The sequence below is a fragment of the Oncorhynchus mykiss genome, chromosome 20 (assembly GCF_057628025.1).
Source record: "Oncorhynchus mykiss isolate SJ-2025 chromosome 20, ASM5762802v1, whole genome shotgun sequence".
Lineage (NCBI taxonomy): Eukaryota > Metazoa > Chordata > Actinopteri > Salmoniformes > Salmonidae > Oncorhynchus > Oncorhynchus mykiss.
The window spans coordinates 51,165,025-51,235,896 of NC_143041.1; positions in this window are offsets into that span (position 1 = coordinate 51,165,025).

Below are 70,872 nucleotides of genomic sequence, written 5' to 3' on the forward strand. Positions count from 1 at the left end.
CTGCTGGTGGTTATGGAGACCAGACTACAGAGGTAAAGAGGGAGTTTACCTGCTGGTGGTGAAGGAGATCATACTACTGAGGTAAAGAGGGAGTTTACCTGCTGGTGGTGAAGGAGACCAGAATACAGAGGTAAAGAGGGAGTTTACCTACTGGTGGTGAAGGAGACCAGACTACAGAGGTAAAGAGGGAGTTTACCTGCTGGTGGTGAAGGAGACCAGACTACAGAGGTAAAGAGGGAGTTTACCTGCTGGTGGTTATGGAGACCAGACTACAGAGGTAAAGAGGGAGTTTACCTGCTGGTGGTGAAGGAGGCCAGACTACAGAGGCAGTTTACCTGCTGGTGGTGAAGGAGACCAGACTACAGAGGTAAAGAGGGAGTTTACCTGCTGGTGGTGAAGGAGACCAGACTACAGAGGTAAAGAGGGAGTTTACCTGCTGGTGTTGAAGGGGACCAGACTACAGAGGTAAAGAGGGAGTTTACCTGCTGGTGGTGAAGGAGACCAGACTACAGAGGGAGTTTACCTGCTGGTGGTGAAGGAGACCAGACTACAGAGGTAAAGAGGGAGTTTACCTGCTGGTGGTGAAGGAGACCAGACTACAGAGGTAAAGAGGGAGTTTACCTGCTGGTGGTGAAGGAGACCAGACTACAGAGGTAAAGAGTGAGTTTACCTGCTGGTGGTGAAGGAGACCAGACTACAGAGGTAAAGATGGAGTTTACCTGCTGGTGGTGAAGGAGACCAGACTACAGAGGTAAAGAGGGAGTTTACCTGCTGGTGGTGAAGGGGACCAGACTACAGAGGTAAAGAGGGAGTTTACCTGCTGGGGGTGAAGGAGACCAGACTACAGAGGGAGTTTACCTGCTGGTGGTGAAGGAGACCAGACTACAGAGGTAAAGAGGGAGTTTACCTGCTGGTGGTGAAGGGGAACAGACTACAGAGGTAAAAAGGGAGTTTACCTGCTGGTGGTGAAGGAGACCAGACTACAGAGGTAAAGAGGGAGTTTACCTGCTGGTGGTGAAGGAGACCAGACTACAGAGGTAAAGATGGAGTTTACCTGCTGGTGGTGAAGGAGACCAGACTACAGAGGTAAAGAGGGAGTTTACCTGCTGGTGGTGAAGGGGACCAGACTACAGAGGTAAAGAGGGAGTTTACCTGCTGGTGGTGAAGGAGACCAGACTACAGAGGGAGTTTACCTGCTGGTGGTGAAGGAGACCAGACTACAGAGGTAAAGAGGGAGTTTACCTGCTGATGGTGAAGGAGACCAGACTACAGAGGTAAAGAGGGAGTTTACCTGCTGGTGGTGAAGGAGACCAGAATACAGAGGTAAAGAGGGAGTTTACCTACTGGTGGTGAAGGAGACCAGACTACAGAGGTAAAGAGGGAGTTTACCTGCTGGTGGTGAAGGAGACCAGACTACAGAGGTAAAGAGGGAGTTTACCTGCTGGTGGTTATGGAGACCAGACTACAGAGGTAAAGAGGGAGTTTACCTGTTGGTGGTGAAGGAGACCAGACTACAGAGGGAGTTTACCTGCTGGTGGTGAAGGAGACCAGACTACAGAGGTAAAGAGGGAGTTTACCTGCTGGTGGTGAAGGGGAACAGACTACAGAGGTAAAAAGGGAGTTTACCTGCTGGTGGTGAAGGAGACCAGACTACAGAGGTAAAGAGGGAGTTTACCTGCTGGTGGTGAAGGAGACCAGACTACAGAGGTAAAGATGGAGTTTACCTGCTGGTGGTGAAGGAGACCAGACTACAGAGGTAAAGAGGGAGTTTACCTGCTGGTGGTGAAGGGGACCAGACTACAGAGGTAAAGAGGGAGTTTACCTGCTGGTGGTGAAGGAGACCAGACTACAGAGGGAGTTTACCTGCTGGTGGTGAAGGAGACCAGACTACAGAGGTAAAGAGGGAGTTTACCTGCTGATGGTGAAGGAGACCAGACTACAGAGGTAAAGAGGGAGTTTACCTGCTGGTGGTGAAGGAGACCAGAATACAGAGGTAAAGAGGGAGTTTACCTACTGGTGGTGAAGGAGACCAGACTACAGAGGTAAAGAGGGAGTTTACCTGCTGGTGGTGAAGGAGACCAGACTACAGAGGTAAAGAGGGAGTTTACCTGCTGGTGGTTATGGAGACCAGACTACAGAGGTAAAGAGGGAGTTTACCTGTTGGTGGTGAAGGAGACCAGACTACAGAGGGAGTTTACCTGCTGGTGGTGAAGGAGACCAGACTACAGACGGAGTTTACCTGCTGGTGGTGAAGGAGACCAGACTACAGAGGGAGTTTACCTGCTGGTGGTGAAGGAGACCAGACTACAGAGGTAAAGAGGGAGTTTACCTGCTGGTGGTGAAGGAGACCAGACTACAGAGGTAAAGAGGGAGTTTACCTGTTGGTGGTGAAGGAGACCAGACTACAGAGGGAGTTTACCTGCTGGTGGTGAAGGAGACCAGACTACAGAGGTAAAGAGGGAGTTTACCTGCTGGTGGTGAAGGTGAACAGACTACAGAGGTAAAAAGGGAGTTTACCTGCTGGTGGTGAAGGAGACCAGACTACAGAGGTAAAGAGGGAGTTTACCTGCTGGTGGTGAAGGAGACCAGACTACAGAGGTAAAGATGGAGTTTACCTGCTGGTGGTGAAGGAGACCAGACTACAGAGGTAAAGAGGGAGTTTACCTGCTGGTGGTGAAGGGGACCAGACTACAGAGGTAAAGAGGGAGTTTACCTGCTGGTGGTGAAGGAGACCAGACTACAGAGGGAGTTTACCTGCTGGTGGTGAAGGAGACCAGACTACAGAGGTAAAGAGGGAGTTTACCTGCTGATGGTGAAGGAGACCAGACTACAGAGGTAAAGAGGGAGTTTACCTGCTGGTGGTGAAGGAGACCAGAATACAGAGGTAAAGAGGGAGTTTACCTACTGGTGGTGAAGGAGACCAGACTACAGAGGTAAAGAGGGAGTTTACCTGCTGGTGGTGAAGGAGACCAGACTACAGAGGTAAAGAGGGAGTTTACCTGCTGGTGGTTATGGAGACCAGACTACAGAGGTAAAGAGGGAGTTTACCTGTTGGTGGTGAAGGAGACCAGACTACAGAGGGAGTTTACCTGCTGGTGGTGAAGGAGACCAGACTACAGACGGAGTTTACCTGCTGGTGATGAAGGAGACCAGACTACAGAGGGAGTTTACCTGCTGGTGGTGAAGGAGACCAGACTACAGAGGTAAAGAGGGAGTTTACCTGTTGGTGGTGAAGGAGACCAGACTACAGAGGTAAATAGGGAGTTTACCTGCTGGTGGTGAAGGAGACCAGACTACAGAGGTAAAGAGGGAGATTACCTGCTGGTGGTGAAGGGGAACAGACTACAGAGGTAAAGAGGGAGTTTACCTGCTGGTGGTGAAGGGGAACAGACTACAGAGGTAAAGAGAGAGTTTACCTGCAGGTGGTGAAGGAGACCAGACTACAGAGGTACAGAGGGAGTTTACCTGCTGGTGGTGAAGGAGACCAGAATACAGAGGCAAAGAGGGAGTTTACCTGCTGGTGGTGAAGGAGACCAGACTACAGAGGTAAAGAGGGAGTGTACCTGTTGGTGGTGAAGGAGACCAGACTACAGAGGGAGTTTACCTGCTGGTGGTGAAGGAGACCAGACTACAGAGGTAAAGAGGGAGTTTACCTGCTGGTGGTGAAGGAGGTCATACTACTGAGGTAAAGAGGGAGTTTACCTGCTGGTGGTGAAGGAGACCAGACTACAGAGGTAAAGAGTGAGTTTACCTGCTGGTGGTGAAGGAGACCAGACTACAGAGGTAAAGATGGAGTTTACCTGCTGGTGGTGAAGGAGACCAGACTACAGAGGTAAAGAGGGAGTTTACCTGCTGGTGGTGAAGGGGACCAGACTACAGAGGTAAAGAGGGAGTTTACCTGCTGGGGGTGAAGGAGACCAGACTACAGAGGGAGTTTACCTGCTGGTGGTGAAGGAGACCAGACTACAGAGGTAAAGAGGGAGTTTACCTGCTGGTGGTGAAGGGGAACAGACTACAGAGGTAAAAAGGGAGTTTACCTGCTGGTGGTGAAGGAGACCAGACTACAGAGGTAAAGAGGGAGTTTACCTGCTGGTGGTGAAGGGGAACAGACTACAGAGGTAAAGAGGGAGTTTACCTGCTGGTGGTGAAGGAGACCAGACTACAGAGGTAAAGAGGGAGTTTACTTGCTGGTGGTGAAGGGGACCAGACTACAGAGGTAAAGAGGGAGTTTACCTGCTGGTGGTGAAGGAGACCAGACTACAGAGGTAAAGAGGGAGTTTACCTGCTGGTGGTGAAGGAGACCAGACTACAGAGGTAAAGATGGAGTTTACCTGCTGGTGGTGAAGGAGACCAGACTACAGAGGTAAAGAGGGAGTTTACCTGCTGGTGGTGAAGGGGACCAGACTACAGAGGTAAAGAGGGAGTTTACCTGCTGGTGGTGAAGGAGACCAGACTACAGAGGTAAAGAGGGAGTTTACCTGCTGATGGTGAAGGAGACCAGACTACAGAGGTAAAGAGGGAGTTTACCTGCTGGTGGTGAAGGAGACCAGAATACAGAGGTAAAGAGGGAGTTTACCTACTGGTGGTGAAGGAGACCAGACTACAGAGGTAAAGAGGGAGTTTACCTGCTGGTGGTGAAGGAGACCAGACTACAGAGGTAAAGAGGGAGTTTACCTGCTGGTGGTTATGGAGACCAGACTACAGAGGTAAAGAGGGAGTTTACCTGTTGGTGGTGAAGGAGACCAGACTACAGAGGGAGTTTACCTGCTGGTGGTGAAGGAGACCAGACTACAGACGGAGTTTACCTGCTGGTGGTGAAGGAGACCAGACTACAGAGGGAGTTTACCTGCTGGTGGTGAAGGAGACCAGACTACAGAGGTAAAGAGGGAGTTTACCTGTTGGTGGTGAAGGAGACCAGACTACAGAGGTAAATAGGGAGTTTACCTGCTGGTGGTGAAGGAGACCAGACTACAGAGGTAAAGAGGGAGATTACCTGCTGGTGGTGAAGGGGAACAGACTACAGAGGTAAAGAGGGAGTTTACCTGCTGGTGGTGAAGGGGAACAGACTACAGAGGTAAAGAGAGAGTTTACCTGCAGGTGGTGAAGGAGACCAGACTACAGAGGTACAGAGAGAGTTTACCTGCTGGTGGTGAAGGAGACCAGAATACAGAGGCAAAGAGGGAGTTTACCTGCTGGTGGTGAAGGACACCAGACTACAGAGGTAAAGAGGGAGTTTACCTGTTGGTGGTGAAGGAGACCAGACTACAGAGGGAGTTTACCTGCTGGTGGTGAAGGAGACCAGACTACAGACGGAGTTTACCTGCTGGTGGTGAAGGAGACCAGACTACAGAGGGAGTTTACCTGCTGGTGGTGAAGGAGACCAGACTACAGAGGTAAAGAGGGAGTTTACCTGCTGGTGGTGAAGGGGAACAGACTACAGAGGTAAAGAGAGAGTTTACCTGCAGGTGGTGAAGGAGACCAGACTACAGAGGTACAGAGGGAGTTTACCTGCTGGTGGTGAAGGAGACCAGAATACAGAGGCAAAGAGGGAGTTTACCTGCTGGTGGTGAAGGAGACCAGACTACAGAAGTAAAGAGGGAGTTTACCTGTTGGTGGTGAAGGAGACCAGACTACAGAGGGAGTTTACCTGCTGGTGGTGAAGGAGACCAGACTACAGAGGTAAAGAGGGAGTTTACCTGCTGGTGGTGAAGGAGATCATACTACTGAGGTAAAGAGGGAGTTTACCTGCTGGTGGTGAAGGAGACCAGACTACAGAGGGAGTTTACCTGCTGGTGTTGAAGGAGACCAGACTACAGAGGTAAAGAGGGAGTTTACCTGCTGGTGGTGAAGGAGACCAGACTACAGAGGTAAAGAGGGAGTTTACCTGCTGGTGGTGAAGGAGACCAGAATACAGAGGTAAAGAGGGAGTTTACCTACTGGTGGTGAAGGAGACCAGACTACAGAGGTAAAGAGGGAGTTTACCTGCTGGTGGTGAAGGAGACCAGACTACAGAGGTAAAGAGGGAGTTTACCTGCTGGTGGTTATGGAGACCAGACTACAGAGGTAAAGAGGGAGTTTACCTGCTGGTGGTGAAGGAGGCCAGACTACAGAGGCAGTTTACCTGCTGGTGGTGAAGGAGACCAGACTACAGAGGTAAAGAGGGAGTGTACCTGCTGACGTGGAAGGAGACCAGACTACAGAGGTAAAGAGGGAGTTTACCTGCTGGTGGTGAAGGAGACCAGACTACAGAGGGAGTTTACCTGCTGGTGGTGAAGGAGACCAGACTACAGAGGTAAAGAGGGAGTTTACCTGCTGGTGGTGAAGGAGACCAGACTACAGAGGTAAAGAGGGAGTTTACCTGCTGGTGGTGAAGGAGACCAGACTACAGAGGTAAAGAGTGAGTTTACCTGCTGGTGGTGAAGGAGACCAGACTACAGAGGTAAAGATGGAGTTTACCTGCTGGTGGTGAAGGAGACCAGACTACAGAGGTAAAGAGGGAGTTTACCTGCTGGTGGTGAAGGGGACCAGACTACAGAGGTAAAGAGGGAGTTTACCTGCTGGGGGTGAAGGAGACCAGACTACAGAGGGAGTTTACCTGCTGGTGGTGAAGGAGACCAGACTACAGAGGTAAAGAGGGAGTTTACCTGCTGGTGGTGAAGGGGAACAGACTACAGAGGTAAAAAGGGAGTTTACCTGCTGGTGGTGAAGGAGACCAGACTACAGAGGTAAAGAGAGAGTTTACCTGCTGGTGGTGAAGGGGAACAGACTACAGAGGTAAAGAGGGAGTTTACCTGCTGGTGGTGAAGGAGACCAGACTACAGAGGTAAAGAGGGAGTTTACTTGCTGGTGGTGAAGGGGACCAGACTACAGAGGTAAAGAGGGAGTTTACCTGCTGGTGGTGAAGGAGACCAGACTACAGAGGTAAAGAGGGAGTTTACCTGCTGGTGGTGAAGGAGACCAGACTACAGAGGTAAAGATGGAGTTTACCTGCTGGTGGTGAAGGAGACCAGACTACAGAGGTAAAGAGGGAGTTTACCTGCTGGTGGTTATGGAGACCAGACTACAGAGGTAAAGAGGGAGTTTACCTGCTGGTGGTGAAGGAGACCAGACTACAGAGGCAGTTTACCTGCTGGTGGTGAAGGAGACCAGACTACAGAGGTAAAGAGGGAGTTTACCTGCTGACGTGGAAGGAGACCAGACTACAGAGGTAAAGAGGGAGTTTACCTGCTGGTGGTGAAGGAGACCAGACTACAGAGGGAGTTTACCTGCTGGTGGGGAGGGAGACCAGACTACAGAGGTAAAGAGGGAGTTTACCTGCTGACGTGGAATGAGACCAGACTACAGAGGTAAAGAGGGAGTTTACCTGCTGGTGGTGAAGGAGACCAGACTACAGAGGGAGTTTACCTGCTGGTGGTGAAGGAGACCAGACTACAGAGGTAAAGAGGGAGTTTACCTGCTAGTGGTGAAGGAGACCAGACTACAGAGGTTAAGAGGGAGTTTACCTGCTGGTGGTGAAGGAGACCAGACTACAGAGGTAAAGCGGGAGTTTACCTGCTGATGGTGAAGGAGACCAGACAACAAAGGTAAATAGGGTGTTTACCTGCTGTTTTTGAAGGAGACCAGACTACAGAGGTAAAGAGGGAGTTTACCTGCTGGTGGTGAAGGAGACCAGACTACAGAGGTAAAGAGTGAGTTTACCTGCTGGTGGGAAAGGAGACCAGACTACAGAGGTAAAGAGGGAGTTTACCTGCTGGTGGTGAAGGAGACCAGACTACAGAGGTAAAGAGGGAGTTTACCTGCTGGTGGTGAAGGAGACCAGACTACAGAGGTAAAGATGGAGTTTACCTGCTGGTGTTGAAGGGGACCAGACTACAGAGGTAAAGAGGGAGTTTACCTGCTGGTGGTGAAGGAGACCAGACTAAAGAGGGAGTTTACCTGCTGGTGGTGAAGGAGACCAGACTACAGAGGTAAAGAGGGAGTTTACCTGCTGGTGGTGAAGGAGACCAGACTACAGAGGTAAAGAGGGAGTTTACCTGCTGGTGGTGAAGGAGACCAGACTACAGAGGTAAAGAGGGAGTTTACCTGCTGGTGGTGAAGGAGACCAGACTACAGAGGTAAAGAGGGAGTTTACCTGCTGGTGGTGAAGGAGACCAGACAACAGAGGTAAAGAGGGAGTTTACCTGCTGGTGGTGAAGGGGAACAGACTACAGAGGTAAAAAGGGAGTTTACCTGCTGGTGGTGAAGGAGACCAGACTACAGAGGTAAAGAGGGAGTTTACCTGCTGGTGGTGAAGGAGACCAGACTACAGAGGTAAAGAGGGAGTTTACCTGCTGGTGGTGAAGGAGACCAGACTACAGAGGTAAAGAGGGAGTTTACCTGCTGGTGGTGAAGTAGACCAGACTACAGAGGGAGTTTACCTGCTGGTGGTGAAGGAGACCAGACTACAGAGGTAAAGAGGGAGTTTACCTGCTGGTGGTGAAGGAGACCAGACTACAGAGGGAGTTTACCTGCTAGTGGTGAAGGAGACCAGACTACAGAGGTAAAGAGGGAGTTTACCTGCTGGTGGTGAAGGAGACCAGACTACAGAGGTAAAGAGGGAGTTTACCTGCTGATGGTGAAGGAGACCAGACTACAGAGGTAAAGAGGGAGTTTACCTGCTGGTGGTGAAGGAGACCAGACAACAGAGGTAAAGAGGGAGTTTACCTGCTGGTGGTGAAGGGGAACAGACTACAGAGGTAAAGAGGGAGTTTACCTGCTGGTGGTGAAGGAGACCAGACTACAGAGGTAAAGAGGGAGTTTACCTGCTGGTGGTGAAGGAGACCAGACTACAGAGGTAAAGATGGAGTTTACCTGCTGGTGGTGAAGGAGACCAGACTAAAGAAGTAAAGAGGGAGTTTACCTGCTGGTGGTGAAGGGGACCACACTACAGAGGTAAAGAGGGAGTTTACCTGCTGGGGGTGAAGGAGACCAGACTACAGAGGGAGTTTACCTACTGGTGGTGAAGGAGACCAGACTACAGAGGTAAAGAGGGAGTTTACCTGCTGGTGGTGAAGGGGAACAGACTACAGAGGTAAAAAGGGAGTTTACCTGCTGGTGGTGAAGGAGACCAGACTACAGAGGTAAAGAGGGAGTTTACCTGCTGGTGGTGAAGGAGACCAGACTACAGAGGTAAAGAGGGAGTTTACCTGCTGGTGGTGAAGGAGACCAGACTACAGAGGTAAAGAGGGAGTTTACCTGCTGGTGGTGAAGGAGATCATACTACTGAGGTAAAGAGGGAGTTTACCTGCTGGTGGTGAAGGAGACCAGACTACAGAGGGAGTTTACCTGCTGGTGTTGAAGGAGACCAGACTACAGAGGTAAAGAGGGAGTTTACCTGCTGGTGGTGAAGGAGACCAGACTACAGAGGTAAAGAGGGAGTTTACCTGCTGGTGGTGAAGGAGACCAGAATACAGAGGTAAAGAGGGAGTTTACCTACTGGTGGTGAAGGAGACCAGACTACAGAGGTAAAGAGGGAGTTTACCTGCTGGTGGTGAAGGAGACCAGACTACAGAGGTAAAGAGGGAGTTTACCTGCTGGTGGTTATGGAGACCAGACTACAGAGGTAAAGAGGGAGTTTACCTGCTGGTGGTGAAGGAGGCCAGACTACAGAGGCAGTTTACCTGCTGGTGGTGAAGGAGACCAGACTACAGAGGTAAAGAGGGAGTGTACCTGCTGACGTGGAAGGAGACCAGACTACAGAGGTAAAGAGGGAGTTTACCTGCTGGTGGTGAAGGAGACCAGACTACAGAGGGAGTTTACCTGCTGGTGGTGAAGGAGACCAGACTACAGAGGTAAAGAGGGAGTTTACCTGCTGGTGGTGAAGGAGACCAGACTACAGAGGTAAAGAGGGAGTTTACCTGCTGGTGGTGAAGGAGACCAGACTACAGAGGTAAAGAGTGAGTTTACCTGCTGGTGGTGAAGGAGACCAGACTACAGAGGTAAAGATGGAGTTTACCTGCTGGTGGTGAAGGAGACCAGACTACAGAGGTAAAGAGGGAGTTTACCTGCTGGTGGTGAAGGGGACCAGACTACAGAGGTAAAGAGGGAGTTTACCTGCTGGGGGTGAAGGAGACCAGACTACAGAGGGAGTTTACCTGCTGGTGGTGAAGGAGACCAGACTACAGAGGTAAAGAGGGAGTTTACCTGCTGGTGGTGAAGGGGAACAGACTACAGAGGTAAAAAGGGAGTTTACCTGCTGGTGGTGAAGGAGACCAGACTACAGAGGTAAAGAGAGAGTTTACCTGCTGGTGGTGAAGGGGAACAGACTACAGAGGTAAAGAGGGAGTTTACCTGCTGGTGGTGAAGGAGACCAGACTACAGAGGTAAAGAGGGAGTTTACTTGCTGGTGGTGAAGGGGACCAGACTACAGAGGTAAAGAGGGAGTTTACCTGCTGGTGGTGAAGGAGACCAGACTACAGAGGTAAAGAGGGAGTTTACCTGCTGGTGGTGAAGGAGACCAGACTACAGAGGTAAAGATGGAGTTTACCTGCTGGTGGTGAAGGAGACCAGACTACAGAGGTAAAGAGGGAGTTTACCTGCTGGTGGTGAAGGGGACCAGACTACAGAGGTAAAGAGGGAGTTTACCTGCTGGTGGTGAAGGAGACCAGACTACAGAGGGAGTTTACCTGCTGGTGGTGAAGGAGACCAGACTACAGAGGTAAAGAGGGAGTTTACCTGCTGATGGTGAAGGAGACCAGACTACAGAGGTAAAGAGGGAGTTTACCTGCTGGTGGTGAAGGAGACCAGAATACAGAGGTAAAGAGGGAGTTTACCTACTGGTGGTGAAGGAGACCAGACTACAGAGGTAAAGAGGGAGTTTACCTGCTGGTGGTGAAGGAGACCAGACTACAGAGGTAAAGAGGGAGTTTACCTGCTGGTGGTTATGGAGACCAGACTACAGAGGTAAAGAGGGAGTTTACCTGCTGGTGGTGAAGGAGACCAGACTACAGAGGCAGTTTACCTGCTGGTGGTGAAGGAGACCAGACTACAGAGGTAAAGAGGGAGTTTACCTGCTGACGTGGAAGGAGACCAGACTACAGAGGTAAAGAGGGAGTTTACCTGCTGGTGGTGAAGGAGACCAGACTACAGAGGGAGTTTACCTGCTGGTGGGGAGGGAGACCAGACTACAGAGGTAAAGAGGGAGTTTACCTGCTGACGTGGAATGAGACCAGACTACAGAGGTAAAGAGGGAGTTTACCTGCTGGTGGTGAAGGAGACCAGACTACAGAGGGAGTTTACCTGCTGGTGGTGAAGGAGACCAGACTACAGAGGTAAAGAGGGAGTTTACCTGCTAGTGGTGAAGGAGACCAGACTACAGAGGTTAAGAGGGAGTTTACCTGCTGGTGGTGAAGGAGACCAGACTACAGAGGTAAAGCGGGAGTTTACCTGCTGATGGTGAAGGAGACCAGACAACAAAGGTAAATAGGGTGTTTACCTGCTGTTTTTGAAGGAGACCAGACTACAGAGGTAAAGAGGGAGTTTACCTGCTGGTGGTGAAGGAGACCAGACTACAGAGGTAAAGAGTGAGTTTACCTGCTGGTGGGAAAGGAGACCAGACTACAGAGGTAAAGAGGGAGTTTACCTGCTGGTGGTGAAGGAGACCAGACTACAGAGGTAAAGAGGGAGTTTACCTGCTGGTGGTGAAGGAGACCAGACTACAGAGGTAAAGATGGAGTTTACCTGCTGGTGTTGAAGGGGACCAGACTACAGAGGTAAAGAGGGAGTTTACCTGCTGGTGGTGAAGGAGACCAGACTACAGAGGGAGTTTACCTGCTGGTGGTGAAGGAGACCAGACTACAGAGGTAAAGAGGGAGTTTACCTGCTGGTGGTGAAGGAGACCAGACTACAGAGGTAAAGAGGGAGTTTACCTGCTGGTGGTGAAGGAGACCAGACTACAGAGGTAAAGAGGGAGTTTACCTGCTGGTGGTGAAGGAGACCAGACTACAGAGGTAAAGAGGGAGTTTACCTGCTGGTGGTGAAGGAGACCAGACAACAGAGGTAAAGAGGGAGTTTACCTGCTGGTGGTGAAGGGGAACAGACTACAGAGGTAAAAAGGGAGTTTACCTGCTGGTGGTGAAGGAGACCAGACTACAGAGGTAAAGAGGGAGTTTACCTGCTGGTGGTGAAGGAGACCAGACTACAGAGGTAAAGAGGGAGTTTACCTGCTGGTGGTGAAGGAGACCAGACTACAGAGGTAAAGAGGGAGTTTACCTGCTGGTGGTGAAGTAGACCAGACTACAGAGGGAGTTTACCTGCTGGTGGTGAAGGAGACCAGACTACAGAGGTAAAGAGGGAGTTTACCTGCTGGTGGTGAAGGAGACCAGACTACAGAGGGAGTTTACCTGCTAGTGGTGAAGGAGACCAGACTACAGAGGTAAAGAGGGAGTTTACCTGCTGGTGGTGAAGGAGACCAGACTACAGAGGTAAAGAGGGAGTTTACCTGCTGATGGTGAAGGAGACCAGACTACAGAGGTAAAGAGGGAGTTTACCTGCTGGTGGTGAAGGAGACCAGACAACAGAGGTAAAGAGGGAGTTTACCTGCTGGTGGTGAAGGGGAACAGACTACAGAGGTAAAGAGGGAGTTTACCTGCTGGTGGTGAAGGAGACCAGACTACAGAGGTAAAGAGGGAGTTTACCTGCTGGTGGTGAAGGAGACCAGACTACAGAGGTAAAGATGGAGTTTACCTGCTGGTGGTGAAGGAGACCAGACTAAAGAAGTAAAGAGGGAGTTTACCTGCTGGTGGTGAAGGGGACCACACTACAGAGGTAAAGAGGGAGTTTACCTGCTGGGGGTGAAGGAGACCAGACTACAGAGGGAGTTTACCTACTGGTGGTGAAGGAGACCAGACTACAGAGGTAAAGAGGGAGTTTACCTGCTGGTGGTGAAGGGGAACAGACTACAGAGGTAAAAAGGGAGTTTACCTGCTGGTGGTGAAGGAGACCAGACTACAGAGGTAAAGAGGGAGTTTACCTGCTGGTGGTGAAGGAGACCAGACTACAGAGGTAAAGAGGGAGTTTACCTGCTGGTGGTGAAGGAGACCAGACTACAGAGGTAAAGAGGGAGTTTACCTGCTGGTGGTGAAGGAGACCAGACTACAGAGGGAGTTTACCTGCTGGTGGTGAAGGAGACCAGACTACAGAGGTAAAGAGGGAGTTTACCTGCTGGTGGTGAAGGAGACCAGACTACAGAGGGAGTTTACCTGCTAGTGGTGAAGGAGACCAGACTACAGAGGTAAAGAGGGAGTTTACCTGCTGGTGGTGAAGGAGACCAGACTACAGAGGTAAAGAGGGAGTTTACCTGCTGATGGTGAAGGAGACCAGACTACAGAGGTAAAGAGGGAGTTTACCTGCTGGTGGTGAAGGAGACCAGACTACAGAGGTAAAGAGGGAGTTTACCTGCTGGTGGGAAAGGAGACCAGACTACAGAGGTAAAGATGGAGTTTACCTGCTGGTGGTGAAGGGGAACAGACTACAGAGGTAAAGAGGGAGTTTACCTGCTGGTGGTGAAGGGGACCAGACTACAGAGGTAAATAGGGAGTTTACCTGCTGGTGGTGAAGGAGACCAGACTACAAAGGGAGTTTACCTGCTGGTGTTGAAGGAGACCAGACTACAGAGGGAGTTTACCTGCTGGTGGTGAAGGAGACCAGACTATAGAGGTAAAGAGGGAGTTTACCTGCTGGTGGTGAAGGAGACCAGACTACAGAGGTAAAGAGGGAGTTTACCTGCTGGTGGTGAAGGGGAACAGACTACAGAGGTAAAAAGGGAGTTTACCTGCTGGTGGTGAAGGAGACCAGACTACAGAGGTAAAGAGGGAGTTTACCTGCTGGTGGTGAAGGAGACCAGACTACAGAGGTAAAGAGGGAGTTTACCTGCTGGTGGTGAAGGAGACCAGCCTACAGAGGTAAAGAGGGAGTTTACTTGCTGGTGGTGAAGGGGACCAGACTACAGAGGTAAAGAGGGAGTTTACCTGCTGGTGGTGAAGGAGACCAGACTACAGAGGTAAAGAGGGAGTTTACCTGCTGGTGGTGAAGGAGACCAGACTACAGAGGTAAAGATGGAGTTTACCTGCTGGTGGTGAAGGAGACCAGACTACAGAGGTAAAGAGGGAGTTTACCTGCTGGTGGTGAAGGGGACCAGACTACAGAGGTAAAGAGGGAGTTTACCTGCTGGTGGTGAAGGAGACCAGACTACAGAGGGAGTTTACCTGCTGGTGGTGAAGGAGACCAGACTACAGAGGTAAAGAGGGAGTTTACCTGTTGGTGGTGAAGGAGACCAGACTACAGAGGTAAATAGGGAGTTTACCTACTGGTGGTGAAGGAGACCAGACTACAGAGGTAAAGAGGGAGATTACCTGCTGGTGGTGAAGGGGAACAGACTACAGAGGTAAAGAGGGAGTTTACCTGCTGGTGGTGAAGGGGAACAGACTACAGAGGTAAAGAGAGAGTTTACCTGCAGGTGGTGAAGGAGACCAGACTACAGAGGTACAGAGGGAGTTTACCTGCTGGTGGTGAAGGAGACCAGAATACAGAGGCAAAGAGGGAGTTTACCTGCTGGTGGTGAAGGAGACCAGACTACAGAGGTAAAGAGGGAGTTTACCTGTTGGTGGTGAAGGAGACCAGACTACAGAGGGAGTTTACCTGCTGGTGGTGAAGGAGACCAGACTACAGAGGTAAAGAGGGAGTTTACCTGCTGGTGGTGAAGGAGATCATACTACTGAGGTAAAGAGGGAGTTTACCTGCTGGTGGTGAAGGAGACCAGACTACAGAGGGAGTTTACCTGCTGGTGTTGAAGGAGACCAGACTACAGAGGTAAAGAGGGAGTTTACCTGCTGGTGGTGAAGGAGACCAGACTACAGAGGTAAAGAGGGAGTTTACCTGCTGGTGGTGAAGGAGACCAGAATACAGAGGTAAAGAGGGAGTTTACCTACTGGTGGTGAAGGAGACCAGACTACAGAGGTAAAGAGGGAGTTTACCTGCTGGTGGTGAAGGAGACCAGACTACAGAGGTAAAGAGGGAGTTTACCTGCTGGTGGTTATGGAGACCAGACTACAGAGGTAAAGAGGGAGTTTACCTGTTGGTGGTGAAGGAGGCCAGACTACAGAGGCAGTTTACCTGCTGGTGGTGAAGGAGACCAGACTACAGAGGTAAAGAGGGAGTGTACCTGCTGACGTGGAAGGAGACCAGACTACAGAGGTAAAGAGGGAGTTTACCTGCTGGTGGTGAAGGAGACCAGACTACAGAGGGAGTTTACCTGCTGGTGGTGAAGGAGACCAGACTACAGAGGTAAAGAGGGAGTTTACCTGCTGGTGGGAAAGGAGACCAGACTACAGAGGTAAAGATGGAGTTTACCTGCTGGTGGTGAAGGGGAACAGACTACAGAGGTAAAGAGGGAGTTTACCTGCTGGTGGTGAAGGGGACCAGACTACAGAGGTAAATAGGGAGTTTACCTGCTGGTGGTGAAGGAGACCAGACTACAAAGGGAGTTTACCTGCTGGTGTTGAAGGAGACCAGACTACAGAGGGAGTTTACCTGCTGGTGGTGAAGGAGACCAGACTATAGAGGTAAAGAGGGAGTTTACCTGCTGGTGGTGAAGGAGACCAGACTACAGAGGTAAAGAGGGAGTTTACCTGCTGGTGGTGAAGGGGAACAGACTACAGAGGTAAAAAGGGAGTTTACCTGCTGGTGGTGAAGGAGACCAGACTACAGAGGTAAAGAGGGAGTTTACCTGCTGGTGGTGAAGGGGAACAGACTACAGAGGTAAAGAGGGAGTTTACCTGCTGGTGGTGAAGGAGACCAGCCTACAGAGGTAAAGAGGGAGTTTACTTGCTGGTGGTGAAGGGGACCAGACTACAGAGGTAAAGAGGGAGTTTACCTGCTGGTGGTGAAGGAGACCAGACTACAGAGGTAAAGAGGGAGTTTACCTGCTGGTGGTGAAGGAGACCAGACTACAGAGGTAAAGATGGAGTTTACCTGCTGGTGGTGAAGGAGACCAGACTACAGAGGTAAAGAGGGAGTTTACCTGCTGGTGGTGAAGGGGACCAGACTACAGAGGTAAAGAGGGAGTTTACCTGCTGGTGGTGAAGGAGACCAGACTACAGAGGGAGTTTACCTGCTGGTGGTGAAGGAGACCAGACTACAGAGGTAAAGAGGGAGTTTACCTGTTGGTGGTGAAGGAGACCAGACTACAGAGGTAAATAGGGAGTTTACCTGCTGGTGGTGAAGGAGACCAGACTACAGAGGTAAAGAGGGAGATTACCTGCTGGTGGTGAAGGGGAACAGACTACAGAGGTAAAGAGGGAGTTTACCTAATGGTGGTGAAGGGGAACAGACTACAGAGGTAAAGAGAGAGTTTACCTGCAGGTGGTGAAGGAGACCAGACTACAGAGGTACAGAGGGAGTTTACCTGCTGGTGGTGAAGGAGACCAGAATACAGAGGCAAAGAGGGAGTTTACCTGCTGGTGGTGAAGGAGACCAGACTACAGAGGTAAAGAGGGAGTTTACCTGTTGGTGGTGAAGGAGACCAGACTACAGAGGGAGTTTACCTGCTGGTGGTGAAGGAGACCAGACTACAGAGGTAAAGAGGGAGTTTACCTGCTGGTGGTGAAGGAGATCATACTACTGAGGTAAAGAGGGAGTTTACCTGCTGGTGGTGAAGGAGACCAGACTACAGAGGGAGTTTACCTGCTGGTGTTGAAGGAGACCAGACTACAGAGGTAAAGAGGGAGTTTACCTGCTGGTGGTGAAGGAGACCAGACTACAGAGGTAAAGAGGGAGTTTACCTGCTGGTGGTGAAGGAGACCAGAATACAGAGGTAAAGAGGGAGTTTACCTACTGGTGGTGAAGGAGACCAGACTACAGAGGTAAAGAGGGAGTTTACCTGCTGGTGGTGAAGGAGACCAGACTACAGAGGTAAAGAGGGAGTTTACCTGCTGGTGGTTATGGAGACCAGACTACAGAGGTAAAGAGGGATTTTACCTGCTGGTGGTGAAGGAGGCCAGACTACAGAGGCAGTTTACCTGCTGGTGGTGAAGGAGACCAGACTACAGAGGTAAAGAGGGAGTGTACCTGCTGACGTGGAAGGAGACCAGACTACAGAGGTAAAGAGGGAGTTTACCTGCTGGTGGTGAAGGAGACCAGACTACAGAGGGAGTTTACCTGCTGGTGGTGAAGGAGACCAGACTACAGAGGTAAAGAGGGAGTTTACCTGCTGGTGTTGAAGGAGACCAGACTACAGAGGTAAAGAGGGAGTTTACCTGCTGGTGGTGAAGGAGACCAGACTACAGAGGTAAAGAGTGAGTTTACCTGCTGGTGGTGAAGGAGACCAGACTACAGAGGTAAAGATGGAGTTTACCTGCTGGTGGTGAAGGAGACCAGACTACAGAGGTAAAGAGGGAGTTTACCTGCTGGTGGTGAAGGGGACCAGACTACAGAGGTAAAGAGGGAGTTTACCTGCTGGGGGTGAAGGAGACCAGACTACAGAGGGAGTTTACCTGCTGGTGGTGAAGGAGACCAGACTACAGAGGTAAAGAGGGAGTTTACCTGCTGGTGGTGAAGGGGAACAGACTACAGAGGTAAAAAGGGAGTTTACCTGCTGGTGGTGAAGGAGACCAGACTACAGAGGTAAAGAGAGAGTTTACCTGCTGGTGGTGAAGGGGAACAGACTACAGAGGTAAAGAGGGAGTTTACCTGCTGGTGGTGAAGGAGACCAGACTACAGAGGTAAAGAGGGAGTTTACTTGCTGGTGGTGAAGGGGACCAGACTACAGAGGTAAAGAGGGAGTTTACCTGCTGGTGGTGAAGGAGACCAGACTACAGAGGTAAAGAGGGAGTTTACCTGCTGGTGGTGAAGGAGACCAGACTACAGAGGTAAAGATGGAGTTTACCTGCTGGTGGTGAAGGAGACCAGACTACAGAGGTAAAGAGGGAGTTTACCTGCTGGTGGTGAAGGGGACCAGACTACAGAGGTAAAGAGGGAGTTTACCTGCTGGTGGTGAAGGAGACCAGACTACAGAGGGAGTTTACCTGCTGGTGGTGAAGGAGACCAGACTACAGAGGTAAAGAGAGAGTTTACCTGCTGATGGTGAAGGAGACCAGACTACAGAGGTAAAGAGGGAGTTTACCTGCTGGTGGTGAAGGAGACCAGAATACAGAGGTAAAGAGGGAGTTTACCTACTGGTGGTGAAGGAGACCAGACTACAGAGGTAAAGAGGGAGTTTACCTGCTGGTGGTGAAGGAGACCAGACTACAGAGGTAAAGAGGGAGTTTACCTGCTGGTGGTTATGGAGACCAGACTACAGAGGTAAAGAGGGAGTTTACCTGCTGGTGGTGAAGGAGACCAGACTACAGAGGCAGTTTACCTGCTGGTGGTGAAGGAGACCAGACTACAGAGGTAAAGAGGGAGTTTACCTGCTGACGTGGAAGGAGACCAGACTACAGAGGTAAAGAGGGAGTTTACCTGCTGGTGGTGAAGGAGACCAGACTACAGAGGGAGTTTACCTGCTGGTGGTGAAGGAGACCAGACTACAGAGGTAAAGAGGGAGTTTACCTGCTAGTGGTGAAGGAGACCAGACTACAGAGGTTAAGAGGGAGTTTACCTGCTGGTGGTGAAGGAGACCAGACTACAGAGGTAAAGAGGGAGTTTACCTGCTGATGGTGAAGGAGACCAGACAACAAAGGTAAATAGGGTGTTTACCTGCTGTTTTTGAAGGAGACCAGACTACAGAGGTAAAGAGGGAGTTTACCTGCTGGTGGTGAAGGAGACCAGACTACAGAGGTAAAGAGTGAGTTTACCTGCTGGTGGGAAAGGAGACCAGACTACAGAGGTAAAGAGGGAGTTTACCTGCTGGTGGTGAAGGAGACCAGACTACAGAGGTAAAGAGGGAGTTTACCTGCTGGTGGTGAAGGGGAACAGACTACAGAGGTAAAAAGGGAGTTTACCTGCTGGTGGTGAAGGAGACCAGACTACAGAGGTAAAGAGGGAGTTTACCTGCTGGTGGTGAAGTAGACCAGACTACAGAGGGAGTTTACCTGCTGGTGGTGAAGGAGACCAGACTACAGCGGTAAAGAGGGAGTTTACCTGCTGGTAGTGAAGGAGACCAGACTACAGAGGTAAAGAGGGAGTTTACCTGCTGATGGTGAAGGAGACCAGACTACAGAGGTAAAGAGGGAGTTTACCTGCTGGTGGTGAAGGAGACCAGACAACAGAGGTAAAGAGGGAGTTTACCTGCTGGTGGTGAAGGGGAACAGAATACAGAGGTAAAGAGGGAGTTTACCTGCTGGTGGTGAAGGAGACCAGACTACAGAGGTAAAGAGGGAGTTTACCTGCTGGTGGTGAAGGAGACCAGACTACAGAGGTAAAGATGGAGTTTACCTGCTGGTGGTGAAGGAGACCAGACTAAAGAAGTAAAGAGGGAGTTTACCTGCTGGTGGTGAAGGGGACCACACTACAGAGGTAAAGAGGGAGTTTACCTGCTGGGGGTGAAGGAGACCAGACTACAGAGGGAGTTTACCTACTGGTGGTGAAGGAGACCAGACTACAGAGGTAAAGAGGGAGTTTACCTGCTGGTGGTGAAGGGGAACAGACTACAGAGGTAAAAAGGGAGTTTACCTGCTGGTGGTGAAGGAGACCAGACTACAGAGGTAAAGAGGGAGTTTACCTGCTGGTGGTGAAGGAGACCAGACTACAGAGGTAAAGAGGGAGTTTACCTGCTGGTGGTGAAGGAGACCAGACTACAGAGGTAAAGAGGGAGTTTACCTGCTGGTGGTGAAGGAGACCAGACTACAGAGGGAGTTTACCTGCTGGTGGTGAAGGAGACCAGACTACAGAGGTAAAGAGGGAGTTTACCTGCTGGTGGTGAAGGAGACCAGACTACAGAGGGAGTTTACCTGCTAGTGGTGAAGGAGACCAGACTACAGAGGTAAAGAGGGAGTTTACCTGCTGATGGTGAAGGAGACCAGACTACAGAGGTAAAGAGGGAGTTTACCTGCTGATGGTGAAGGAGACCAGACTACAGAGGTAAAGAGGGAGTTTACCTGCTGGTGGTGAAGGAGACCAGACTACAGAGGTAAAGAGGGAGTTTACCTGCTGATGGTGAAGGAGACCAGACTACAGAGGTAAAGAGGGAGTTTACCTGCTGGTGGTGAAGGAGACCAGACTACAGAGGTAAAGAGGGAGTTTACCTGCTGGTGGGAAAGGAGACCAGACTACAGAGGTAAAGATGGAGTTTACCTGCTGGTGGTGAAGGGGAACAGACTACAGAGGTAAAGAGGGAGTTTACCTGCTGGTGGTGAAGGGGACCAGACTACAGAGGTAAATAGGGAGTTTACCTGCTGGTGGTGAAGGAGACCAGACTACAAAGGGAGTTTACCTGCTGGTGTTGAAGGAGACCAGACAACAGAGGTAAAGAGGGAGTTTACCTGCTGGTGGTGAAGGATACCAGACTACAGAGGTAAAGAGGGAGTTTACCTGCTGTTGGTGAAGGGGACCAGACTACAGTGGTAAATAGGGAGTTTACCTGCTGGTGGTGAAGGAGACCAGACTACAGAGGTAAAGATGGAGTTTACCTGCTGGTGGTGAAGGAGACCAGACTACAGAGGGAGTTTACCTGCTGGTGGTGAAGGAGACCAGACTACAGAGGTAAAGAGGGAGTTTACCTGCTGGTGGTGAAGGGGAACAGACTACAGAGGGAGTTTACCTGCTGGTGGTGAAGGAGACCAGACTACAGAGGTAAAGAGGGAGTTTACCTGCTGGTGGTGAAGGAGACCAGACTACAGAGGGAGTTTACCTGCTAGTGGTGAAGGAGACCAGACTATAGAGGTAAATAGGGAGTTTACCTGCTGGTGGTGAAGGAGACCAGACTACAGAGGTAAAGAGGGAGTTTACCTGCTGATGGTGAAGGAGACCAGACTACAGAGGTAAAGAGGGAGTTTACCTGCTGGTGGTGAAGGAGACCAGACTACAGAGGTAAAGAGGGAGTTTACCTGCTGGTGGGAAAGGAGACCAGACTACAGAGGTAAAGATGGAGTTTACCTGCTGGTGGTGAAGGGGAACAGACTACAGAGGTAAAGAGGGAGTTTACCTGCTGGTGGTGAAGGGGACCAGACTACAGAGGTAAATAGGGAGTTTACCTGCTGGTGGTGAAGGAGACCAGACTACAAAGGGAGTTTACCTGCTGGTGTTGAAGGAGACCAGACTACAGAGGGAGTTTACCTGCTGGTGGTGAAGGAGACCAGACTACAGAGGTAAAGAGGGAGTTTACCTGCTGGTGGTGAAGGAGACCAGACTACAGAGGTAAAGAGGGAGTTTACCTGCTGGTGGTGAAGGAGACCAGACTACAGAGGTAAAGAGGGAGTTTACCTGCTGGTGGTGAAGGAGACCAGACAACAGAGGTAAAGAGGGAGTTTACCTGCTGGTGGTGAAGGATACCAGACTACAGAGGTAAAGATGGAGTTTACCTGCTGGTGGTGAAGGAGACCAGACTACAGAGGGAGTTTACCTGCTGGTGGTGAAGGAGACCAGACTACAGAGGTAAAGAGGGAGTTTACCTGCTGGTGGTGAAGGGGAACAGACTACAGAGGGAGTTTACCTGCTGGTGGTGAAGGAGACCAGACTACAGAGGTAAAGAGGGAGTTTACCTGCTGGTGGTGAAGGAGACCAGACTACAGAGGGAGTTTACCTGCTAGTGGTGAAGGAGACCAGACTACAGAGGTAAAGAGGGAGTTTACCTGCTGGTGGTGAAGGAGACCAGACTACAGAGGTAAAGAGGGAGTTTACCTGCTGATGGTGAAGGAGACCAGACTACAGAGGTAAAGAGGGAGTTTACCTGCTGGTGGTGAAGGAGACCAGACTACAGAGGTAAAGAGGGAGTTTACCTGCTGGTGGTGAAGGGGACCAGACTACAGTGGTAAATAGGGAGTTTACCTGCTGGTGGTGAAGGAGACCAGACTACAGAGGTAAAGAGGGAGTTTACCTGCTGGTGGTGAAGGAGACCAGACAACAGAGGTAAAGAGGAAGTTTACCTGCTGGTGGTGAAGGATACCAGACTACAGAGGTAAAGAGGGAGTTTACCTGCTGGTGGTGAAGGGGACCAGACTACAGTGGTAAATAGGGAGTTTACCTGCTGGTGGTGAAGGAGACCAGACTACAGAGGTAAAGATGGAGTTTACCTGCTGGTGGTGAAGGAGACCAGACTACAGAGGGAGTTTACCTGCTGGTGGTGAAGGAGACCAGACTACAGAGGTAAAGAGGGAGTTTACCTGCTGGTGGTGAAGGGGAACAGACTACAGAGGGAGTTTACCTGCTGGTGGTGAAGGAGACCAGACTACAGAGGTAAAGAGGGAGTTTACCTGCTGGTGGTGAAGGAGACCAGACTACAGAGGGAGTTTACCTGCTAGTGGTGAAGGAGACCAGACTACAGAGGTAAAGAGGGAGTTTACCTGCTGGTGGTGAAGGAGACCAGACTACAGAGGTAAAGAGGGAGTTTACCTGCTGATGGTGAAGGAGACCAGACTACAGAGGTAAAGAGGGAGTTTACCTGCTGGTGGTGAAGGAGACCAGACTACAGAGGTAAAGAGGGAGTTTACCTGCTGGTGGGAAAGGAGACCAGACTACAGAGGTAAAGATGGAGTTTACCTGCTGGTGGTGAAGGGGAACAGACTACAGAGGTAAAGAGGGAGTTTACCTGCTGGTGGTGAAGGGGACCAGACTACAGAGGTAAATAGGGAGTTTACCTGCTGGTGGTGAAGGAGACCAGACTACAAAGGGAGTTTACCTGCTGGTGTTGAAGGAGACCAGACTACAGAGGGAGTTTACCTGCTGGTGGTGAAGGAGACCAGACTACAGAGGTAAAGAGGGAGTTTACCTGCTGGTGGTGAAGGAGACCAGACTACAGAGGTAAAGAGGGAGTTTACCTGCTGGTGGTGAAGGAGACCAGACTACAGAGGTAAAGAGGGAGTTTACCTGCTGGTGGTGAAGAAGACCAGACAACAGAGGTAAAGAGGGAGTTTACCTGCTGGTGGTGAAGGATACCAGACTACAGAGGTAAAGAGGGAGTTTACCTGCTGGTGGTGAAGGGGACCAGACTACAGTGGTAAATAGGGAGTTTACCTGCTGGTGGTGAAGGAGACCAGACTACAGAGGTAAAGATGGAGTTTACCTGCTGGTGGTGAAGGAGACCAGACTACAGAGGTAAAGAGGGAGTTTACCTGCTGGTGGTGAAGGGGACCACACTACAGAGGTAAAGAGGGAGTTTACCTGCTGGTGGTGAAGGAGACCAGACTACAGAGGTAAAGATGGAGTTTACCTGCTGGTGGTGAAGGAGACCAGACTACAGAGGGAGTTTACCTGCTGGTGGTGAAGGAGACCAGACTACAGAGGTAAAGAGGGAGTTTACCTGCTGGTGGTGAAGGGGAACAGACTACAGAGGGAGTTTACCTGCTGGTGGTGAAGGAGACCAGACTACAGAGGTAAAGAGGGAGTTTACCTGCTGGTGGTGAAGGAGACCAGACTACAGAGGGAGTTTACCTGCTAGTGGTGAAGGAGACCAGACTACAGAGGTAAAGAGGGAGTTTACCTGCTGGTGGTGAAGGAGACCAGACTACAGAGGTAAAGAGGGAGTTTACCTGCTGATGGTGAAGGAGACCAGACTACAGAGGTAAAGAGGGAGTTTACCTGCTGGTGGTGAAGGAGACCAGACTACAGAGGTAAAGAGGGAGTTTACCTGCTGGTGGGAAAGGAGAACAGACTACAGAGGTAAAGATGGAGTTTACCTGCTGGTGGTGAAGGGGAACAGACTACAGAGGTAAAGAGGGAGTTTACCTGCTGGTGGTGAAGGGGACCAGACTACAGAGGTAAATAGGGAGTTTACCTGCTGGTGGTGAAGGAGACCAGACTACAAAGGGAGTTTACCTGCTGGTGTTGAAGGAGACCAGACTACAGAGGGAGTTTACCTGCTGGTGGTGAAGGAGACCAGACTACAGAGGTAAAGAGGGAGTTTACCTGCTGGTGGTGAAGGAGACCAGACTACAGAGGTAAAGAGGGAGTTTACCTGCTGGTGGTGAAGGAGACCAGACTACAGAGGTAAAGAGGGAGTTTACCTGCTGGTGGTGAAGGAGACCAGACAACAGAGGTAAAGAGGGAGTTTACCTGCTGGTGGTGAAGGATACCAGACTACAGAGGTAAAGAGGGAGTTTACCTGCTGGTGGTGAAGGGGACCAGACTACAGTGGTAAATAGGGAGTTTACCTGCTGGTGGTGAAGGAGACCAGACTACAGAGGTAAAGATGGAGTTTACCTGCTGGTGGTGAAGGAGACCAGACTACAGAGGTAAAGAGGGAGTTTACCTGCTGGTGGTGAAGGGGACCACACTACAGAGGTAAAGAGGGAGTTTACCTGCTGGTGGTGAAGGAGACCAGACTACAGAGGGAGTTTACCTGCTGGTGGTGAAGGAGACCAGACTACAGAGGTAAAGAGGGAGTTTACCTGCTGGTGGTGAAGGGGAACAGACTACAGAGGTAAAAAGGGAGTTTACCTGCTGGTGGTGAAGGAGACCAGACTACAGAGGTAAAGAGGGAGTTTACCTGCTGGTGGTGAAGGAGACCAGACTACAGAGGTAAAGAAGGAGTTTACCTGCTGGTGGTGAAGGAGACCAGACTACAGAGGTAAAGAGGGAGTTTACCTGCTGGTGGTGAAGGAGACCAGACTACAGAGGGAGTTTACCTGCTGGTGGTGAAGGAGACCAGACTACAGAGGTAAAGAGGGAGTTTACCTGCTGGTGGTGAAGGAGACCAGACTACAGAGGTAAAGAGGGAGTTTACCTGCTGATGGTGAAGGAGACCAGACTACAGAGGTAAAGAAGGAGTTTACCTGCTGGTGGTGAAGGAGACCAGACTACAGAGGTAAAGAAGGAGTTTACCTGCTGGTGGTGAAGGAGACCAGACTACAGAGGTAAAGAGGGAGTTTACCTGCTGGTGGTGAAGGAGACCAGACTACAGAGGGAGTTTACCTGCTGGTGGTGAAGGAGACCAGACTACAGAGGTAAAGAGGGAGTTTACCTGCTGGTGGTGAAGGAGACCAGACTACAGAGGGAGTTTACCTGCTAGTGGTGAAGGAGACCAGACTACAGAGGTAAAGAGGGAGTTTACCTGCTGGTGGTGAAGGAGACCAGACTACAGAGGTAAAGAGGGAGTTTACCTGCTGATGGTGAAGGAGACCAGACTACAGAGGTAAAGAGGGAGTTTACCTGCTGGTGGTGAAGGAGACCAGACTACAGAGGTAAAGAGGGAGTTTACCTGCTGGTGGGAAAGGAGACCAGACTACAGAGGTAAAGATGGAGTTTACCTGCTGGTGGTGAAGGGGAACAGACTACAGAGGTAAAGAGGGAGTTTACCTGCTGGTGGTGAAGGGGACCAGACTACAGAGGTAAATAGGGAGTTTACCTGCTGGTGGTGAAGGAGACCAGACTACAAAGGGAGTTTACCTGCTGGTGTTGAAGGAGACCAGACTACAGAGGGAGTTTACCTGCTGGTGGTGAAGGAGACCAGACTACAGAGGTAAAGAGGGAGTTTACCTGCTGGTGGTGAAGGAGACCAGACTACAGAGGTAAAGAGGGAGTTTACCTGCTGGTGGTGAAGGAGACCAGACTACAGAGGTAAAGAGGGAGTTTACCTGCTGGTGGTGAAGAAGACCAGACAACAGAGGTAAAGAGGGAGTTTACCTGCTGGTGGTGAAGGATACCAGACTACAGAGGTAAAGAGGGAGTTTACCTGCTGGTGGTGAAGGGGACCAGACTACAGTGGTAAATAGGGAGTTTACCTGCTGGTGGTGAAGGAGACCAGACTACAGAGGTAAAGATGGAGTTTACCTGCTGGTGGTGAAGGAGACCAGACTACAGAGGTAAAGAGGGAGTTTACCTGCTGGTGGTGAAGGGGACCACACTACAGAGGTAAAGAGGGAGTTTACCTGCTGGTGGTGAAGGAGACCAGACTACAGAGGTAAAGATGGAGTTTACCTGCTGGTGGTGAAGGAGACCAGACTACAGAGGGAGTTTACCTGCTGGTGGTGAAGGAGACCAGACTACAGAGGTAAAGAGGGAGTTTACCTGCTGGTGGTGAAGGGGAACAGACTACAGAGGGAGTTTACCTGCTGGTGGTGAAGGAGACCAGACTACAGAGGTAAAGAGGGAGTTTACCTGCTGGTGGTGAAGGAGACCAGACTACAGAGGGAGTTTACCTGCTAGTGGTGAAGGAGACCAGACTACAGAGGTAAAGAGGGAGTTTACCTGCTGGTGGTGAAGGAGACCAGACTACAGAGGTAAAGAGGGAGTTTACCTGCTGATGGTGAAGGAGACCAGACTACAGAGGTAAAGAGGGAGTTTACCTGCTGGTGGTGAAGGAGACCAGACTACAGAGGTAAAGAGGGAGTTTACCTGCTGGTGGGAAAGGAGAACAGACTACAGAGGTAAAGATGGAGTTTACCTGCTGGTGGTGAAGGGGAACAGACTACAGAGGTAAAGAGGGAGTTTACCTGCTGGTGGTGAAGGGGACCAGACTACAGAGGTAAATAGGGAGTTTACCTGCTGGTGGTGAAGGAGACCAGACTACAAAGGGAGTTTACCTGCTGGTGTTGAAGGAGACCAGACTACAGAGGGAGTTTACCTGCTGGTGGTGAAGGAGACCAGACTACAGAGGTAAAGAGGGAGTTTACCTGCTGGTGGTGAAGGAGACCAGACTACAGAGGTAAAGAGGGAGTTTACCTGCTGGTGGTGAAGGAGACCAGACTACAGAGGTAAAGAGGGAGTTTACCTGCTGGTGGTGAAGGAGACCAGACAACAGAGGTAAAGAGGGAGTTTACCTGCTGGTGGTGAAGGATACCAGACTACAGAGGTAAAGAGGGAGTTTACCTGCTGGTGGTGAAGGGGACCAGACTACAGTGGTAAATAGGGAGTTTACCTGCTGGTGGTGAAGGAGACCAGACTACAGAGGTAAAGATGGAGTTTACCTGCTGGTGGTGAAGGAGACCAGACTACAGAGGTAAAGAGGGAGTTTACCTGCTGGTGGTGAAGGGGACCACACTACAGAGGTAAAGAGGGAGTTTACCTGCTGGTGGTGAAGGAGACCAGACTACAGAGGGAGTTTACCTGCTGGTGGTGAAGGAGACCAGACTACAGAGGTAAAGAGGGAGTTTACCTGCTGGTGGTGAAGGGGAACAGACTACAGAGGTAAAAAGGGAGTTTACCTGCTGGTGGTGAAGGAGACCAGACTACAGAGGTAAAGAGGGAGTTTACCTGCTGGTGGTGAAGGAGACCAGACTACAGAGGTAAAGAAGGAGTTTACCTGCTGGTGGTGAAGGAGACCAGACTACAGAGGTAAAGAGGGAGTTTACCTGCTGGTGGTGAAGGAGACCAGACTACAGAGGGAGTTTACCTGCTGGTGGTGAAGGAGACCAGACTACAGAGGTAAAGAGGGAGTTTACCTGCTGGTGGTGAAGGAGACCAGACTACAGAGGTAAAGAGGGAGTTTACCTGCTGATGGTGAAGGAGACCAGACTACAGAGGTAAAGAAGGAGTTTACCTGCTGGTGGTGAAGGAGACCAGACTACAGAGGTAAAGAAGGAGTTTACCTGCTGGTGGTGAAGGAGACCAGACTACAGAGGTAAAGAGGGAGTTTACCTGCTGGTGGTGAAGGAGACCAGACTACAGAGGGAGTTTACCTGCTGGTGGTGAAGGAGACCAGACTACAGAGGTAAAGAGGGAGTTTACCTGCTGGTGGTGAAGGAGACCAGACTACAGAGGTAAAGAGGGAGTTTACCTGCTGGTGGTGAAGGAGACCAGACTACAGAGGGAGTTTACCTGCTGGTGGTGAAGGAGACCAGACTACAGAGGTAAAGAGGGAGTTTACCTGCTGGTGGTGAAGGAGACCAGACTACAGAGGTAAAGAGGGAGTTTACCTGCTGGTGGTGAAGGAGACCAGACTACAGAGGTAAAGAGGGAGTTTACCTGCTGGTGGTGAAGGAGACCAGACTACAGAGGGAGTTTACCTGCTGGTGGTGAAGGAGACCAGACTACAGAGGTAAAGAGGGAGTTTACCTGCTGGTGGTGAAGGAGACCAGACTACAGAGGTAAAGAGGGAGTTTACCTGCTGATGGTGAAGGAGACCAGACTACAAAGGTAAATAGGGAGTTTACCTGCTGTTGGTGAAGGAGACCAGACTACAGAGGTAAAGAGGGAGTTTACCTGCTGATGGTGAAGGAGACCAGACTACAGAGGTAAAGAGGGAGTTTACCTGCTGGTGGTGAAGGAGACCAGACTACAGAGGTAAAGAGGGAGTTTACCTGCTGGTGGGAAAGGAGACCAGACTACAGAGGTAAAGATGGAGTTTACCTGCTGGTGGTGAAGGGGAACAGACTACAGAGGTAAAGAGGGAGTTTACCTGCTGGTGGTGAAGGGGACCAGACTACAGAGGTAAATAGGGAGTTTACCTGCTGGTGGTGAAGGAGACCAGACTACAAAGGGAGTTTACCTGCTGGTGTTGAAGGAGACCAGACTACAGAGGGAGTTTACCTGCTGGTGGTGAAGGAGACCAGACTACAGAGGTAAAGAGGGAGTTTACCTGCTGATGGTGAAGGAGACCAGACTACAGAGGTAAAGAGGGAGTTTACCTGCTGGTGGTGAAGGAGACCAGACTACAGAGGTAAAGAGGGAGTTTACCTGCTGGTGGGAAAGGAGACCAGACTACAGAGGTAAAGATGGAGTTTACCTGCTGGTGGTGAAGGGGAACAGACTACAGAGGTAAAGAGGGAGTTTACCTGCTGGTGGTGAAGGGGACCAGACTACAGAGGTAAATAGGGAGTTTACCTGCTGGTGGTGAAGGAGACCAGACTACAAAGGGAGTTTACCTGCTGGTGTTGAAGGAGACCAGACTACAGAGGGAGTTTACCTGCTGGTGGTGAAGGAGACCAGACTACAGAGGTAAAGAGGGAGTTTACCTGCTGGTGGTGAAGGAGACCAGACTACAGAGGTAAAGAGGGAGTTTACCTGCTGGTGGTGAAGGAGACCAGACTACAGAGGTAAAGAGGGAGTTTACCTGCTGGTGGTGAAGGAGACCAGACAACAGAGGTAAAGAGGGAGTTTACCTGCTGGTGGTGAAGGATACCAGACTACAGAGGTAAAGAGGGAGTTTACCTGCTGGTGGTGAAGGGGACCAGACTACAGTGGTAAATAGGGAGTTTACCTGCTGGTGGTGAAGGAGACCAGACTACAGAGGTAAAGATGGAGTTTACCTGCTGGTGGTGAAGGAGACCAGACTACAGAGGTAAAGAGGGAGTTTACCTGCTGGTGGTGAAGGGGACCACACTACAGAGGTAAAGAGGGAGTTTACCTGCTGGTGGTGAAGGAGACCAGACTACAGAGGTAAAGATGGAGTTTACCTGCTGGTGGTGAAGGAGACCAGACTACAGAGGGAGTTTACCTGCTGGTGGTGAAGGAGACCAGACTACAGAGGTAAAGAGGGAGTTTACCTGCTGGTGGTGAAGGGGAACAGACTACAGAGGGAGTTTACCTGCTGGTGGTGAAGGAGACCAGACTACAGAGGTAAAGAGGGAGTTTACCTGCTGGTGGTGAAGGAGACCAGACTACAGAGGGAGTTTACCTGCTAGTGGTGAAGGAGACCAGACTACAGAGGTAAAGAGGGAGTTTACCTGCTGGTGGTGAAGGAGACCAGACTACAGAGGTAAAGAGGGAGTTTACCTGCTGATGGTGAAGGAGACCAGACTACAGAGGTAAAGAGGGAGTTTACCTGCTGGTGGTGAAGGAGACCAGACTACAGAGGTAAAGAGGGAGTTTACCTGCTGGTGGTGAAGGGGACCAGACTACAGTGGTAAATAGGGAGTTTACCTGCTGGTGGTGAAGGAGACCAGACTACAGAGGTAAAGAGGGAGTTTACCTGCTGGTGGTGAAGGAGACCAGACAACAGAGGTAAAGAGGGAGTTTACCTGCTGGTGGTGAAGGATACCAGACTACAGAGGTAAAGAGGGAGTTTACCTGCTGGTGGTGAAGGGGACCAGACTACAGTGGTAAATAGGGAGTTTACCTGCTGGTGGTGAAGGAGACCAGACTACAGAGGTAAAGATGGAGTTTACCTGCTGGTGGTGAAGGAGACCAGACTACAGAGGGAGTTTACCTGCTGGTGGTGAAGGAGACCAGACTACAGAGGTAAAGAGGGAGTTTACCTGCTGGTGGTGAAGGGGAACAGACTACAGAGGGAGTTTACCTGCTGGTGGTGAAGGAGACCAGACTACAGAGGTAAAGAGGGAGTTTACCTGCTGGTGGTGAAGGAGACCAGACTACAGAGGGAGTTTACCTGCTAGTGGTGAAGGAGACCAGACTACAGAGGTAAAGAGGGAGTTTACCTGCTGGTGGTGAAGGAGACCAGACTACAGAGGTAAAGAGGGAGTTTACCTGCTGATGGTGAAGGAGACCAGACTACAGAGGTAAAGAGGGAGTTTACCTGCTGGTGGTGAAGGAGACCAGACTACAGAGGTAAAGAGGGAGTTTACCTGCTGGTGGGAAAGGAGACCAGACTACAGAGGTAAAGATGGAGTTTACCTGCTGGTGGTGAAGGGGAACAGACTACAGAGGTAAAGAGGGAGTTTACCTGCTGGTGGTGAAGGGGACCAGACTACAGAGGTAAATAGGGAGTTTACCTGCTGGTGGTGAAGGAGACCAGACTACAAAGGGAGTTTACCTGCTGGTGTTGAAGGAGACCAGACTACAGAGGGAGTTTACCTGCTGGTGGTGAAGGAGACCAGACTACAGAGGTAAAGAGGGAGTTTACCTGCTGGTGGTGAAGGAGACCAGACTACAGAGGTAAAGAGGGAGTTTACCTGCTGGTGGTGAAGGAGACCAGACTACAGAGGTAAAGAGGGAGTTTACCTGCTGGTGGTGAAGGAGACCAGACAACAGAGGTAAAGAGGGAGTTTACCTGCTGGTGGTGAAGGATACCAGACTACAGAGGTAAAGAGGGAGTTTACCTGCTGGTGGTGAAGGGGACCAGACTACAGTGGTAAATAGGGAGTTTACCTGCTGGTGGTGAAGGAGACCAGACTACAGAGGTAAAGATGGAGTTTACCTGCTGGTGGTGAAGGAGACCAGACTACAGAGGTAAAGAGGGAGTTTACCTGCTGGTGGTGAAGGGGACCACACTACAGAGGTAAAGAGGGAGTTTACCTGCTGGTGGTGAAGGAGACCAGACTACAGAGGTAAAGATGGAGTTTACCTGCTGGTGGTGAAGGAGACCAGACTACAGAGGGAGTTTACCTGCTGGTGGTGAAGGAGACCAGACTACAGAGGTAAAGAGGGAGTTTACCTGCTGGTGGTGAAGGATACCAGACTACAGAGGTAAAGAGGGAGTTTACCTGCTGGTGGTGAAGGGGACCAGACTACAGTGGTAAATAGGGAGTTTACCTGCTGGTGGTGAAGGAGACCAGACTACAGAGGTAAAGATGGAGTTTACCTGCTGGTGGTGAAGGAGACCAGACTACAGAGGTAAAGAGGGAGTTTACCTGCTGGTGGTGAAGGGGACCACACTACAGAGGTAAAGAGGGAGTTTACCTGCTGGTGGTGAAGGAGACCAGACTACAGAGGTAAAGATGGAGTTTACCTGCTGGTGGTGAAGGAGACCAGACTACAGAGGGAGTTTACCTGCTGGTGGTGAAGGAGACCAGACTACAGAGGTAAAGAGGGAGTTTACCTGCTGGTGGTGAAGGGGAACAGACTACAGAGGGAGTTTACCTGCTGGTGGTGAAGGAGACCAGACTACAGAGGTAAAGAGGGAGTTTACCTGCTGGTGGTGAAGGAGACCAGACTACAGAGGGAGTTTACCTGCTAGTGGTGAAGGAGACCAGACTACAGAGGTAAAGAGGGAGTTTACCTGCTGGTGGTGAAGGAGACCAGACTACAGAGGTAAAGAGGGAGTTTACCTGCTGATGGTGAAGGAGACCAGACTACAGAGGTAAAGAGGGAGTTTACCTGCTGGTGGTGAAGGAGACCAGACTACAGAGGTAAAGAGGGAGTTTACCTGCTGGTGGGAAAGGAGAACAGACTACAGAGGTAAAGATGGAGTTTACCTGCTGGTGGTGAAGGGGAACAGACTACAGAGGTAAAGAGGGAGTTTACCTGCTGGTGGTGAAGGGGACCAGACTACAGAGGTAAATAGGGAGTTTACCTGCTGGTGGTGAAGGAGACCAGACTACAAAGGGAGTTTACCTGCTGGTGTTGAAGGAGACCAGACTACAGAGGGAGTTTACCTGCTGGTGGTGAAGGAGACCAGACTACAGAGGTAAAGAGGGAGTTTACCTGCTGGTGGTGAAGGAGACCAGACTACAGAGGTAAAGAGGGAGTTTACCTGCTGGTGGTGAAGGAGACCAGACTACAGAGGTAAAGAGGGAGTTTACCTGCTGGTGGTGAAGGGGACCAGACTACAGTGGTAAATAGGGAGTTTACCTGCTGGTGGTGAAGGAGACCAGACTACAGAGGTAAAGATGGAGTTTACCTGCTGGTGGTGAAGGAGACCAGACTACAGAGGTAAAGAGGGAGTTTACCTGCTGGTGGTGAAGGGGACCACACTACAGAGGTAAAGAGGGAGTTTACCTGCTGGTGGTGAAGGAGACCAGACTACAGAGGGAGTTTACCTGCTGGTGGTGAAGGAGACCAGACTACAGAGGTAAAGAGGGAGTTTACCTGCTGGTGGTGAAGGGGAACAGACTACAGAGGTAAAAAGGGAGTTTACCTGCTGGTGGTGAAGGAGACCAGACTACAGAGGTAAAGAGGGAGTTTACCTGCTGGTGGTGAAGGAGACCAGACTACAGAGGTAAAGAAGGAGTTTACCTGCTGGTGGTGAAGGAGACCAGACTACAGAGGTAAAGAGGGAGTTTACCTGCTGGTGGTGAAGGAGACCAGACTACAGAGGGAGTTTACCTGCTGGTGGTGAAGGAGACCAGACTACAGAGGTAAAGAGGGAGTTTACCTGCTGGTGGTGAAGGAGACCAGACTACAGAGGTAAAGAGGGAGTTTACCTGCTGATGGTGAAGGAGACCAGACTACAAAGGTAAATAGGGAGTTTACCTGCTGTTGGTGAAGGAGACCAGACTACAGAGGTAAAGAGGGAGTTTACCTGCTGGTGGTGAAGGAGACCAGACTACAGAGGTAAAGAGGGAGTTTACCTGCTGGTGGTGAAGGAGACCAGACTACAGAGGTAAAGAGGGAGTTTACCTGCTGGTGGGAAAGGAGACCAGACTACAGAGGTAAAGAGGGAGTTTACCTGCTGGTGGTGAAGGGGAACAGACTACAGAGGTAAAGAGGGAGTTTACCTGTTGGTGGTGAAGGAGACCAGACTACAGAGGGAGTTTACCTGCTGGTGGTGAAGGAGACCAGACTACAGAGGGAGTTTACCTGCTGGTGGTGAAGGAGACCAGACTACAGAGGGAGTTTACCTGCTGGTGGTGAAGGAGACCAGACTACAGAGGTAAAGAGGGAGTTTACCTGTTGGTGGTGAAGGAGACCAGACTACAGAGGTAAATAGGGAGTTTACCTGCTGGTGGTGAAGGAGACCAGACTACAGAGGTAAAGAGGGAGTTTACCTGCAGGTGGTGAAGGAGACCAGACTACAGAGGTACAGAGGGAGTTTACCTGCTGGTGGTGAAGGGGAACAGACTACAGAGGTAAAGAGGGAGTTTACCTGCTGGTGGTGAAGGAGACCAGACTACAGAGGTAAAGAGGGAGTTTACCTGCTGGTGGTGAAGGAGACCAGACTACAGAGGTAAAGATGGAGTTTACCTGCTGGTGGTGAAGGAGACCAGACTAAAGAAGTAAAGAGGGAGTTTACCTGCTGGTGGTGAAGGAGACCAGACTACAGAGGTAAAGAGGGAGTTTACCTGCTGGTGGTGAAGGAGACCAGACTACAGAGGTAAAGAGGGAGTTTACCTGCTGGTGGTGAAGGAGACCAGACTACAGAGGTAAAGAGGGAGTTTACCTGCTGGTGGTGAAGGAGACCAGACAACAGAGGTAAAGAGGGAGTTTACCTGCTGGTGGTGAAGGGGAACAGACTACAGAGGTAAAGAGGGAGTTTACCTGCCGGTGGTGAAGGAGACCAGACTACAGAGGTAAAGAGGGAGTTTACCTGCTGGTGGTGAAGGAGACCAGACTACAGAGGTAAAGCTGGAGTTTACCTGCTGGTGGTGAAGGAGACCAGACTAAAGAAGTAAAGGGGGAGTTTACCTGCTGGTGGTGAAGGGGACCACACTACAGAGGTAAAGAGGGAGTTTACCTGCTGGGGGTGAAGGAGACCAGACTACAGAGGGAGTTTACCTACTGGTGGTGAAGGAGACCAGACTACAGAGGTAAAGAGGGAGTTTACCTGCTGGTGGTGAAGGGGAACAGACTACAGAGGTAAAAAGGGAGTTTACCTGCTGGTGGTGAAGGAGACCAGACTACAGAGGTAAAGAGGGAGTTTACCTGCTGGTGGTGAAGGAGACCAGACTACAGAGGTAAAGAGGGAGTTTACCTGCTGGTGGTGAAGGAGACCAGACTACAGAGGTAAAGAGGGAGTTTACCTGCTGGTGGTGAAGGAGACCAGACTACAGAGGGAGTTTACCTGCTGGTGGTGAAGGAGACCAGACTACAGAGGTAAAGAGGGAGTTTACCTGCTGGTGGTGAAGGAGACCAGACTACAGAGGTAAAGAGGGAGTTTACCTGCTGGTGGTGAAGGAGACCAGACTACAGAGGTAAAGAGGGAGTTTACCTGCTGGTGGTGAAGGAGACCAGACAACAGAGGTAAAGAGGGAGTTTACCTGCTGGTGGTGAAGGGGAACAGACTACAGAGGTAAAGAGGAAGTTTACCTGCTGGTGGTGAAGGAGACCAGACTACAGAGGTAAAGAGGGAGTTTACCTGCTGGTGGTGAAGGAGACCAGACTACAGAGGTAAAGATGGAGTTTACCTGCTGGTGGTGAAGGAGACCAGACTAAAGAAGTAAAGAGGGAGTTTACCTGCTGGTGGTGAAGGGGACCACACTACAGAGGTAAAGAGGGAGTTTACCTGCTGGGGGTGAAGGAGACCAGACTACAGAGGGAGTTTACCTACTGGTGGTGAAGGAGACCAGACTACAGAGGTAAAGAGGGAGTTTACCTGCTGGTGGTGAAGGGGAACAGACTACAGAGGTAAAAAGGGAGTTTACCTGCTGGTGGTGAAGGAGACCAGACTACAGAGGTAAAGAGGGAGTTTACCTGCTGGTGGTGAAGGAGACCAGACTACAGAGGTAAAGAGGGAGTTTACCTGCTGGTGGTGAAGGAGACCAGACTACAGAGGTAAAGAGGGAGTTTACCTGCTGGTGGTGAAGGAGACCAGACTACAGAGGGAGTTTACCTGCTGGTGGTGAAGGAGACCAGACTACAGAGGTAAAGAGGGAGTTTACCTGCTGGTGGTGAAGGAGACCAGACTACAGAGGGAGTTTACCTGCTAGTGGTGAAGGAGACCAGACTACAGAGGTAAAGAGGGAGTTTACCTGCTGGTGGTGAAGGAGACCAGACTACAGAGGTAAAGAGGGAGTTTACCTGCTGATGGTGAAGGAGACCAGACTACAGAGGTAAAGAGGGAGTTTACCTGCTGGTGGTGAAGGAGACCAGACTACAGAGGTAAAGAGGGAGTTTACCTGCTGGTGGGAAAGGAGACCAGACTACAGAGGTAAAGATGGAGTTTACCTGCTGGTGGTGAAGGGGAACAGACTACAGAGGTAAAGAGGGAGTTTACCTGCTGGTGGTGAAGGGGACCAGACTACAGAGGTAAATAGGGAGTTTACCTGCTGGTGGTGAAGGAGACCAGACTACAAAGGGAGTTTACCTGCTGGTGTTGAAGGAGACCAGACTACAGAGGGAGTTTACCTGCTGGTGGTGAAGGGGACCAGACTATAGAGGTAAAGAGGGAGTTTACCTGCTGGTGGTGAAGGAGACCAGACTACAGAGGTAAAGAGGGAGTTTACCTGCTGGTGGTGAAGGAGACCAGACTACAGAGGTAAAGAGGGAGTTTACCTGCTGGTGGTGAAGGAGACCAGACTACAGAGGTAAAGAGGGAGTTTACCTGCTGGTGGTGAAGGAGACCAGACAACAGAGGTAAAGAGGGAGTTTACCTGCTGGTGGTGAAGGATACCAGACTACAGAGGTAAAGAGGGAGTTTACCTGCTGGTGGTGAAGGGGACCAGACTACAGTGGTAAATAGGGAGTTTACCTGCTGGTGGTGAAGGAGACCAGACTACAGAGGTAAAGATGGAGTTTACCTGCTGGTGGTGAAGGAGACCAGACTACAGAGGTAAAGAGGGAGTTTACCTGCTGGTGGTGAAGGGGACCACACTACAGAGGTAAAGAGGGAGTTTACCTGCTGGTGGTGAAGGGGACCACACTACAGAGGTAAAGAGGGAGTTTACCTGCTGGTGGTGAAGGAGTCCAGACTACAGAGGGAGTTTACCTGCTGGTGGTGAAGGAGACCAGACTACAGAGGTAAAAAGGGAGTTTACCTGCTGGTGGTGAAGGAGACCAGACTACAGAGGTAAAGAGGGAGTTTACCTGCTGGTGGTGAAGGAGACCAGACTACAGAGGTAAAGAAGGAGTTTACCTGCTGGTGGTGAAGGAGACCAGACTACAGAGGTAAAGAGGGAGTTTACCTGCTGGTGGTGAAGGGGACCACACTACAGAGGTAAAGATGGAGTTTACCTGCTGGTTGTGAAGGGGAACAGACTACAGAGGTAAAGAGGGAGTTTACCTGCTGGTGGTGAAGGGGACCAGACTACAGAGGTAAATAGGGAGTTTACCTGCTGGTGGTGAAGGAGACCAGACTACAAAGGGAGTTTACCTGCTGGTGTTGAAGGAGACCAGACTACAGAGGGAGTTTACCTGCTGGTGGTGAAGGAGACCAGACTATATAGGTAAAGAGGGAGTTTACCTGCTGGTGGTGAAGGAGACCAGACTACAGAGGTAAAGAGGGAGTTTACCTGCTGGTGGTGAAGGAGACCAGACTACAGAGGTAAAGAGGGAGTTTACCTGCTGGTGGTGAAGGAGACCAGACTACAGAGGTAAAGAGGGAGTTTACCTGCTGGTGGTGAAGGAGACCAGACTACAGAGGTAAAGAGGGAGTTTACCTGCTGGTGGTGAAGGAGACCAGACAACAGAGGTAAAGAGGGAGTTTACCTGCTGGTGGTGAAGGGGAACAGACTACAGAGGTAAAGAGGGAGTTTACCTGCTGGTGGTGAAGGAGACCAGACTACAGAGGTAAAGAGGGAGTTTACCTGCTGGTGGTGAAGGAGACCAGACTACAGAGGTAAAGATGGAGTTTACCTGCTGGTGGTGAAGGAGACCAGACTAAAGAAGTAAAGAGGGAGTTTACCTGCTGGTGGTGAAGGGGACCACACTACAGAGGTAAAGAGGGAGTTTACCTGCTGGTGGTGAAGGGGACCACACTACAGAGGTAAAGAGGGAGTTTACCTGCTGGGGGTGAAGGAGACCAGACTACAGAGGGAGTTTACCTACTGGTGGTGAAGGAGACCAGACTACAGAGGTAAAGAGGGAGTTTACCTGCTGGTGGTGAAGGGGAACAGACTACAGAGGTAAAAAGGGAGTTTACCTGCTGGTGGTGAAGGAGACCAGACTACAGAGGTAAAGAGGGAGTTTACCTGCTGGTGGTGAAGGAGACCAGACTACAGAGGTAAAGAGGGAGTTTACCTGCTGGTGGTGAAGGAGACCAGACTACAGAGGTAAAGAGGGAGTTTACCTGCTGGTGGTGAAGGAGACCAGACTACAGAGGGAGTTTACCTGCTGGTGGTGAAGGAGACCAGACTACAGAGGTAAAGAGGGAGTTTACCTGCTGGTGGTGAAGGAGACCAGACTACAGAGGGAGTTTACCTGCTAGTGGTGAAGGAGACCAGACTACAGAGGTAAAGAGGGAGTTTACCTGCTGGTGGTGAAGGAGACCAGACTACAGAGGTAAAGAGGGAGTTTACCTGCTGATGGTGAAGGAGACCAGACTACAGAGGTAAAGAGGGAGTTTACCTGCTGGTGGTGAAGGAGACCAGACTACAGAGGTAAAGAGGGAGTTTACCTGCTGGTGGGAAAGGAGACCAGACTACAGAGGTAAAGATGGAGTTTACCTGCTGGTGGTGAAGGGGAACAGACTACAGAGGTAAAGAGGGAGTTTACCTGCTGGTGGTGAAGGGGACCAGACTACAGAGGTAAATAGGGAGTTTACCTGCTGGTGGTGAAGGAGACCAGACTACAAAGGGAGTTTACCTGCTGGTGTTGAAGGAGACCAGACTACAGAGGGAGTTTACCTGCTGGTGGTGAAGGGGACCAGACTATAGAGGTAAAGAGGGAGTTTACCTGCTGGTGGTGAAGGAGACCAGACTACAGAGGTAAAGAGGGAGTTTACCTGCTGGTGGTGAAGGAGACCAGACTACAGAGGTAAAGAGGGAGTTTACCTGCTGGTGGTGAAGGAGACCAGACTACAGAGGTAAAGAGGGAGTTTACCTGCTGGTGGTGAAGGAGACCAGACAACAGAGGTAAAGAGGGAGTTTACCTGCTGGTGGTGAAGGATACCAGACTACAGAGGTAAAGAGGGAGTTTACCTGCTGGTGGTGAAGGGGACCAGACTACAGTGGTAAATAGGGAGTTTACCTGCTGGTGGTGAAGGAGACCAGACTACAGAGGTAAAGATGGAGTTTACCTGCTGGTGGTGAAGGAGACCAGACTACAGAGGTAAAGAGGGAGTTTACCTGCTGGTGGTGAAGGGGACCACACTACAGAGGTAAAGAGGGAGTTTACCTGCTGGTGGTGAAGGAGTCCAGACTACAGAGGGAGTTTACCTGCTGGTGGTGAAGGAGACCAGACTACAGAGGTAAAGAGGGAGTTTACCTGCTGGTGGTGAAGGGGAACAGACTACAGAGGTAAAAAGGGAGTTTACCTGCTGGTGGTGAAGGAGACCAGACTACAGAGGTAAAGAGGGAGTTTACCTGCTGGTGGTGAAGGAGACCAGACTACAGAGGTAAAGAAGGAGTTTACCTGCTGGTGGTGAAGGAGACCAGACTACAGAGGTAAAGAGGGAGTTTACCTGCTGGTGGTGAAGGGGACCACACTACAGAGGTAAAGATGGAGTTTACCTGCTGGTTGTGAAGGGGAACAGACTACAGAGGTAAAGAGGGAGTTTACCTGCTGGTGGTGAAGGGGACCAGACTACAGAGGTAAATAGGGAGTTTACCTGCTGGTGGTGAAGGAGACCAGACTACAAAGGGAGTTTACCTGCTGGTGTTGAAGGAGACCAGACTACAGAGGGAGTTTACCTGCTGGTGGTGAAGGAGACCAGACTATATAGGTAAAGAGGGAGTTTACCTGCTGGTGGTGAAGGAGACCAGACTACAGAGGTAAAGAGGGAGTTTACCTGCTGGTGGTGAAGGAGACCAGACTACAGAGGTAAAGAGGGAGTTTACCTGCTGGTGGTGAAGGAGACCAGACTACAGAGGTAAAGAGGGAGTTTATCTGCTGGTGGTGAAGGAGACCAGACTACAGAGGTAAAGAGGGAGTTTACCTGCTGGTGGTGAAGGAGACCAGACAACAGAGGTAAAGAGGGAGTTTACCTGCTGGTGGTGAAGGGGAACAGACTACAGAGGTAAAGAGGGAGTTTACCTGCTGGTGGTGAAGGAGACCAGACTACAGAGGTAAAGAGGGAGTTTACCTGCTGGTGGTGAAGGAGACCAGACTACAGAGGTAAAGATGGAGTTTACCTGCTGGTGGTGAAGGAGACCAGACTAAAGAAGTAAAGAGGGAGTTTACCTGCTGGTGGTGAAGGGGACCACACTACAGAGGTAAAGAGGGAGTTTACCTGCTGGGGGTGAAGGAGACCAGACTACAGAGGGAGTTTACCTACTGGTGGTGAAGGAGACCAGACTACAGAGGTAAAGAGGGAGTTTACCTGCTGGTGGTGAAGGGGAACAGACTACAGAGGTAAAAAGGGAGTTTACCTGCTGGTGGTGAAGGAGACCAGACTACAGAGGTAAAGAGGGAGTTTACCTGCTGGTGGTGAAGGAGACCAGACTACAGAGGTAAAGAGGGAGTTTACCTGCTGGTGGTGAAGGAGACCAGACTACAGAGGTAAAGAGGGAGTTTACCTGCTGGTGGTGAAGGAGACCAGACTACAGAGGGAGTTTACCTGCTGGTGGTGAAGGAGACCAGACTACAGAGGTAAAGAGGGAGTTTACCTGCTGGTGGTGAAGGAGACCAGACTACAGAGGGAGTTTACCTGCTAGTGGTGAAGGAGACCAGACTACAGAGGTAAAGAGGGAGTTTACCTGCTGGTGGTGAAGGAGACCAGACTACAGAGGTAAAGAGGGAGTTTACCTGCTGATGGTGAAGGAGACCAGACTACAGAGGTAAAGAGGGAGTTTACCTGCTGGTGGTGAAGGAGACCAGACTACAGAGGTAAAGAGGGAGTTTACCTGCTGGTGGTGAAGGAGACCAGACTACAAAGGGAGTTTACCTGCTGGTGTTGAAGGAGACCAGACTACAGAGGGAGTTTACCTGCTGGTGGTGAAGGAGACCAGACTATAGAGGTAAAGAGGGAGTTTACCTGCTGGTGGTGAAGGAGACCAGACTACAGAGGTAAAGAGGGAGTTTACCTGCTGGTGGTGAAGGAGACCAGACTACAGAGGTAAAGAGGGAGTTTACCTGCTGGTGGTGAAGGAGACCAGACAACAGAGGTAAAGAGGGAGTTTACCTGCTGGTGGTGAAGGGGAACAGACTACAGAGGTAAAGAGAGGAGTTTACCTGCTGGTGGTGAAGGAGACCAGACTACAGAGGTAAAGAGGGAGTTTACCTGCTGGTGGTGAAGGAGACCAGACTACAGAGGTAAAGATGGAGTTTACCTGCTGGTGGTGAAGGAGACCAGACTAAAGAAGTAAAGAGGGAGTTTACCTGCTGGTGGTGAAGGGGACCACACTACAGAGGTAAAGAGGGAGTTTACCTGCTGGGGGTGAAGGAGACCAGACTACAGAGGGAGTTTACCTACTGGTGGTGAAGGAGACCAGACTACAGAGGTAAAGAGGGAGTTTACCTGCTGGTGGTGAAGGGGAACAGACTACAGAGGTAAAAAGGGAGTTTACCTGCTGGTGGTGAAGGAGACCAGACTACAGAGGTAAAGAGGGAGTTTACCTGCTGGTGGTGAAGGAGACCAGACTACAGAGGTAAAGAGGGAGTTTACCTGCTGGTGGTGAAGGAGACCAGACTACAGAGGTAAAGAGGGAGTTTACCTGCTGGTGGTGAAGGAGACCAGACTACAGAGGGAGTTTACCTGCTGGTGGTGAAGGAGACCAGACTACAGAGGTAAAGAGGGAGTTTACCTGCTGGTGGTGAAGGAGACCAGACTACAGAGGGAGTTTACCTGCTAGTGGTGAAGGAGACCAGACTACAGAGGTAAAGAGGGAGTTTACCTGCTGGTGGTGAAGGAGACCAGACTACAGAGGTAAAGAGGGAGTTTACCTGCTGATGGTGAAGGAGACCAGACTACAGAGGTAAAGAGGGAGTTTACCTGCTGGTGGTGAAGGAGACCAGACTACAAAGGGAGTTTACCTGCTGGTGTTGAAGGAGACCAGACTACAGAGGGAGTTTACCTGCTGGTGGTGAAGGAGACCAGACTATAGAGGTAAAGAGGGAGTTTACCTGCTGGTGGTGAAGGAGACCAGACTACAGAGGTAAAGAGGGAGTTTACCTGCTGGTGGTGAAGGAGACCAGACTACAGAGGTAAAGAGGGAGTTTACCTGCTGGTGGTGAAGGAGACCAGACTACAGAGGTAAAGAGGGAGTTTACCTGCTGGTGGTGAAGGAGACCAGACTACAGAGGTAAAGAGGGAGTTTACCTGCTGGTGGTGAAGGATACCAGACTACAGAGGTAAAGAGGGAGTTTACCTGCTGGTGGTGAAGGGGACCAGACTACAGTGGTAAATAGGGAGTTTACCTGCTGGTGGTGAAGGAGACCAGACTACAGAGGTAAAGATGGAGTTTACCTGCTGGTGGTGAAGGAGACCAGACTACAGAGGTAAAGAGGGAGTTTACCTGCTGGTGGTGAAGGGGACCACACTACAGAGGTAAAGAGGGAGTTTACCTGCTGGTGGTGAAGGAGACCAGACTACAGAGGGAGTTTACCTGCTGGTGGTGAAGGAGACCAGACTACAGAGGTAAAGAGGGAGTTTACCTGCTGGTGGTGAAGGGGAACAGACTACAGAGGTAAAAAGGGAGTTTACCTGCTGGTGGTGAAGGAGACCAGACTACAGAGGTAAAGAGGGAGTTTACCTGCTGGTGGTGAAGAAGACCAGACTACAGAGGTAAAGAAGGAGTTTACCTGCTGGTGGTGAAGGAGACCAGACTACAGAGGTAAAGAGGGAGTTTACCTGCTGGTGGTGAAGGGGACCACACTACAGAGGTAAAGATGGAGTTTACCTGCTGGTTGTGAAGGGGAACAGACTACAGAGGTAAAGAGGGAGTTTACCTGCTGGTGGTGAAGGGGACCAGACTACAGAGGTAAATAGGGAGTTTACCTGCTGGTGGTGAAGGAGACCAGACTACAAAGGGAGTTTACCTGCTGGTGTTGAAGGAGACCAGACTACAGAGGGAGTTTACCTGCTGGTGGTGAAGGAGACCAGACTATATAGGTAAAGAGGGAGTTTACCTGCTGGTGGTGAAGGAGACCAGACTACAGAGGTAAAGAGGGAGTTTACCTGCTGGTGGTGAAGGAGACCAGACTACAGAGGTAAAGAGGGAGTTTACCTGCTGGTGGTGAAGGAGACCAGACTACAGAGGTAAAGAGGGAGTTTACCTGCTGGTGGTGAAGGAGACCAGACTACAGAGGTAAAGAAGGAGATTACCTGCTGGTGGTGAAGGAGACCAGACAACAGAGGTAAAGAGGGAGTTTACCTGCTGGTGGTGAAGGGGAACAGACTACAGAGGTAAAGAGGGAGTTTACCTGCTGGTGGTGAAGGAGACCAGACTACAGAGGTAAAGAGGGAGTTTACCTGCTGGTGGTGAAGGAGACCAGACTACAGAGGTAAAGATGGAGTTTACCTGCTGGTGGTGAAGGAGACCAGACTAAAGAAGTAAAGAGGGAGTTTACCTGCTGGTGGTGAAGGGGACCACACTACAGAGGTAAAGAGGGAGTTTACCTGCTGATGGTGAAGGAGACCAGACTACAGAGGTAAAGAGGGAGTTTACCTGCTGGTGGTGAAGGAGACCAGACTACAAAGGGAGTTTACCTGCTGGTGTTGAAGGAGACCAGACTACAGAGGGAGTTTACCTGCTGGTGGTGAAGGAGACCAGACTATAGAGGTAAAGAGGGAGTTTACCTGCTGGTGGTGAAGGAGACCAGACTACAGAGGTAAAGAGGGAGTTTACCTGCTGGTGGTGAAGGAGACCAGACTACAGAGGTAAAGAGGGAGTTTACCTGCTGGTGGTGAAGGAGACCAGACTACAGAGGTAAAGAGGGAGTTTACCTGCTGGTGGTGAAGGAGACCAGACTACAGAGGTAAAGAGGGAGTTTACCTGCTGGTGGTGAAGGATACCAGACTACAGAGGTAAAGAGGGAGTTTACCTGCTGGTGGTGAAGGGGACCAGACTACAGTGGTAAATAGGGAGTTTACCTGCTGGTGGTGAAGGAGACCAGACTACAGAGGTAAAGATGGAGTTTACCTGCTGGTGGTGAAGGAGACCAGACTACAGAGGTAAAGAGGGAGTTTACCTGCTGGTGGTGAAGGGGACCACACTACAGAGGTAAAGAGGGAGTTTACCTGCTGGTGGTGAAGGAGACCAGACTACAGAGGGAGTTTACCTGCTGGTGGTGAAGGAGACCAGACTACAGAGGTAAAGAGGGAGTTTACCTGCTGGTGGTGAAGGGGAACAGACTACAGAGGTAAAAAGGGAGTTTACCTGCTGGTGGTGAAGGAGACCAGACTACAGAGGTAAAGAGGGAGTTTACCTGCTGGTGGTGAAGAAGACCAGACTACAGAGGTAAAGAAGGAGTTTACCTGCTGGTGGTGAAGGAGACCAGACTACAGAGGTAAAGAGGGAGTTTACCTGCTGGTGGTGAAGGGGACCACACTACAGAGGTAAAGATGGAGTTTACCTGCTGGTTGTGAAGGGGAACAGACTACAGAGGTAAAGAGGGAGTTTACCTGCTGGTGGTGAAGGGGACCAGACTACAGAGGTAAATAGGGAGTTTACCTGCTGGTGGTGAAGGAGACCAGACTACAAAGGGAGTTTACCTGCTGGTGTTGAAGGAGACCAGACTACAGAGGGAGTTTACCTGCTGGTGGTGAAGGAGACCAGACTATATAGGTAAAGAGGGAGTTTACCTGCTGGTGGTGAAGGAGACCAGACTACAGAGGTAAAGAGGGAGTTTACCTGCTGGTGGTGAAGGAGACCAGACTACAGAGGTAAAGAGGGAGTTTACCTGCTGGTGGTGAAGGAGACCAGACTACAGAGGTAAAGAGGGAGTTTACCTGCTGGTGGTGAAGGAGACCAGACTACAGAGGTAAAGAAGGAGATTACCTGCTGGTGGTGAAGGAGACCAGACAACAGAGGTAAAGAGGGAGTTTACCTGCTGGTGGTGAAGGGGAACAGACTACAGAGGTAAAGAGGGAGTTTACCTGCTGGTGGTGAAGGAGACCAGACTACAGAGGTAAAGAGGGAGTTTACCTGCTGGTGGTGAAGGAGACCAGACTACAGAGGTAAAGATGGAGTTTACCTGCTGGTGGTGAAGGAGACCAGACTAAAGAAGTAAAGAGGGAGTTTACCTGCTGGTGGTGAAGGGGACCACACTACAGAGGTAAAGAGGGAGTTTACCTGCTGGGGGTGAAGGAGACCAGACTACAGAGGGAGTTTACCTACTGGTGGTGAAGGAGACCAGACTACAGAGGTAAAGAGGGAGTTTACCTGCTGGTGGTGAAGGGGAACAGACTACAGAGGTAAAAAGGGAGTTTACCTGCTGGTGGTGAAGGAGACCAGACTACAGAGGTAAAGAGGGAGTTTACCTGCTGGTGGTGAAGGAGACCAGACTACAGAGGTAAAGAGGGAGTTTACCTGCTGGTGGTGAAGGAGACCAGACTACAGAGGTAAAGAGGGAGTTTACCTGCTGGTGGTGAAGGAGACCAGACTACAGAGGGAGTTTACCTGCTGGTGGTGAAGGAGACCAGACTACAGAGGTAAAGAGGGAGTTTACCTGCTGGTGGTGAAGGAGACCAGACTACAGAGGGAGTTTACCTGCTAGTGGTGAAGGAGACCAGACTACAGAGGTAAAGAGGGAGTTTACCTGCTGGTGGTGAAGGAGACCAGACTACAGAGGTAAAGAGGGAGTTTACCTGCTGATGGTGAAGGAGACCAGACTACAGAGGTAAAGAGGGAGTTTACCTGCTGGTGGTGAAGGAGACCAGACTACAGAGGTAAAGAGGGAGTTTACCTGCTGGTGGGAAAGGAGACCAGACTACAGAGGTAAAGATGGAGTTTACCTGCTGGTGGTGAAGGGGAACAGACTACAGAGGTAAAGAGGGAGTTTACCTGCTGGTGGTGAAGGGGACCAGACTACAGAGGTAAATAGGGAGTTTACCTGCTGGTGGTGAAGGAGACCAGACTACAGAGGGAGTTTACCTGCTAGTGGTGAAGGAGACCAGACTACAGAGGTAAAGAGGGAGTTTACCTGCTGGTGGTGAAGGAGACCAGACTACAGAGGTAAAGAGGGAGTTTACCTGCTGATGGTGAAGGAGACCAGACTACAGAGGTAAAGAGGGAGTTTACCTGCTGGTGGTGAAGGAGACCAGACTACAGAGGTAAAGAGGGAGTTTACCTGCTGGTGGGAAAGGAGACCAGACTACAGAGGTAAAGATGGAGTTTACCTGCTGGTGGTGAAGGGGAACAGACTACAGAGGTAAAGAGGGAGTTTACCTGCTGGTGGTGAAGGGGACCAGACTACAGAGGTAAATAGGGAGTTTACCTGCTGGTGGTGAAGGAGACCAGACTACAAAGGGAGTTTACCTGCTGGTGTTGAAGGAGACCAGACTACAGAGGGAGTTTACCTGCTGGTGGTGAAGGAGACCAGACTACAGAGGTAAAGAGGGAGTTTACCTGCTGGTGGTGAAGGAGACCAGACTACAGAGGGAGTTTACCTGCTAGTGGTGAAGGAGACCAGACTACAGAGGTAAAGAGGGAGTTTACCTGCTGGTGGTGAAGGAGACCAGACTACAGAGGTAAAGAGGGAGTTTACCTGCTGATGGTGAAGGAGACCAGACTACAGAGGTAAAGAGGGAGTTTACCTGCTGGTGGTGAAGGAGACCAGACTACAGAGGTAAAGAGGGAGTTTACCTGCTGGTGGGAAAGGAGACCAGACTACAGAGGTAAAGATGGAGTTTACCTGCTGGTGGTGAAGGGGAACAGACTACAGAGGTAAAGAGGGAGTTTACCTGCTGGTGGTGAAGGGGACCAGACTACAGAGGTAAATAGGGAGTTTACCTGCTGGTGGTGAAGGAGACCAGACTACAAAGGGAGTTTACCTGCTGGTGTTGAAGGAGACCAGACTACAGAGGGAGTTTACCTGCTGGTGGTGAAGGAGACCAGACTATAGAGGTAAAGAGGGAGTTTACCTGCTGGTGGTGAAGGAGACCAGACTACAGAGGTAAAGAGGAAGTTTACCTGCTGGTGGTGAAGGAGACCAGACTACAGAGGTAAAGAGGGAGTTTACCTGCTGGTGGTGAAGGAGACCAGACTACAGAGGTAAAGAGGGAGTTTACCTGCTGGTGGTGAAGGAGACCAGACAACAGAGGTAAAGAGGGAGTTTACCTGCTGGTGGTGAAGGATACCAGACTACAGAGGTAAAGAGGGAGTTTACCTGCTGTTGGTGAAGGAGACCAGACTACAGAGGTAAAGATGGAGTTTACCTGCTGGTGGTGAAGGAGACCAGACTACAGAGGTAAAGAGGGAGTTTACCTGCTGGTGGTGAAGGAGACCAGACTACAGAGGTAAAGAGGGAGTTTACCTGCTGATGGTGAAGGAGACCAGACTACAGAGGTAAAGAGGGAGTTTACCTGCTGGTGGTGAAGGAGACCAGACTATAGAGGTAAAGAGGGAGTTTACCTGCTGGTGGTGAAGGAGACCAGACTACAGAGGTAAAGAGGGAGTTTACCTGCTGGTGGTGAAGGAGACCAGACTACAGAGGTAAAGAGGGAGTTTACCTGCTGGTGGTGAAGGAGACCAGACTACAGAGGTAAAGAGGGAGTTTACCTGCTGGTGGTGAAGGAGACCAGACTACAGAGGTAAAGAGGGAGTTTACCTGCTGGTGGTGAAGGCGAACAGACTACAGAGGTAAAGAGGGAGTTTACCTGCTGGTGGTGAAGGGGAACAGACTACAGAGGTAAAGAGGGAGTTTACCTGCTGGTGGTGAAGGGGAACAGACTACAGAGGTAAAGAGGGAGTTTACCTGCTGGTGGTGAAGGAGACCAGACTACAGAGGTACAGAGGGAGTTTACCTGCTGGTGGTGAAGGAGACCAGAATACAGAGGCAAAGAGGGAGTTTTCCTGCTGGTGGTGAAGGAGACCAGACTACAGAGGTAAAGAGGGAGTTTACCTGTTGGTGGTGAAGGAGACCAGACTACAGAGGGAGTTTACCTGCTGGTGGTGAAGGAGACTAGACTACAGAGGTAAAGAGGGAGTGTACCTGCTGGTGGTGAAGGAGATCATACTACTGAGGTAAAGAGGGAGTTTACCTGCTGGTGGTGAAGGAGACCAGACTACAGAGGGAGTTTACCTGCTGGTGGTGAAGGAGACCAGACTACAGAGGTAAAGAGGGAGTTTACCTGCTGGTGGTGAAGGAGACCAGACGACAGAGGTAAAGAGGGAGTTTACCTGCTGGTGGTGAAGGAGACCAGAATACAGAGGTAAAGAGGGAGTTTACCTACTGGTGGTGAAGGAGACCAGACTACAGAGGTAAAGAGGGAGTTTACCTGCTGGTGGTGAAGGAGACCAGACTACAGAGGTAAAGAGGGAGTTTACCTGCTGGTGGTTATGGAGACCAGACTACAGAGGTAAAGAGGGAGTTTACCTGCTGGTGGTGAAGGAGACCAGACTACAGAGGTAAAGAGGGAGTTTACCTGCTGGTGGTGAAGGAGACCAGACTACAGAGGGAGTTTACCTGCTGGTGGTGAAGGAGACCAGACTACAGAGGTAAAGAGGGAGTTTACCTGCTAGTGGTGAAGGAGACCAGACTACAGAGGTTAAGAGGGAGTTTACCTGCTGGTGGTGAAGGAGACCAGACTACAGAGGGAGTTTACCTGCTGGTGGGGAGGGAGACCAGACTACAGAGGTAAAGAGGGAGTTTACCTGCTGACGTGGAATGAGACCAGACTACAGAGGTAAAGAGGGAGTTTACCTGCTGGTGGTGAAGGAGACCAGACAACAGAGGTAAAGAGGGAGTTTACCTGCTGGTGGTGAAGGAGACCAGACTACAGAGGTAAAGAGGGAGTTTACCTGCTGGTGGTGAAGGAGACCAGACTACAGAGGTAAAGAGGGAGTTTACCTGCTGGTGGTGAAGGAGACCAGACTACAGAGGGAGTTTACCTGCTGGTGGTGAAGGAGACCAGACTACAGAGGTAAAGAGGGAGTTTACCTGCTGGTGGTGAAGGAGACCAGACTACAGAGGGAGTTTACCTGCTAGTGGTGAAGGAGACCAGACTACAGAGGTAAAGAGGGAGTTTACCTGCTGGTGGTGAAGGAGACCAGACTACAGAGGTAAAGAGGGAGTTTACCTGCTGATGGTGAAGGAGACCAGACTACAGAGGTAAAGAGGGAGTTTACCTGCTGGTGGTGAAGGAGACCAGACTACAGAGGTAAAGAGGGAGTTTACCTGCTGGTGGGAAAGGAGACCAGACTACAGAGGTAAAGATGGAGTTTACCTGCTGGTGGTGAAGGAGACCAGACTACAGAGGGAGTTTACCTGCTGGTGGGGAGGGAGACCAGACTACAGAGGTAAAGAGGGAGTTTACCTGCTGACGTGGAATGAGACCAGACTACAGAGGTAAAGAGGGAGTTTACCTGCTGGTGGTGAAGGAGACCAGACAACAGAGGTAAAGAGGGAGTTTACCTGCTGGTGGTGAAGGAGACCAGACTACAGAGGTAAAGAAGGAGTTTACCTGCTGGTGGTGAAGGAGACCAGACTACAGAGGTAAAGAGGGAGTTTACCTGCTGGTGGTGAAGGGGACCACACTACAGAGGTAAAGATGGAGTTTACCTGCTGGTTGTGAAGGGGAACAGACTACAGAGGTAAAGAGGGAGTTTACCTGCTGGTGGTGAAGGGGACCAGACTACAGAGGTAAATAGGGAGTTTACCTGCTGGTGGTGAAGGAGACCAGACTACAAAGGGAGTTTACCTGCTGGTGTTGAAGGAGACCAGACTACAGAGGGAGTTTACCTGCTGGTGGTGAAGGAGACCAGACTATATAGGTAAAGAGGGAGTTTACCTGCTGGTGGTGAAGGAGACCAGACTACAGAGGTAAAGAGGGAGTTTACCTGCTGGTGGTGAAGGAGACCAGACTACAGAGGTAAAGAGGGAGTTTACCTGCTGGTGGTGAAGGAGACCAGACTACAGAGGTAAAGAGGGAGTTTACCTGCTGGTGGTGAAGGAGACCAGACTACAGAGGTAAAGAGGGAGTTTACCTGCTGGTGGTGAAGGAGACCAGACAACAGAGGTAAAGAGGGAGTTTACCTGCTGGTGGTGAAGGGGAACAGACTACAGAGGTAAAGAGGGAGTTTACCTGCTGGTGGTGAAGGAGACCAGACTACAGAGGTAAAGAGGGAGTTTACCTGCTGGTGGTGAAGGAGACCAGACTACAGAGGTAAAGATGGAGTTTACCTGCTGGTGGTGAAGGAGACCAGACTAAAGAAGTAAAGAGGGAGTTTACCTGCTGGTGGTGAAGGGGACCACACTACAGAGGTAAAGAGGGAGTTTACCTGCTGGGGGTGAAGGAGACCAGACTACAGAGGGAGTTTACCTACTGGTGGTGAAGGAGACCAGACTACAGAGGTAAAGAGGGAGTTTACCTGCTGGTGGTGAAGGGGAACAGACTACAGAGGTAAAAAGGGAGTTTACCTGCTGGTGGTGAAGGAGACCAGACTACAGAGGTAAAGAGGGAGTTTACCTGCTGGTGGTGAAGGAGACCAGACTACAGAGGTAAAGAGGGAGTTTACCTGCTGGTGGTGAAGGAGACCAGACTACAGAGGTAAAGAGGGAGTTTACCTGCTGGTGGTGAAGGAGACCAGACTACAGAGGGAGTTTACCTGCTGGTGGTGAAGGAGACCAGACTACAGAGGTAAAGAGGGAGTTTACCTGCTGGTGGTGAAGGAGACCAGACTACAGAGGGAGTTTACCTGCTAGTGGTGAAGGAGACCAGACTACAGAGGTAAAGAGGGAGTTTACCTGCTGGTGGTGAAGGAGACCAGACTACAGAGGTAAAGAGGGAGTTTACCTGCTGATGGTGAAGGAGACCAGACTACAGAGGTAAAGAGGGAGTTTACCTGCTGGTGGTGAAGGAGACCAGACTACAGAGGTAAAGAGGGAGTTTACCTGCTGGTGGTGAAGGAGACCAGACTACAAAGGGAGTTTACCTGCTGGTGTTGAAGGAGACCAGACTACAGAGGGAGTTTACCTGCTGGTGGTGAAGGAGACCAGACTATAGAGGTAAAGAGGGAGTTTACCTGCTGGTGGTGAAGGAGACCAGACTACAGAGGTAAAGAGGGAGTTTACCTGCTGGTGGTGAAGGAGACCAGACTACAGAGGTAAAGAGGGAGTTTACCTGCTGGTGGTGAAGGAGACCAGACAACAGAGGTAAAGAGGGAGTTTACCTGCTGGTGGTGAAGGGGAACAGACTACAGAGGTAAAGAGGGAGTTTACCTGCTGGTGGTGAAGGAGACCAGACTACAGAGGTAAAGAGGGAGTTTACCTGCTGGTGGTGAAGGAGACCAGACTACAGAGGTAAAGATGGAGTTTACCTGCTGGTGGTGAAGGAGACCAGACTAAAGAAGTAAAGAGGGAGTTTACCTGCTGGTGGTGAAGGGGACCACACTACAGAGGTAAAGAGGGAGTTTACCTGCTGGGGGTGAAGGAGACCAGACTACAGAGGGAGTTTACCTACTGGTGGTGAAGGAGACCAGACTACAGAGGTAAAGAGGGAGTTTACCTGCTGGTGGTGAAGGGGAACAGACTACAGAGGTAAAAAGGGAGTTTACCTGCTGGTGGTGAAGGAGACCAGACTACAGAGGTAAAGAGGGAGTTTACCTGCTGGTGGTGAAGGAGACCAGACTACAGAGGTAAAGAGGGAGTTTACCTGCTGGTGGTGAAGGAGACCAGACTACAGAGGTAAAGAGGGAGTTTACCTGCTGGTGGTGAAGGAGACCAGACTACAGAGGGAGTTTACCTGCTGGTGGTGAAGGAGACCAGACTACAGAGGTAAAGAGGGAGTTTACCTGCTGGTGGTGAAGGAGACCAGACTACAGAGGGAGTTTACCTGCTAGTGGTGAAGGAGACCAGACTACAGAGGTAAAGAGGGAGTTTACCTGCTGGTGGTGAAGGAGACCAGACTACAGAGGTAAAGAGGGAGTTTACCTGCTGATGGTGAAGGAGACCAGACTACAGAGGTAAAGAGGGAGTTTACCTGCTGGTGGTGAAGGAGACCAGACTACAGAGGTAAAGAGGGAGTTTACCTGCTGGTGGGAAAGGAGACCAGACTACAGAGGTAAAGATGGAGTTTACCTGCTGGTGGTGAAGGGGAACAGACTACAGAGGTAAAGAGGGAGTTTACCTGCTGGTGGTGAAGGGGACCAGACTACAGAGGTAAATAGGGAGTTTACCTGCTGGTGGTGAAGGAGACCAGACTACAGAGGGAGTTTACCTGCTAGTGGTGAAGGAGACCAGACTACAGAGGTAAAGAGGGAGTTTACCTGCTGGTGGTGAAGGAGACCAGACTACAGAGGTAAAGAGGGAGTTTACCTGCTGATGGTGAAGGAGACCAGACTACAGAGGTAAAGAGGGAGTTTACCTGCTGGTGGTGAAGGAGACCAGACTACAGAGGTAAAGAGGGAGTTTACCTGCTGGTGGGAAAGGAGACCAGACTACAGAGGTAAAGATGGAGTTTACCTGCTGGTGGTGAAGGGGAACAGACTACAGAGGTAAAGAGGGAGTTTACCTGCTGGTGGTGAAGGGGACCAGACTACAGAGGTAAATAGGGAGTTTACCTGCTGGTGGTGAAGGAGACCAGACTACAAAGGGAGTTTACCTGCTGGTGTTGAAGGAGACCAGACTACAGAGGGAGTTTACCTGCTGGTGGTGAAGGAGACCAGACTACAGAGGTAAAGAGGGAGTTTACCTGCTGGTGGTGAAGGAGACCAGACTACAGAGGGAGTTTACCTGCTAGTGGTGAAGGAGACCAGACTACAGAGGTAAAGAGGGAGTTTACCTGCTGGTGGTGAAGGAGACCAGACTACAGAGGTAAAGAGGGAGTTTACCTGCTGATGGTGAAGGAGACCAGACTACAGAGGTAAAGAGGGAGTTTACCTGCTGGTGGTGAAGGAGACCAGACTACAGAGGTAAAGAGGGAGTTTACCTGCTGGTGGGAAAGGAGACCAGACTACAGAGGTAAAGATGGAGTTTACCTGCTGGTGGTGAAGGGGAACAGACTACAGAGGTAAAGAGGGAGTTTACCTGCTGGTGGTGAAGGGGACCAGACTACAGAGGTAAATAGGGAGTTTACCTGCTGGTGGTGAAGGAGACCAGACTACAAAGGGAGTTTACCTGCTGGTGTTGAAGGAGACCAGACTACAGAGGGAGTTTACCTGCTGGTGGTGAAGGAGACCAGACTATAGAGGTAAAGAGGGAGTTTACCTGCTGGTGGTGAAGGAGACCAGACTACAGAGGTAAAGAGGAAGTTTACCTGCTGGTGGTGAAGGAGACCAGACTACAGAGGTAAAGAGGGAGTTTACCTGCTGGTGGTGAAGGAGACCAGACTACAGAGGTAAAGAGGGAGTTTACCTGCTGGTGGTGAAGGAGACCAGACAACAGAGGTAAAGAGGGAGTTTACCTGCTGGTGGTGAAGGATACCAGACTACAGAGGTAAAGAGGGAGTTTACCTGCTGTTGGTGAAGGAGACCAGACTACAGAGGTAAAGATGGAGTTTACCTGCTGGTGGTGAAGGAGACCAGACTACAGAGGTAAAGAGGGAGTTTACCTGCTGGTGGTGAAGGAGACCAGACTACAGAGGTAAAGAGGGAGTTTACCTGCTGATGGTGAAGGAGACCAGACTACAGAGGTAAAGAGGGAGTTTACCTGCTGGTGGTGAAGGAGACCAGACTATAGAGGTAAAGAGGGAGTTTACCTGCTGGTGGTGAAGGAGACCAGACTACAGAGGTAAAGAGGGAGTTTACCTGCTGGTGGTGAAGGAGACCAGACTACAGAGGTAAAGAGGGAGTTTACCTGCTGGTGGTGAAGGAGACCAGACTACAGAGGTAAAGAGGGAGTTTACCTGCTGGTGGTGAAGGAGACCAGACAACAGAGGTAAAGAGGGAGTTTACCTGCTGGTGGTGAAGGGGACCACACTACAGAGGTAAAGAGGGAGTTTACCTGCTGGTGGTGAAGGAGACCAGACTACAGAGGGAGTTTACCTGCTGGTGGTGAAGGAGACCAGACTACAGAGGTAAAGAGGGAGTTTACCTGCTGGTGGTGAAGGGGAACAGACTACAGAGGTAAAAAGGGAGTTTACCTGCTGGTGGTGAAGGAGACCAGACTACAGAGGTAAAGAGGGAGTTTACCTGCTGGTGGTGAAGGAGACCAGACTACAGAGGTAAAGAAGGAGTTTACCTGCTGGTGGTGAAGGAGACCAGACTACAGAGGTAAAGAGGGAGTTTACCTGCTGGTGGTGAAGGAGACCAGACTACAGAGGGAGTTTACCTGCTGGTGGTGAAGGAGACCAGACTACAGAGGTAAAGAGGGAGTTTACCTGCTGGTGGTGAAGGAGACCAGACTACAGAGGTAAAGAGGGAGTTTACCTGCTGATGGTGAAGGAGACCAGACAACAAAGGTAAATAGGGAGTTTACCTGCTGTTGGTGAAGGAGACCAGACTACAGAGGTAAAGAGGGAGTTTACCTGCTGGTGGTGAAGGAGACCAGACTACAGAGGTAAAGAGGGCGTTTACCTGCTGGTGGGAAAGGAGACCAGACTACAGAGGTAAAGAGGGAGTTTACCTGCTGGTGGTGAAGGGGAACAGACTACAGAGGTAAAGAGGGAGTTTACCTGCTGGTGGTGAAGGAGACCAGACTACAGAGGCAAAGAGGGAGTTTACCTGCTGGTGGTGAAGGAGACCAGACTACAGAGGTAAAGAGGGAGTTTACCTGTTGGTGGTGAAGGAGACCAGACTACAGAGGGAGTTTACCTGCTGGTGGTGAAGGAGACCAGACTACAGAGGGAGTTTACCTGCTGGTGGTGAAGGAGACCAGACTACAGAGGTAAAGAGGGAGTTTACCTGTTGGTGGTGAAGGAGACCAGACTACAGAGGTAAATAGGGAGTTTACCTGCTGGTGGTGAAGGAGACCAGACTACAGAGGTAAAGAGGGAGTTTACCTGCTGGTGGTGAAGGCGAACAGACTACAGAGGTAAAGAGGGAGTTTACCTGCTGGTGGTGAAGGGGAACAGACTACAGAGGTAAAGAGGGAGTTTACCTGCTGGTGGTGAAGGGGAACAGACTACAGAGGTAAAGAGGGAGTTTACCTGCTGGTGGTGAAGGAGACCAGACTACAGAGGTACAGAGGGAGTTTACCTGCTGGTGGTGAAGGAGACCAGAATACAGAGGCAAAGAGGGAGTTTTCCTGCTGGTGGTGAAGGAGACCAGACTACAGAGGTAAAGAGGGAGTTTACCTGTTGGTGGTGAAGGAGACCAGACTACAGAGGGAGTTTACCTGCTGGTGGTGAAGGAGACTAGACTACAGAGGTAAAGAGGGAGTGTACCTGCTGGTGGTGAAGGAGATCATACTACTGAGGTAAAGAGGGAGTTTACCTGCTGGTGGTGAAGGAGACCAGACTACAGAGGGAGTTTACCTGCTGGTGGTGAAGGAGACCAGACTACAGAGGTAAAGAGGGAGTTTACCTGCTGGTGGTGAAGGAGACCAGACGACAGAGGTAAAGAGGGAGTTTACCTGCTGGTGGTGAAGGAGACCAGAATACAGAGGTAAAGAGGGAGTTTACCTACTGGTGGTGAAGGAGACCAGACTACAGAGGTAAAGAGGGAGTTTACCTGCTGGTGGTGAAGGAGACCAGACTACAGAGGTAAAGAGGGAGTTTACCTGCTGGTGGTTATGGAGACCAGACTACAGAGGTAAAGAGGGAGTTTACCTGCTGGTGGTGAAGGAGACCAGACTACAGAGGTAAAGAGGGAGTTTACCTGCTGGTGGTGAAGGAGACCAGACTACAGAGGGAGTTTACCTGCTGGTGGTGAAGGAGACCAGACTACAGAGGTAAAGAGGGAGTTTACCTGCTAGTGGTGAAGGAGACCAGACTACAGAGGTTAAGAGGGAGTTTACCTGCTGGTGGTGAAGGAGACCAGACTACAGAGGGAGTTTACCTGCTGGTGGGGAGGGAGACCAGACTACAGAGGTAAAGAGGGAGTTTACCTGCTGACGTGGAATGAGACCAGACTACAGAGGTAAAGAGGGAGTTTACCTGCTGGTGGTGAAGGAGACCAGACAACAGAGGTAAAGAGGGAGTTTACCTGCTGGTGGTGAAGGAGACCAGACTACAGAGGTAAAGAGGGAGTTTACCTGCTGGTGGTGAAGGAGACCAGACTACAGAGGTAAAGAGGGAGTTTACCTGCTGGTGGTGAAGGAGACCAGACTACAGAGGGAGTTTACCTGCTGGTGGTGAAGGAGACCAGACTACAGAGGTAAAGAGGGAGTTTACCTGCTGGTGGTGAAGGAGACCAGACTACAGAGGGAGTTTACCTGCTAGTGGTGAAGGAGACCAGACTACAGAGGTAAAGAGGGAGTTTACCTGCTGGTGGTGAAGGAGACCAGACTACAGAGGTAAAGAGGGAGTTTACCTGCTGATGGTGAAGGAGACCAGACTACAGAGGTAAAGAGGGAGTTTACCTGCTGGTGGTGAAGGAGACCAGACTACAGAGGTAAAGAGGGAGTTTACCTGCTGGTGGGAAAGGAGACCAGACTACAGAGGTAAAGATGGAGTTTACCTGCTGGTGGTGAAGGGGAACAGACTACAGAGGTAAAGAGGGAGTTTACCTGCTGGTGGTGAAGGGGACCAGACTACAGAGGTAAATAGGGAGTTTACCTGCTGGTGGTGAAGGAGACCAGACTACAAAGGGAGTTTACCTGCTGGTGTTGAAGGAGACCAGACTACAGAGGGAGTTTACCTGCTGGTGGTGAAGGGGACCAGACTATAGAGGTAAAGAGGGAGTTTACCTGCTGGTGGTGAAGGAGACCAGACTACAGAGGTAAAGAGGGAGTTTACCTGCTGGTGGTGAAGGAGACCAGACTACAGAGGTAAAGAGGGAGTTTACCTGCTGGTGGTGAAGGAGACCAGACTACAGAGGTAAAGAGGGAGTTTACCTGCTGGTGGTGAAGGAGACCAGACAACAGAGGTAAAGAGGGAGTTTACCTGCTGGTGGTGAAGGATACCAGACTACAGAGGTAAAGAGGGAGTTTACCTGCTGGTGGTGAAGGGGACCAGACTACAGTGGTAAATAGGGAGTTTACCTGCTGGTGGTGAAGGAGACCAGACTACAGAGGTAAAGAGGGAGTTTACCTGCTGGTGGTGAAGGAGACCAGACTACAGAGGTAAAGAGGGAGTTTACCTGCTGGTGGTGAAGGAGACCAGAATACAGAGGTAAAGAGGGAGTTTACCTACTGGTGGTGAAGGAGACCAGACTACAGAGGTAAAGAGGGAGTTTACCTGCTGGTGGTGAAGGAGACCAGACTACAGAGGTAAAGAGGGAGTTTACCTGCTGGTGGTTATGGAGACCAGACTACAGAGGTAAAGAGGGAGTTTACCTGCTGGTGGTGAAGGAGACCAGACTACAGAGGTAAAGAGGGAGTTTACCTGCTGGTGGTGAAGGAGACCAGACTACAGAGGGAGTTTACCTGCTGGTGGTGAAGGAGACCAGACTACAGAGGTAAAGAGGGAGTTTACCTGCTAGTGGTGAAGGAGACCAGACTACAGAGGTTAAGAGGGAGTTTACCTGCTGGTGGTGAAGGAGACCAGACTACAGAGGGAGTTTACCTGCTGGTGGGGAGGGAGACCAGACTACAGAGGTAAAGAGGGAGTTTACCTGCTGACGTGGAATGAGACCAGACTACAGAGGTAAAGAGGGAGTTTACCTGCTGGTGGTGAAGGAGACCAGACTACAGAGGTAAAGAGGGAGTTTACCTGCTGGTGGTGAAGGAGACCAGACTACAGAGGTAAAGAGGGAGTTTACCTGCTGGTGGTGAAGGAGACCAGACTACAGAGGTAAAGAGGGAGTTTACCTGCTGGTGGTGAAGGAGACCAGACTACAGAGGGAGTTTACCTGCTGGTGGTGAAGGAGACCAGACTACAGAGGTAAAGAGGGAGTTTACCTGCTGGTGGTGAAGGAGACCAGACTACAGAGGGAGTTTACCTGCTAGTGGTGAAGGAGACCAGACTACAGAGGTAAAGAGGGAGTTTACCTGCTGGTGGTGAAGGAGACCAGACTACAGAGGTAAAGAGGGAGTTTACCTGCTGATGGTGAAGGAGACCAGACTACAGAGGTAAAGAGGGAGTTTACCTGCTGGTGGTGAAGGAGACCAGACTACAGAGGTAAAGAGGGAGTTTACCTGCTGGTGGGAAAGGAGACCAGACTACAGAGATAAAGATGGAGTTTACCTGCTGGTGGTGAAGGGGAACAGACTACAGAGGTAAAGAGGGAGTTTACCTGCTGGTGGTGAAGGGGACCAGACTACAGAGGTAAATAGGGAGTTTACCTGCTGGTGGTGAAGGAGACCAGACTACAAAGGGAGTTTACCTGCTGGTGTTGAAGGAGACCAGACTACAGAGGGAGTTTACCTGCTGGTGGTGAAGGGGACCAGACTATAGAGGTAAAGAGGGAGTTTACCTGCTGGTGGTGAAGGAGACCAGACTACAGAGGTAAAGAGGGAGTTTACCTGCTGGTGGTGAAGGAGACCAGACTACAGAGGTAAAGAGGGAGTTTACCTGCTGGTGGTGAAGGAGACCAGACTACAGAGGTAAAGAGGGAGTTTACCTGCTGGTGGTGAAGGAGACCAGACAACAGAGGTAAAGAGGGAGTTTACCTGCTGGTGGTGAAGGATACCAGACTACAGAGGTAAAGAGGGAGTTTACCTGCTGGTGGTGAAGGGGACCAGACTACAGTGGTAAATAGGGAGTTTACCTGCTGGTGGTGAAGGAGACCAGACTACAGAGGTAAAGATGGAGTTTACCTGCTGGTGGTGAAGGAGACCAGACTACAGAGGTAAAGAGGGAGTTTACCTGCTGGTGGTGAAGGGGACCACACTACAGAGGTAAAGAGGGAGTTTACCTGCTGGTGGTGAAGGAGTCCAGACTACAGAGGGAGTTTACCTGCTGGTGGTGAAGGAGACCAGACTACAGAGGTAAAGAGGGAGTTTACCTGCTGGTGGTGAAGGGGAACAGACTACAGAGGTAAAAAGGGAGTTTATCTGCTGGTGGTGAAGGAGACCAGACTACAGAGGTAAAGAGGGAGTTTACCTGCTGGTGGTGAAGGAGACCAGACTACAGAGGTAAAGAAGGAGTTTACCTGCTGGTGGTGAAGGAGACCAGACTACAGAGGTAAAGAGGGAGTTTACCTGCTGGTGGTGAAGGGGACCACACTACAGAGGTAAAGATGGAGTTTACCTGCTGGTTGTGAAGGGGAACAGACTACAGAGGTAAAGAGGGAGTTTACCTGCTGGTGGTGAAGGGGACCAGACTACAGAGGTAAATAGGGAGTTTACCTGCTGGTGGTGAAGGAGACCAGACTACAAAGGGAGTTTACCTGCTGGTGTTGAAGGAGACCAGACTACAGAGGGAGTTTACCTGCTGGTGGTGAAGGAGACCAGACTATATAGGTAAAGAGGGAGTTTACCTGCTGGTGGTGAAGGAGACCAGACTACAGAGGTAAAGAGGGAGTTTACCTGCTGGTGGTGAAGGAGACCAGACTACAGAGGTAAAGAGGGAGTTTACCTGCTGGTGGTGAAGGAGACCAGACTACAGAGGTAAAGAGGGAGTTTACCTGCTGGTGGTGAAGGAGACCAGACTACAGAGGTAAAGAGGGAGTTTACCTGCTGGTGGTGAAGGAGACCAGACAACAGAGGTAAAGAGGGAGTTTACCTGCTGGTGGTGAAGGGGAACAGACTACAGAGGTAAAGAGGGAGTTTACCTGCTGGTGGTGAAGGAGACCAGACTACAGAGGTAAAGAGGGAGTTTACCTGCTGGTGGTGAAGGAGACCAGACTACAGAGGTAAAGATGGAGTTTACCTGCTGGTGGTGAAGGAGACCAGACTAAAGAAGTAAAGAGGGAGTTTACCTGCTGGTGGTGAAGGGGACCACACTACAGAGGTAAAGAGGGAGTTTACCTGCTGGGGGTGAAGGAGACCAGACTACAGAGGGAGTTTACCTACTGGTGGTGAAGGAGACCAGACTACAGAGGTAAAGAGGGAGTTTACCTGCTGGTGGTGAAGGGGAACAGACTACAGAGGTAAAAAGGGAGTTTACCTGCTGGTGGTGAAGGAGACCAGACTACAGAGGTAAAGAGGGAGTTTACCTGCTGGTGGTGAAGGAGACCAGACTACAGAGGTAAAGAGGGAGTTTACCTGCTGGTGGTGAAGGAGACCAGACTACAGAGGTAAAGAGGGAGTTTACCTGCTGGTGGTGAAGGAGACCAGACTACAGAGGGAGTTTACCTGCTGGTGGTGAAGGAGACCAGACTACAGAGGTAAAGAGGGAGTTTACCTGCTGGTGGTGAAGGAGACCAGACTACAGAGGGAGTTTACCTGCTAGTGGTGAAGGAGACCAGACTACAGAGGTAAAGAGGGAGTTTACCTGCTGGTGGTGAAGGAGACCAGACTACAGAGGTAAAGAGGGAGTTTACCTGCTGATGGTGAAGGAGACCAGACTACAGAGGTAAAGAGGGAGTTTACCTGCTGGTGGTGAAGGAGACCAGACTACAGAGGTAAAGAGGGAGTTTACCTGCTGGTGGTGAAGGAGACCAGACTACAAAGGGAGTTTACCTGCTGGTGTTGAAGGAGACCAGACTACAGAGGGAGTTTACCTGCTGGTGGTGAAGGAGACCAGACTATAGAGGTAAAGAGGGAGTTTACCTGCTGGTGGTGAAGGAGACCAGACTACAGAGGTAAAGAGGGAGTTTACCTGCTGGTGGTGAAGGAGACCAGACTACAGAGGTAAAGAGGGAGTTTACCTGCTGGTGGTGAAGGAGACCAGACAACAGAGGTAAAGAGGGAGTTTACCTGCTGGTGGTGAAGGGGAACAGACTACAGAGGTAAAGAGGGAGTTTACCTGCTGGTGGTGAAGGAGACCAGACTACAGAGGTAAAGAGGGAGTTTACCTGCTGGTGGTGAAGGAGACCAGACTACAGAGGTAAAGATGGAGTTTACCTGCTGGTGGTGAAGGAGACCAGACTAAAGAAGTAAAGAGGGAGTTTACCTGCTGGTGGTGAAGGGGACCACACTACAGAGGTAAAGAGGGAGTTTACCTGCTGGGGGTGAAGGAGACCAGACTACAGAGGGAGTTTACCTACTGGTGGTGAAGGAGACCAGACTACAGAGGTAAAGAGGGAGTTTACCTGCTGGTGGTGAAGGGGAACAGACTACAGAGGTAAAAAGGGAGTTTACCTGCTGGTGGTGAAGGAGACCAGACTACAGAGGTAAAGAGGGAGTTTACCTGCTGGTGGTGAAGGAGACCAGACTACAGAGGTAAAGAGGGAGTTTACCTGCTGGTGGTGAAGGAGACCAGACTACAGAGGTAAAGAGGGAGTTTACCTGCTGGTGGTGAAGGAGACCAGACTACAGAGGGAGTTTACCTGCTGGTGGTGAAGGAGACCAGACTACAGAGGTAAAGAGGGAGTTTACCTGCTGGTGGTGAAGGAGACCAGACTACAGAGGGAGTTTACCTGCTAGTGGTGAAGGAGACCAGACTACAGAGGTAAAGAGGGAGTTTACCTGCTGGTGGTGAAGGAGACCAGACTACAGAGGTAAAGAGGGAGTTTACCTGCTGATGGTGAAGGAGACCAGACTACAGAGGTAAAGAGGGAGTTTACCTGCTGGTGGTGAAGGAGACCAGACTACAAAGGGAGTTTACCTGCTGGTGTTGAAGGAGACCAGACTACAGAGGGAGTTTAACTGCTGGTGGTGAAGGAGACCAGACTATAGAGGTAAAGAGGGAGTTTACCTGCTGGTGGTGAAGGAGACCAGACTACAGAGGTAAAGAGGGAGTTTACCTGCTGGTGGTGAAGGAGACCAGACTACAGAGGTAAAAAGGGAGTTTACCTGCTGGTGGTGAAGGAGACCAGACTACAGAGGTAAAGAGGGAGTTTACCTGCTGGTGGTGAAGGAGACCAGACAACAGAGGTAAAGAGGGAGTTTACCTGCTGGTGGTGAAGGATACCAGACTACAGAGGTAAAGAGGGAGTTTACCTGCTGGTGGTGAAGGGGACCAGACTACAGTGGTAAATAGGGAGTTTACCTGCTGGTGGTGAAGGAGACCAGACTACAGAGGTAAAGATGGAGTTTACCTGCTGGTGGTGAAGGAGACCAGACTACAGAGGTAAAGAGGGAGTTTACCTGCTGGTGGTGAAGGGGACCACACTACAGAGGTAAAGAGGGAGTTTACCTGCTGGTGGTGAAGGAGACCAGACTACAGAGGGAGTTTACCTGCTGGTGGTGAAGGAGACCAGACTACAGAGGTAAAGAGGGAGTTTACCTGCTGGTGGTGAAGGGGAACAGACTACAGAGGTAAAAAGGGAGTTTACCTGCTGGTGGTGAAGGAGACCAGACTACAGAGGTAAAGAGGGAGTTTACCTGCTGGTGGTGAAGGAGACCAGACTACAGAGGTAAAGAAGGAGTTTACCTGCTGGTGGTGAAGGAGACCAGACTACAGAGGTAAAGAGGGAGTTTACCTGCTGGTGGTGAAGGGGACCACACTACAGAGGTAAAGATGGAGTTTACCTGCTGGTTGTGAAGGGGAACAGACTACAGAGGTAAAGAGGGAGTTTACCTGCTGGTGGTGAAGGGGACCAGACTACAGAGGTAAATAGGGAGTTTACCTGCTGGTGGTGAAGGAGACCAGACTACAAAGGGAGTTTACCTGCTGGTGTTGAAGGAGACCAGACTACAGAGGGAGTTTACCTGCTGGTGGTGAAGGAGACCAGACTATATAGGTAAAGAGGGAGTTTACCTGCTGGTGGTGAAGGAGACCAGACTACAGAGGTAAAGAGGGAGTTTACCTGCTGGTGGTGAAGGAGACCAGACTACAGAGGTAAAGAGGGAGTTTACCTGCTGGTGGTGAAGGAGACCAGACTACAGAGGTAAAGAGGGAGTTTACCTGCTGGTGGTGAAGGAGACCAGACTACAGAGGTAAAGAAGGAGATTACCTGCTGGTGGTGAAGGAGACCAGACAACAGAGGTAAAGAGGGAGTTTACCTGCTGGTGGTGAAGGGGAACAGACTACAGAGGTAAAGAGGGAGTTTACCTGCTGGTGGTGAAGGAGACCAGACTACAGAGGTAAAGAGGGAGTTTACCTGCTGGTGGTGAAGGAGACCAGACTACAGAGGTAAAGATGGAGTTTACCTGCTGGTGGTGAAGGAGACCAGACTAAAGAAGTAAAGAGGGAGTTTACCTGCTGGTGGTGAAGGGGACCACACTACAGAGGTAAAGAGGGAGTTTACCTGCTGGGGGTGAAGGAGACCAGACTACAGAGGGAGTTTACCTACTGGTGGTGAAGGAGACCAGACTACAGAGGTAAAGAGGGAGTTTACCTGCTGGTGGTGAAGGGGAACAGACTACAGAGGTAAAAAGGGAGTTTACCTGCTGGTGGTGAAGGAGACCAGACTACAGAGGTAAAGAGGGAGTTTACCTGCTGGTGGTGAAGGAGACCAGACTACAGAGGTAAAGAGGGAGTTTACCTGCTGGTGGTGAAGGAGACCAGACTACAGAGGTAAAGAGGGAGTTTACCTGCTGGTGGTGAAGGAGACCAGACTACAGAGGTAAAGAGGGAGTTTACCTGCTGGTGGTGAAGGATACCAGACTACAGAGGTAAAGAGGGAGTTTACCTGCTGGTGGTGAAGGGGACCAGACTACAGTGGTAAATAGGGAGTTTACCTGCTGGTGGTGAAGGAGACCAGACTACAGAGGTAAAGATGGAGTTTACCTGCTGGTGGTGAAGGAGACCAGACTACAGAGGTAAAGAGGGAGTTTACCTGCTGGTGGTGAAGGGGACCACACTACAGAGGTAAAGAGGGAGTTTACCTGCTGGTGGTGAAGGAGACCAGACTACAGAGGGAGTTTACCTGCTGGTGGTGAAGGAGACCAGACTACAGAGGTAAAGAGGGAGTTTACCTGCTGGTGGTGAAGGGGAACAGACTACAGAGGTAAAAAGGGAGTTTACCTGCTGGTGGTGAAGGAGACCAGACTACAGAGGTAAAGAGGGAGTTTACCTGCTGGTGGTGAAGGAGACCAGACTACAGAGGTAAAGAAGGAGTTTACCTGCTGGTGGTGAAGGAGACCAGACTACAGAGGTAAAGAGGGAGTTTACCTGCTGGTGGTGAAGGGGACCACACTACAGAGGTAAAGATGGAGTTTACCTGCTGGTTGTGAAGGGGAACAGACTACAGAGGTAAAGAGGGAGTTTACCTGCTGGTGGTGAAGGGGACCAGACTACAGAGGTAAATAGGGAGTTTACCTGCTGGTGGTGAAGGAGACCAGACTACAAAGGGAGTTTACCTGCTGGTGTTGAAGGAGACCAGACTACAGAGGGAGTTTACCTGCTGGTGGTGAAGGAGACCAGACTATATAGGTAAAGAGGGAGTTTACCTGCTGGTGGTGAAGGAGACCAGACTACAGAGGTAAAGAGGGAGTTTACCTGCTGGTGGTGAAGGAGACCAGACTACAGAGGTAAAGAGGGAGTTTACCTGCTGGTGGTGAAGGAGACCAGACTACAGAGGTAAAGAGGGAGTTTACCTGCTGGTGGTGAAGGAGACCAGACTACAGAGGTAAAGAAGGAGATTACCTGCTGGTGGTGAAGGAGACCAGACAACAGAGGTAAAGAGGGAGTTTACCTGCTGGTGGTGAAGGGGAACAGACTACAGAGGTAAAGAGGGAGTTTACCTGCTGGTGGTGAAGGAGACCAGACTACAGAGGTAAAGAGGGAGTTTACCTGCTGGTGGTGAAGGAGACCAGACTACAGAGGTAAAGATGGAGTTTACCTGCTGGTGGTGAAGGAGACCAGACTAAAGAAGTAAAGAGGGAGTTTACCTGCTGGTGGTGAAGGGGACCACACTACAGAGGTAAAGAGGGAGTTTACCTGCTGGGGGTGAAGGAGACCAGACTACAGAGGGAGTTTACCTACTGGTGGTGAAGGAGACCAGACTACAGAGGTAAAGAGGGAGTTTACCTGCTGGTGGTGAAGGGGAACAGACTACAGAGGTAAAAAGGGAGTTTACCTGCTGGTGGTGAAGGAGACCAGACTACAGAGGTAAAGAGGGAGTTTACCTGCTGGTGGTGAAGGAGACCAGACTACAGAGGTAAAGAGGGAGTTTACCTGCTGGTGGTGAAGGAGACCAGACTACAGAGGTAAAGAGGGAGTTTACCTGCTGGTGGTGAAGGAGACCAGACTACAGAGGGAGTTTACCTGCTGGTGGTGAAGGAGACCAGACTACAGAGGTAAAGAGGGAGTTTACCTGCTGGTGGTGAAGGAGACCAGACTACAGAGGGAGTTTACCTGCTAGTGGTGAAGGAGACCAGACTACAGAGGTAAAGAGGGAGTTTACCTGCTGGTGGTGAAGGAGACCAGACTACAGAGGTAAAGAGGGAGTTTACCTGCTGATGGTGAAGGAGACCAGACTACAGAGGTAAAGAGGGAGTTTACCTGCTGGTGGTGAAGGAGACCAGACTACAGAGGTAAAGAGGGAGTTTACCTGCTGGTGGGAAAGGAGACCAGACTACAGAGGTAAAGATGGAGTTTACCTGCTGGTGGTGAAGGGGAACAGACTACAGAGGTAAAGAGGGAGTTTACCTGCTGGTGGTGAAGGGGACCAGACTACAGAGGTAAATAGGGAGTTTACCTGCTGGTGGTGAAGGAGACCAGACTACAAAGGGAGTTTACCTGCTGGTGTTGAAGGAGACCAGACTACAGAGGGAGTTTACCTGCTGGTGGTGAAGGAGACCAGACTATAGAGGTAAAGAGGGAGTTTACCTGCTGGTGGTGAAGGAGACCAGACTACAGAGGTAAAGAGGAAGTTTACCTGCTGGTGGTGAAGGAGACCAGACTACAGAGGTAAAGAGGGAGTTTACCTGCTGGTGGTGAAGGAGACCAGACTACAGAGGTAAAGAGGGAGTTTACCTGCTGGTGGTGAAGGAGACCAGACAACAGAGGTAAAGAGGGAGTTTACCTGCTGGTGGTGAAGGATACCAGACTACAGAGGTAAAGAGGGAGTTTACCTGCTGTTGGTGAAGGAGACCAGACTACAGAGGTAAAGATGGAGTTTACCTGCTGGTGGTGAAGGAGACCAGACTACAGAGGTAAAGAGGGAGTTTACCTGCTGGTGGTGAAGGAGACCAGACTACAGAGGTAAAGAGGGAGTTTACCTGCTGATGGTGAAGGAGACCAGACTACAGAGGTAAAGAGGGAGTTTACCTGCTGGTGGTGAAGGAGACCAGACTATAGAGGTAAAGAGGGAGTTTACCTGCTGGTGGTGAAGGAGACCAGACTACAGAGGTAAAGAGGGAGTTTACCTGCTGGTGGTGAAGGAGACCAGACTACAGAGGTAAAGAGGGAGTTTACCTGCTGGTGGTGAAGGAGACCAGACTACAGAGGTAAAGAGGGAGTTTACCTGCTGGTGGTGAAGGAGACCAGACAACAGAGGTAAAGAGGGAGTTTACCTGCTGGTGGTGAAGGGGACCACACTACAGAGGTAAAGAGGGAGTTTACCTGCTGGTGGTGAAGGAGACCAGACTACAGAGGGAGTTTACCTGCTGGTGGTGAAGGAGACCAGACTACAGAGGTAAAGAGGGAGTTTACCTGCTGGTGGTGAAGGGGAACAGACTACAGAGGTAAAAAGGGAGTTTACCTGCTGGTGGTGAAGGAGACCAGACTACAGAGGTAAAGAGGGAGTTTACCTGCTGGTGGTGAAGGAGACCAGACTACAGAGGTAAAGAAGGAGTTTACCTGCTGGTGGTGAAGGAGACCAGACTACAGAGGTAAAGAGGGAGTTTACCTGCTGGTGGTGAAGGAGACCAGACTACAGTGGGAGTTTACCTGCTGGTGGTGAAGGAGACCAGACTACAGAGGTAAAGAGGGAGTTTACCTGCTGGTGGTGAAGGAGACCAGACTACAGAGGTAAAGAGGGAGTTTACCTGCTGATGGTGAAGGAGACCAGACAACAAAGGTAAATAGGGAGTTTACCTGCTGTTGGTGAAGGAGACCAGACTACAGAGGTAAAGAGGGAGTTTACCTGCTGGTGGTGAAGGAGACCAGACTACAGAGGTAAAGAGGAAGTTTACCTGCTGGTGGTGAAGGAGACCAGACTACAGAGGTAAAGAGGGAGTTTACCTGCTGGTGGTGAAGGAGACCAGACTACAAAGGGAGTTTACCTGCTGGTGTTGAAGGAGACCAGACTACAGAGGGAGTTTACCTGCTGGTGGTGAAGGAGACCAGACTATAGAGGTAAAGAGGGAGTTTACCTGCTGGTGGTGAAGGAGACCAGACTACAGAGGTAAAGAGGAAGTTTACCTGCTGGTGGTGAAGGAGACCAGACTACAGAGGTAAAGAGGGAGTTTACCTGCTGGTGGTGAAGGAGACCAGACTACAGAGGTAAAGAGGGAGTTTACCTGCTGGTGGTGAAGGAGACCAGACAACAGAGGTAAAGAGGGAGTTTACCTGCTGGTGGTGAAGGATACCAGACTACAGAGGTAAAGAGGGAGTTTACCTGCTGTTGGTGAAGGAGACCAGACTACAGAGGTAAAGATGGAGTTTACCTGCTGGTGGTGAAGGAGACCAGACTACAGAGGTAAAGAGGGAGTTTACCTGCTGGTGGTGAAGGAGACCAGACTACAGAGGTAAAGAGGGAGTTTACCTGCTGATGGTGAAGGAGACCAGACTACAGAGGTAAAGAGGGAGTTTACCTGCTGGTGGTGAAGGAGACCAGACTATAGAGGTAAAGAGGGAGTTTACCTGCTGGTGGTGAAGGAGACCAGACTACAGAGGTAAAGAGGGAGTTTACCTGCTGGTGGTGAAGGAGACCAGACTACAGAGGTAAAGAGGGAGTTTACCTGCTGGTGGTGAAGGAGACCAGACTACAGAGGTAAAGAGGGAGTTTACCTGCTGGTGGTGAAGGAGACCAGACAACAGAGGTAAAGAGGGAGTTTACCTGCTGGTGGTGAAGGGGACCACACTACAGAGGTAAAGAGGGAGTTTACCTGCTGGTGGTGAAGGAGACCAGACTACAGAGGGAGTTTACCTGCTGGTGGTGAAGGAGACCAGACTACAGAGGTAAAGAGGGAGTTTACCTGCTGGTGGTGAAGGGGAACAGACTACAGAGGTAAAAAGGGAGTTTACCTGCTGGTGGTGAAGGAGACCAGACTACAGAGGTAAAGAGGGAGTTTACCTGCTGGTGGTGAAGGAGACCAGACTACAGAGGTAAAGAAGGAGTTTACCTGCTGGTGGTGAAGGAGACCAGACTACAGAGGTAAAGAGGGAGTTTACCTGCTGGTGGTGAAGGAGACCAGACTACAGTGGGAGTTTACCTGCTGGTGGTGAAGGAGACCAGACTACAGAGGTAAAGAGGGAGTTTACCTGCTGGTGGTGAAGGAGACCAGACTACAGAGGTAAAGAGGGAGTTTACCTGCTGATGGTGAAGGAGACCAGACAACAAAGGTAAATAGGGAGTTTACCTGCTGTTGGTGAAGGAGACCAGACTACAGAGGGAGTTTACCTGCTAGTGGTGAAGGAGACCAGACTACAGAGGTAAAGAGGGAGTTTACCTGCTGGTGGTGAAGGAGACCAGACTACAGAGGTAAAGAGGGAGTTTACCTGCTGATGGTGAAGGAGACCAGACTACAGAGGTAAAGAGGGAGTTTACCTGCTGGTGGTGAAGGAGACCAGACTACAGAGGTAAAGAGGGAGTTTACCTGCTGGTGGGAAAGGAGACCAGACTACAGAGGTAAAGATGGAGTTTACCTGCTGGTGGTGAAGGGGAACAGACTACAGAGGTAAAGAGGGAGTTTACCTGCTGGTGGTGAAGGGGACCAGACTACAGAGGTAAATAGGGAGTTTACCTGCTGGTGGTGAAGGAGACCAGACTACAAAGGGAGTTTACCTGCTGGTGTTGAAGGAGACCAGACTACAGAGGGAGTTTACCTGCTGGTGGTGAAGGAGACCAGACTATAGAGGTAAAGAGGGAGTTTACCTGCTGGTGGTGAAGGAGACCAGACTACAGAGGTAAAGAGGGAGTTTACCTGCTGGTGGTGAAGGAGACCAGACAACAGAGGTAAAGAGGGAGTTTACCTGCTGGTGGTGAAGGATACCAGACTACAGAGGTAAAGAGGGAGTTTACCTGCTGTTGGTGAAGGAGACCAGACTACAGAGGTAAAGAGGGAGTTTACCTGTTGGTGGTGAAGGAGACCAGACTACAGAGGTAAATAGGGAGTTTACCTGCTGGTGGTGAAGGAGACCAGACTACAGAGGGAGTTTACCTGCTGGTGGTGAAGGAGACCAGACTACAGAGGTAAAGAGGGCGTTTACCTGCTGGTGGGAAAGGAGACCAGACTACAGAGGTAAAGAGGGAGTTTACCTGCTGGTGGTGAAGGAGACCAGACTATAGAGGTAAAGAGGGAGTTTACCTGCTGGTGGTGAAGGAGACCAGACTACAGAGGTAAAGAGGGAGTTTACCTGCTGGTGGTGAAGGAGACCAGACTATAGAGGTAAAGAGGGAGTTTACCTGCTGGTGGTGAAGGAGACCAGACTACAGAGGTAAAGAGGAAGTTTACCTGCTGGTGGTGAAGGAGACCAGACTACAGAGGGAGTTTACCTGCTGGTGGTGAAGGAGACTAGACTACAGAGGTAAAGAGGGAGTGTACCTGCTGGTGGTGAAGGAGATCATACTACTGAGGTAAAGAGGGAGTTTACCTGCTGGTGGTGAAGGAGACCAGACTACAGAGGGAGTTTACCTGCTGGTGGTGAAGGAGACCAGACTACAGAGGTAAAGAGGGAGTTTACCTGCTGGTGGTGAAGGAGACCAGACTACAGAGGTAAAGAGGGAGTTTACCTGCTGGTGGTGAAGGAGACCAGAATACAGAGGTAAAGAGGGAGTTTACCTACTGGTGGTGAAGGAGACCAGACTACAGAGGTAAAGAGGGAGTTTACCTGCTGGTGGTGAAGGAGACCAGACTACAGAGGTAAAGAGGGAGTTTACCTGCTGGTGGTGAAGGATACCAGACTACAGAGGTAAAGAGGGAGTTTACCTGCTGGTGGTGAAGGAGACCAGACTACAGAGGTAAAGAGGGAGTTTACCTGCTGGTGGTGAAGGAGACCAGACTACAGAGGGAGTTTACCTGCTGGTGGTGAAGGAGACCAGACTACAGAGGTAAAGAGGGAGTTTACCTGCTAGTGGTGAAGGAGACCAGACTACAGAGGTTAAGAGGGAGTTTACCTGCTGGTGGTGAAGGAGACCAGACTACAGAGGGAGTTTACCTGCTGGTGGGGAGGGAGACCAGACTACAGAGGTAAAGAGGGAGTTTACCTGCTGACGTGGAATGAGACCAGACTACAGAGGTAAAGAGGGAGTTTACCTGCTGGTGGTGAAGGAGACCAGACTACAGAGGGAGTTTACCTGCTGGTGGTGAAGGAGACCAGACTACAGAGGTAAAGAGGGAGTTTACCTGCTAGTGGTGAAGGAGACCAGACTACAGAGGTTAAGAGGGAGTTTACCTGCTGGTGGTGAAGGAGACCAGACTACAGAGGTAAAGAGGGAGTTTACCTGCTGATGGTGAAGGAGACCAGACAACAAAGGTAAATAGGGAGTTTACCTGCTGTTTTTGAAGAAGACCAGACTACAGAGGTAAAGAGGGAGTTTACCTGCTGGTGGTGAAGGAGACCAGGCTACAGAGGTAAAGAGTGAGTTTACCTGCTGGTGGGAAATGAGACCAGACTACAGAGGTAAAGAGGGAGTTTACCTGCTGATGGGGAAGGAGACCAGACTACAGAGGTAAAGAGGGAGTTTACCTGCTGGTGGTGAAGGAGACCAGACTACAGAGGGAGTTTACCTGCTGGTGGTGAAGGAGACCAGACTACAGAGGGAGTTTACCTGCTGGTGGTGAAGGAGACCAGACTACAGAGGTAAAGAGGGAGTTTACCTGTTGGTGGTGAAGGAGACCAGACTACAGAGGTAAATAGGGAGTTTACCTGCTGGTGGTGAAGGAGACCAGACTACAGCGGTAAAGAGGGAGTTTACCTGCTGG